Here is a 72,089-nt window from a genome sequence, read left to right on the forward strand (position 1 = left end):
TCCATCTGCCACCTTACTGCCCACTCACTCAGTCTATCTATATCCTTTGCAGACACTTTGTGTTCTCCTCACAGCTTACTGTCCCACCTAGCTTTGCATCGTCAGCAAACTTGGATACATTACACTCGGTCCCTTCATCTAGGTCATTAGTATAGATTTTAAGTAGCAGGCGCCATCACTGATCCTTGAGGCTCCCCACAAGTTACAGCCTGCCAACCTGAAAAAGATCTGTTTATCCCAACTCTTTTAATGTTGTTATATTACCCCCAACTCCACTGGTCATTATCTTAACTTGCTTAGTTTCACACACTTGAAGTTTCGCTAAATGGACATCGAGTGAAATAGCAGAATTTTCCGAAATGAATTTTTAATTTTCTTATTATCCCTTTGATATAAATCACATCTGTTCTATTTGAACAAAACTGTAACCGATGGTAATGTTCGAGATTTTTCTATTCATTCTGTACCAACTGTCAATATTCTTAAAATAAATCCTTGTGGGAGTTGAAACGAATCAATAAGTGACTTTGTTGACCTGGTTTTGCTGCTATGTTCACTTCATCGAAACCAGTAAGGCGTTTATGTAAATAAACACAGAAATAGAAGGCCCAGATTAGAGCATTGAGCGACAGAAACACGATAATGTTTTCCCCATCAAAAAAACACAGAAATAGAGTGAGCGAAATGCAAATGCCCCAACGGATTCCAGCAACTATTGATTGTTGTGACATTTCTTGAAGTTAAAGGTGAATAAAATAAAGATCATATCAATGGACAGAATGGGGAAAGTTTCCCTCTAGTCAATGTATATAGCGACATGGCAAATGTGTTTGTGAAAATGTCTTGTATTCTCTCCCTCTCTGCCTCTCTCTCCTATTTCCACCTTCTGTCTTGACTCTAAAGAATGGGTCCTTGTCTTTACAACACAACAAGACGGCAAGAACTTACAAAACTTCTCTCTCAGACATATTTCTAGGCCTCGAGCCAAATCGATGGGAGTGTGCAGAGGGAGATTTAGCTAAAATGTGTCTTGCGATTTCAATGATCTGGGAGTGTTTGATGGGACAGTTTAGAGGGAGCTTTACTCGGTATCTAACACGTGCTGTACCTGCCCTGGGAGTGTTTGATGGGACAGTATAGTGGGTCCATTACTCTGCATTTAAACCATGCTTTAACTGCCCTGGGAGTGTTTGATGGGACAGTGTAGAGGGAGCTTTACTCGGTATCTAACACGTGCTGTACCTGCCCTGGGTGTGTTTGATGGGACAGTATTGTGGGTCCATTACTCTGTATTTAAACCATGCTGTTGATGCCCGGGGATGTTTGATGGGACAGTGGATATTGACCTTTCATCTGTATCAAACCCGTGATGTACCTGCAATGGGAGTGTTTGATTGCAAAGTGTAGAGGGAGCCTTACTTTGTTTCTAACCCGTGATGTAGCTGCCCTCTGATTGTTTGATGGGACAGTGTAGAGGGAGATTTATTCTGTATCAAACAAGTGCTGTACTTGCCCTGCGAGTGTTTGATGAGACAGTGCAGAGGGAGATTTACTATTTAGCTAACCCATCCTGAAAATTCAATGGGAGTGTTTGATGGACTGTGTAGAGGGGCTTTACAGTATCTAACCCGTGCTGTACCTGATCTGGGAGTGTTTGATGGGATCGGGTAGAGGGAGCTTTACTCTATATCTAACCCGTGCTGTCCCTGCCCTGGGAGTGTTTGATGGGACAGTGTTGACGGAATCTAGCTCTGGAACTAAACCATGCTATAGCTGCTCTGGGAGTGTTGGAAGGGAGAGTATAAAAGCAGATTTACCCTGTATCGTTCCGACCTGTCCCTGCCTTGGAAGAGCTTGATGGTGCAGTGTAGAGGGAGTTTAACTTTGCATCTAAACTGTGCTGTACCTGCACTATGAATGATTGATGGGACAGTGTAGAGGGATCCTTACGCTGTATCTATCACGTGTTGTTACTGCTGTGGGAGAATTTGATGGGAAAGTGTAGCGGGAGCTTTAGTCTTTCACTAACCCATGCTTTACCTGCCCTGGGAGTGTTTGATTGCTCAGTTTAAAGGGAGCTTTAGTCTGTATCAACCTGTGATGTAAATGCACTGGGTGTGTTTGATGGCACAGTGTAGAGGGAGCTTTACTTTTTACCTCACACGTGCTGTACCTGCACGGCAATTGTTTCATGCATTAGTTTAGAGGGAGCTTTACTCTGTATCTAACATGTGCTGTACTTGCCATGGAAGTGTTTGATGGGACAATGTAGACGGAAGCTAGCTCTGGAACTAATCCATGCTGTACCTGCTCTGGGAGTGTTGGATCACATTGTGTAGATGGAGCATTACTCAGAATAAAACGCACACTTTACCAGCAATGCGAGTTTTGGAAGGGACAGTATAAAGGTATATTTACCCTGTGTCTAGTCCGTGCTGTCCCTGCCTTGGAAATGTTTGATGGTGCAGTTTAGAGGGAGCTTTACTTTGTAGAAGACCGGTGTTGTACCTGCACGCTGAGTGACTGATGGGACAGTGTAGAGTGAACTGTACTCTGTATCTAACATGTGCTGTACCTGCCCTGGAAGTGTTTGATGGGGCAGTTTAGAGGGAGCTTGACCATGCATCAAAAACGTGCTGTACCTTCAATGGAAGTGATTGATAGGACAGTGAAGAGGGACCTTCACTTTATATCTAACCTATGCTGTACCTGCACGGCGGGTGTTTGAATGCAATGTGTAGAGGGAGCTTTACTGAGTATCTAACCCGTGCTGTACCTGCCCCATGAGTGATTGATGGTACAGTGAAGAGGGATGTTTACTTTGTATCTAACATGTGCTGTACCTGCCCTAGGATTGATTGAAGGGACTGTATGAAGGGATATTTAGCCTGTATCTAGTCCTTGCTGTCACTGCCTCAGATGCTTTGGACCGTACAGTTTAGTGGGAGCTTTACGCTGTATCTTTCCCGTGTTGTAGCTGCCCTGGGAGTGTCAGATGTCACAGTGTAGATCGAGCATTATTCTGTATCAAACCCGTGATGTCCCTGTCCTGGCAGTGTTGGATGGGACAGTGTAGAGGCAGCTTTACTCTGAACCTAGCACATGCTGAACCTGCCTGGGAGTGTTTGATGGGACAGTTTAGAGGGAGAATTACTCTTTAACTAACGCGTGATGTACCCGATCTGGGATCGGTTGAGGAGACTGTTTAGTCGCCAATTTAATCAGTATCTATCCCCTGCTGTACCTTAAGTGGGAGTGTTTGATGAGACAGTTTAGAGTGAGCTTTACTCTGCATCCAGCAAGTGCTGCACCTGATCTGCAAGTGATTGATGTGACATTTTAGACAGAATTTTACTCTGAACGTATTCCAGGCTGTACCTGCCCTGGGAGAGTTGATTGGGACAATGTAGAGGGAGCTTTACTCTATACATAAAGCATGCTGTACCTGCCCTGAGAATGTTTGATGGGACATTATAGAGGGACCTTTACGCAGTACCTAACCCATAATATATCTACCATGATGTGTTTGATGAGATATTGTGGAGGGAGCTTTACTCTGACTCTAACCCATGCTGTACATCCCCTGGCAGAATTTGATGGGCAGTGTGGAGGGAGCCTTAATCTGTATTTATCCATCCTGTAAGTGCACTGGGATTGTTTGATGGAACAATGTTGTCAGAGCTTTATTCTGTATCCAACCCATGCTGTAGCTGCCTTGGGAGCGTTTGATTGGATAGTGTAGAGGGAGCTTTACTCTGTATCTATCACATGCTGTACCTAACCTGGGAGTGCTTGTGGGGCCAATATAAAGGGAGATTTTCTCTGTATCTAACCAATGCTGTATCTACCCTGAAGTGTTTAATGGGATAGTGTAGAGGAAGCTTTCCTCTGTATATAACGAAAGCTGTACCTTCCCTGGGAGTGTTGGTCCAGAAAGTGTATAAGGAGCTTTACTCTATATCTAACCCGTGCTATACCTGCCCTTTGAGTATTTGATGGGACTTTGTAGAGGGAGCTATACAGTTTATCCAACACATGCTGTACCTCCCCTTGGAGTATTCAAAGTGAGATTTTAGAGGGAGCTGTACTTGGTATGTTACCCGTGCAATACATGCCCTGGTGATATTCGTTAGGAGAGTGCAGAGGGTGTTTTACACTGTATCTAATTCGTGCTGTACCATCTCTGGGAGTGTTTGATGGGACAGTGTATAGGGAGATTTAATCTGTATCTAATCAAATCTGTACCTAACCTGGGAGTGATGAATGGGCCAATACAGAGAGAGTTTTACTCTGTACCATCCCTGTACCTGCCCTGGGAGTGTTGGATGGGAAAGTGTAGAGGAAGCTTTAATCTGTATCTAACCGGTGCAATACCTGCCCTGGGAGTGTTGGATGGGACAGTGTAGAGGGAGCTTAAATCTGTATCTAATTGGTGCAATACCTGAATTAAAAACAGAAAATGCTGGAAATACTCAGCTGGTCAGGCAGCATCTGTCGAGAGAGAAACAGAGTTAACGTTTCAGGTCGATGACCCTTCGTGAAAACTGGAGAAAGTTGACGATGGAACAGGTTTTTGAACAAGTGTAGGGTCAGGGAGAGGGGGAGGTTAAGAAAGAAAAAAAGGGAAGGTCTGTGATTGGATGGATGTCTGGAGAGATTAAGAGACAAAAGGGATGATGGTGCAAGGGAAAAGGTGATGGTAATGGGACAAGTTAAGAAACAATGGATGACTCTAGATGAAATGTAAATTGCACTGGCAGGGCGAGCAACAGCTGCCATGTGAGAGAGAGAAAAAAATGATTGGGGCAGAGGTTATGGTCTGAAATTGTTGAAATCGATGTTGATTCCAGAATGTTGTAAAATGCCTAATCGAAAGTTCCTCGAGCTCACGTTAAGCTACATTGGAACCGTGTAACAGGTCGAGGATGGTGATGTCAGAGAGGGAGTGCAGCGGAATATTAAAGTGACAGGCTACCGGAAGCTCGGGGTCAACTTTATGGATTAAATGGAGGTGTTCAGCAAAGCGATCACCCAATCTGCCTTTAGTCTGCCTATTGAAGAGGGGACCGCAAAGTGAGCGGCGAATACAGTATAATAAATTGCCAGAAGTAGAAGTAAAGCCCTTTTTCACCTGGAAGGGGTGTGTGGGTCCTTGGACAATGGGAAGGGTGGAGTAAAAGGGCATGTGTTGCATCTCCTGTGCTTGCAAGGGAATGTGCCATGCGAAGGGGAAGTGGTGAAGGTGGTGATAGAGGTGTGGCCCAGGTTGCTGCGGAGTGAGTGCTTCCTTCGGAATGCTGAATTGGGAGGTGAGGGTCCAATGTGCTTGATGGAGGTATCACGCTGGAGTTGGCAGAATTGGCGTAGGATGATACAATGAATGTGAAGGATGATGTGGTGAAATGTGAGGACAAAGGGACACTATCGTGGGTCTGGCTGGGAGGGGAAGGTTTGAGATCAGAAGAGGAGGAAATAGAATGGAATCTGTCAAGGGCCGTGTCAACCATGGTAGAGGGGAATCCTCTGCTGAGGAAAAAGGAAGACATATCGGAAGCACACGTATGGAAGGTGGCATCATCAGAGAAAATGAGGCGGAGATGGAGAAACTGGGAGAATGCAATAGAGTCCTTAAAGGAAGTGGGGTGGGAGGAAGTGTAATACATGTAGATGTGGGAGTCAGTGGGCTTATATTGAATGTTTGTCAATAGCCTATCGCTATGTAGCCAGAGAATGCGCAAAAGAGAAGGGCAGAGTCAGAGAAGAAGAATGGCAAGGTGAGGGAAAGGTGGAAATTGGAAGCAAAGTGATTGAAGTTTTCTAGATTAGGGCCAGAGCAGGTAACGGCACAGATACAGTCATCAATGTACCCATATCGGCCCTGGAAGTGTTCGAAACGCAGTGCAGAGAGAGCTTTACTCTGTACCTTACACGTGCTGTATCTGCTTCAGGAGTATTTGACGAGATAGAATAGAGAGAGCTTTATTCTGATGCAGGAAGGCTGTTCCCGATGGCGGGGGAGTCCAGAACCAGGGGTCATAGTCCAAAGATAAGGGGTAAGCAATTTAGGACAGAGAGGAGGAGGAATTTCTTCACCCAGAGAGTGGTGAACCTGTGGAATTCTCTACCACAGATGGCAGTAGAGGCCAATTCATTGCATATCTTCAAGAAGGAGTTGGATATATTTCTTAAGGCTAAAGGGATCAAGGGATATGGGGAGGAAGCAGCGACAGGGTACTGAATTTGGATGATCAGCCTTGATCGCATTGAATGGTGGAGCAGGCTCGAGGGGACGAATGGCCTACTCCTGCTCCTATCTTCTATGTTTCTAAGCTGTACAAGTTCTGGAATTGATTGATGGGACAATGTAGAGAGAGCATTACTCTGAAAATAAAGCTTGCTGTGCTGCACTGCGAGTGTCTGATGAGAATGTGTAGATGGAGCATTCATCTGTATGTAATCCATGCAGTACATTCCCTGTGATTGTTTGAAGGGACGGCAAAATGGATCTTTACTCAGTATCTAGCCCATGCTACACCTGTCCTGGGAATGTTTGATGGGGCATTGTTGAGGGAGATTTAATCTGTACCCAACCCATGCAGTAACTTCCCTGCGAATGTTCCATGGGACCTTGAAGAGGGATTTTTACGCTGTCTCTAATCCATGCTGTAGCTACCCTGGGATTGTTTGCTGGGCCAATATAGAGGGGGCTTTAATATGTATCTAACCCATGCTGTATCTACCCCAGAATGTTTGATGGAATAGTGTAGATGGAACTTTACTCTGTATCTAATCCTTGCTTTACCTATCCTGGCAGTGTTTGATGGGCATTGTAGGGGAAGCTTTAATCTGTATTTAACTCGCCCTGCACCTGTCCTGGAAGTGTTTGATGGGACGGTGTATTCAAAGCTTTACTCTGTAACTAACCCGAGCATTACCTGCCCTGGCAAATTCGGATGGAACATTGTACATAAGAACAAAAGAACATTGGAAATAGGAGCAGGAGTAGACCATTAGTTCCTTTGAGCCTGCTCCGGCATTCAATAAGATCATGTCTGATCTATTATTTGCCTCAAATCCACTTGCCTGCCCATTCCCCATAACCCTTAACTCCCTTGTCATTCATAATTACGTCTATCTCCACCTTAAATATATTCAATAACCCAGCCTCCTCAGCTCTCTGGGGTAGATAATTTCACAGATTCTCAACCATCTGAGAGAAGGCATTCCTAACATCTCCCTTTTAAATGGGCAAACCCTTATTATAAAATTATTGCCCCTGCTTCTAGAGTACCCCACGTGGGGAAACATCCTCTCTGCATCTACCTAGTCAAGCCCCCTCAGCATCTTATATTTGTAATAGGATCACCTCTCATTCTTCTAAATTCCAATGAGTATAGGCCCAAACTTCGCAACCTTTATTCATAAGACAACCCCTTCATCTCAGGAATCAACCTAGAGTACCTTCTCTGAACTGCTTCCAATGCAAGATAAAAACCCTTAAGTAAGGAGACCAAAACTGTACGCAGCACACGAGGTGTGGTCTCATCTATACCCTGTACAGTTGTAGCAGAACTTCCCTACATTTATACTCCTTCCCACTTGCAATAAATGCCAACATTCCGTTTGCCTTCAAAATTATTTGCTGTACCTGCATGCTAACTTTTTGTCTTTCATGTACAAGGACCACCAGATCCCTGTGTGCTGCAGCATTTTGTAATCTGCCTTCGTTTAAATAATGATTTGCTTTTTTATTTTTCCCACAACGTGGATAACCTCACATTTCCCCACATTATATTATCCCAGCCAAATTTCTCTCCGCTCCCTTAGCATTCCTACATCCCTTTGCAGATTATTTGTGTCCTCTGCACAACTTGCTTTCTCACTTATCTTTGTATCATCAGCAAATTTGGCTACATTACACTGGCATCCTTCATCCAAGACATTAATATAGATTGCTATTAGTTGAGGCCCCAGTACCGATTTCTGTGGCACCCCACTAGTTACAGTTTGCCAACCTCAAACTGATCCATTTATCCGGACTCTCTTGTTTCTGTTAGTTAACTAATCCACTTTCCATGCTAATATATTACCCCCAACCACTTGAGCTCTTATCTTGTGCGGTAAACCTTTTATGTGGCCACTTATCGAAAGCCTTCTGGAAATCCAAATACACAACAGTTACTGGTTCCCCTTTATCCACCCTGCTCGTTACATCCTCAAAGAACTCCAGAAACTCTTACTCTCTGTTTTTATATCGCTTGCTTGCTTACTCTCATAATCTATCTTCTCTCTCTCTTCATTAATTTTTTAGTCATCGTTTGCAGGTACCTAAAAGTGTCCCAATCTTCTGGACTACCATTAATCTTCGCAACATTTTATGCCATTATAACAACAGAAAATGCTGGAAAAATTCAGCAGGCCAGGCAACATCCGTGGAGAGAAAATAACGTAAACGTTTCGGGCCAAACCCTTTGTCAGGACTGAAGGCCAGGTTGGCAGAGAACAAAAGAGAAGTGAAGAGACGTTATGAGGTATTCAAAACGAGATGAGATGGTGATAGGACCAGTGGAGACAAAAGACGGCTCTAGATTAGGTGTGAAATGTGCTGGCAGAATGGGAGACAGCTGCCATGTGGGAGAGAGAAAAAGGTGGGGAAAGGGCCAAAACAAAGGTGTCGATTAAAAACAAGTAACAATGTAACGGGGCCGAGGTTATGAGCTGAAGTTGTTGAAATCAATATTGAGTCCAGAAGGCTGTAAAGTGCCTAATCAGAAGATGAGGTGCTGTTCCTCGAGGTTTCGCTGAGCATCTGTGGAACAATGCAAAAGCCCGAGTACAGTGAGGTCTGAGTGGGAATGGGGCGGTGAATAAAAATGCCAGGCGACTGGAAGCTCGGTGTCATCCATACAGACTGAATGGAGGTGTTCCGCAAAGCAGTCCCCCAATCTGCGTTTGGTCTCCTCAATGAAGAGGAGACCACATTGTGAGCAGCGAATACAGTATACTAGATTGCAAGAAGTACAAGTAAATCGCTGTTGCACCTGGAAGGAGTGTTTGGGGCCCTGGACAGTAGGAAGGCGGGAGGTCTAAGGGCAGGTGTTGCAGCACCTGTGCTTGCACAGGAAGTTGGCAGGCGAAGGGGAAGGTGTGCTGGGGGTGATAGAGGAGTGGACAAGGGTGTCTGGGAGGGACCTGTCCCTACGGAATGCTGAAAGGGGAGGGGAGGGGAAGATGCGTTTTGTAGTGGGATCTCTCCCAGCCTGGCCTTCAGTCTTGACAACGTGTTTGACCCGAAATGTTGACTCTATTTCCTCTCCACAGATGTTGCCTGGCCTGCTGAGTTTTTCCAGCATTTTCTGTTGTTATTTCGGATTTCCAACATCTGCAGTATTTTGCTATCATTTTATGCCATTGTTTTCAATGTGATAATATACCTTAGTTCCTTAGATAGCCACGGATGGTTCGTCCTTCTCTTAGGGTCTTTCCTTCTCACTGAAATATATATTTGCTGAGAGTTACAAAGTGTCTCCTTAAATATCTGCCACTGCCGCTCTACTGACTTATCCTTTAATGTTATGCCCCCGTCAACTGTAGCCAACTCTGCCTTCATACGTTTGTAATTGCCTTTTATTAAGTTCAGAGCACTGGTTTGTGAACCAACTTTCTCACCGTCAAACTGAATTTGGCGTCCTTTCATTCAATGCTCACTCTTTCCTAGAAACTCCTTTACTATGAGATCATTCATTAATCCTGTGCCATTACACACCGGAGGGAGCATTAACCTGTATCTATGCAGCACTGTACTGGGAGTGTTTGATTGGAGAGTGTAGAAACAGGTTTACTCTGTATATAAACCTGAATATACACGCCTGGGAGGGTTTGATGGGAAAGTTTAGAGGGAGTTTTACTCTGTTGCTAAGCGCGGGTATACCTGTCCTGGGAGTATTTGATGAGACAGTGGAGAGAGAGTTTTACTCTGGAAATAAACCATGCTGTTCATGTTCTGGAAGTGTTTGATGGGAAAGTATAGAGTGAGCTTTAATTTGTATCTAACCCGTGCTGTTCCAGCCCTGTGATTATTTGATGCGACAGCATAAAGGGATTTACTCTGTGTCTACCGCTTGCTCGACCTGCCCTGGCATTATTTGATGGGTCATTGTACAGTCTGTATATAACACATGATGATGTAGCTGCACTGGGAGTGTTTGAAGAGAATGTGAAGAGGGAGATTTACTCTTTATCCAACCTGTGTTGCAAATGGCCTCGGAGTGTTCGATGGGACATTGTAGAGGAAGCTTTACTCTGTATCTAACCCTTGTAATATCTGCCCTGGGAATGTTTGATAGCAAAGTGCAGATGGAGAATTAATCTGTATCTAATCCGTGCTGCATATTCCCTTGGGTTGTTTGATGGGAAAGTATGAATGGAGATGTACTCTGTATCTAACCCGTGCTCTACCTGCCCTGGGAGTGTCAGATGGGATAGTATAGACAGAGCTTTACTCTTTATCTAACCAATGCTGTATCTACTCTGTAGTGTTTGAAGGGATAGTGTAGTGGGAGCATTACTCTGTTTCTTACCTTTGCGTACCAGTCCTGGCAGTGTTTGGTCGGACATTTTAGGGAGAGTTTATCTGTATCTAACGCGGTCTGTACCAGCAGTAGAAGTGTTTGATGGGACAGTGTTCAGGGAGCTTTGCTCTGTTTCTAACAAATGCTTTACTTGCCTTGGTAAAGTTTGGTTGGCAATGCAGAGGGAGCTTTCATCTTTATTTAACCTATCCTGTAACTGCCTTGAGATTGTTTAATGGGACAGCATAGTCAGAGCTTTAATCTGTATCCAAACCTTGCTAAAACTTCCTGGAAATGTTTGCCTGCAATGTGTAGAGGGAGCTGTATTCTGTATTAACCCACGCTCTAGCTGCCCTAGGAAAGATTGATGGGACATTGTAGAAAGATCTTTACTCTGTATGTAACCCATGCAATACCTGACCTGGTAGCGTTTGATGGGACAGTGTAAAGGGAGCATTAATCTCTATCAAATCCTTGCAGTACCTGCCCTGGGTGTGTTTTATGGGACAGTATGAAGGGAGCTTTACTCTGTTTCTAACCCGTGCACTAAATGCCCTGGGAGTGTTTATTGAGACAATATAAGGAAGCTTTACTCTGTATCTAAAGCATGCTAATCTACCCTGGAGTTTAGTGGGAAAGTGTAGCTGGAGCATAACTCTATATTTAACACGTGCTGTACAGCCCTGGGACTGTTCGATGGGCAGTGTTGAGGGACCTTTACACAGTATTTAACCCGTGCAAAACATGTTGATAGGAGAGTGCAGAGGGAATTTGACTCTATATACAACCCGTGCTATACCTGCCTTTGGAGTTTTTGATGGGATATTTTAGAGGGAGCATTACTCTGTATATAATGCATGCGGTGCCTGAACTGAGAGAGATTAATGAGAACGTGTAGAAGGATTTTTCTCTCTATCTACACCTCGCTGTTCGTTTCCAGGCACAGTTTGATTTGACAGTGTAGAAAGAGCTTTAATCCGTATCTAAACCGAACTGTACCTGCCCTGGGAGCTTTTGATGGGCAGTGTAGAGGGAGCTTTAGTCTGTATCTAACCAGTGTTGTACCGGCCCTGGGAATGTTTGATGGGACATTGTAGAGGGAGCTTTACTCTGTATATGACACATGCTGTACCTAGCCTGGGAGTGTTTGATGAGAAAGGTTAGAAAGAACTTTACTCAGTATCTAACAAGTGCGATAGCTGCCCTGTGAGTTTTTGATATAACAGTGCAGATGGAGTGTTACTCTGTATCGAATCAGTTCTTTACCTTCCATGGGAGTGTTTGAATGGTCGGTATTAAGGGATTTTAATCTCGATCTAAACCGTGTTGTTCCTGCCCTGGGAGTGTTCGATGGGACACTGTAAAGGGAGGTTTACAGTTTTTAGAACCTGTGTTGTAATTGACCTGGGAGTGTTTGATTGGGCAGTGTGGACGGAGCTTTATTTTGTACCTAACCCTTGCTATAGCTACCACCGAGTGTTTGAAGTGCAATATAGAGGGAGTTTCACTCTGTATCTACCTCATGCTCTATGTATCCTGGAATGCTTTATGGGATAGTTCAGAGTGAACTTTACTCTGCCTCTAACCATTGCTGTACCTGCCCTGGCAGTGTTGATGGCACAGTGTAGAGGGAGCTTTACTCTGTTTCTCACCTGGGCTGTACCTGCCCGGGGAGTGATTGATGGGACAGTGTAAAGGGAGCTTTACTCTGTTTCTAAACTGGGCAGTGCATGCCCTGGGATTGTTAAATGACATAGTGTGTCTCCAGTGCCCTTGCAATATGTTTCTATAGGTTCAACTTCCTGTATATTGCATTACAGTTTTAGCAGTTTGGTCTCTTCACATCAGCAACACACATCATCATGATGTGTCATCATCATCAAAACAAGTCAGCGTCATCAGTGCCACTTGGTCACCATAGCAACATCAGTGTGACCTCTAACCATCAGCCACTGGAGTACTCGATGTGACCTCATCAGAGTGGCCTGAAATTGGACCTTGTGTTGGGGGCTGGGGACACTGCACAGGCGGTGTGGCATTGATCGCCCGTTATACGCACGGCCTGATATTCCAGTCCATGGACTACAACGTAGCTGAATATTGGGCACGTCAGATAACGGGCGGAGAACGTGATTGCGCCTGTTTTACACTCCCCACGCCCAATGTATTATTCAATATCATTATTGGAAGAAAATCCCGTTACTGTGAAAAACCCTCTGCTCATTCCCTGTAGTGCTGGAGTAAAAAACACATCAACACGTTAAAAGGGTTAAGCTACTGATTATGTGGGGATCAGCAGTATGTGTCCACAAATGCTGGAAGAGCTTGGAGAGGAAACTGTGAAGGGAGTAGTCAAGAAATAGAAGATTGTGGAAACAGAAATAGTGTGAAATTCGCTGGAGGGTAACAAGTATCATTCCTTTCCAAACGAGAGAAATATTAATCAGGGATTTACAGATTTATTAACCTCACGTCAGGAACAGGTACAGTTTCACTTTCACCATCACTTACACCAATCATCACACACTGGAGTGTTATATCATGAGCTTCTTTGTGAAGGTGAGGTGATGACTGGGCAATAAAGTGCAAAGACTGGTGGGTGGCTGCTCATTATCCTCGGTGTGATTTAATCCCCTTTCCAGCTGAATATAGTCGGAGTCATAGAGTCATAATGACACAGAAGGAGGCCATTCGACGCATCGAGTCCATGCCAGCACTCTCTAGAGCAATCCATTCAGTCACATTCCCCTGCTCTAACCCTGTAGCCCTGCAAGTTTATTTCCCTCAAGTGCCTATCCAGTCTCCCCCTGAAAACATTGAGTGTCTCCGCTTCCACCACTTCCATCGGCAGTGAATTCAAGGTCCTCACCACTCACTGCATAAAAAGCTTTTCCTCATATCCCCCTCTATCTTGTGCCCAAAACCTTAAATCTGTGTCCCCTAGTCCTTATACAATCAACTGGTGGGTACAGATTTTCTCTGTCTAGCCTATCGAAACACGTCATAATCTTGTACACTTCTATCAAATCTCCTTTCAACCTCCTTTGCTCTAATGAAAACAAATCCAAATTTTCCAACATCTCCTTCTAGCTAAGATCTCCCATCCCCGGAACCATTCAGGTAAATGTCATCTGCACCCTCTCAACGGCCTTCACATCCTTCCGACGGTGTAGTGGCCAGAACTGAATGCCATACTCCAGTTGTGGCCTAACCAGCGCTCTGTAAAGTTTCAGCATAACTTCACTGGTTTTGTACACAATACCTCTATTTATGAAGCCCAAGGTCCCATATGCTTTGACATCTACACTCTCAATATGTTCTGCCACCTTCGGGGACTTATGCACATTAACTCCCAGGTCCCTCTGTCCCTGCACACACTTTAAAACTGTGCCTCTAAGTGTATATTGCCTCTCTCTGTTCATTCTGCCAAAAGGAATCACCTAACAATTCTCCTTACTAAATTCCATCTGCCACTTCTCTGCCCACTCTGCTAGCTTATCTATATCCTGTTGCAGTCGATTGGTATCATCGTCACTGTGTCCCACAACTCCAAGTTGGGTCTCATCAGCAAAATTAGAAATTCTACTCTTTATTCCAACATATCCAAATCATTTATATATAAATATATATATACATATATAACAAAAACCAGAGGCCCCCGCACAGACCCTTGGGGAACACCACTGTGCACCATCCTCCATTCTTCAAATACAGCCATTTACCACTACACGCAGTCTTCTGTCCTAAAGCCAACTCATTATCCAAGCTGCCACTGACCCACCTATTCCATCAGCCTCATTATATTTAAGCAGAATTCTATGCAGTACTTTGTCAAACGCCTTCCAAAATCCATGTGAACAGCACCCATTGCATTCCCTTCATCAATCCTCCCTGTTACATCATCAAAAAATTGAAAAAACTATTTATAATGGGAAGAGACATGCTCAACTTGGGAGCAGAATGGTCAATGTGACATTGCTTTCTAAACAAGAGCCCGCAAGTGAATGGGTTATCAATAAATGTTAAAGATATTAAAGGCTCTACAATTACATTTTGAATAAAACAAAATAAAACGTTAAAAAAAAATTGTGATTTGAATCCTTTATCTCTGTTGAATTCTCCAGCAAAATTTAAGAATCATGCGTTTTGTACACACACACCGACACACATGTATATTATATACATATATGGCAAATACATTGTGTGTGCATTTTCAGTTGTTCATCTTAACCAGATGAGTTAGTGTTCTGTATGGATACTAGGACCCTTCATCAGCCCACCCTGTGGGGTCAAGGTTCCAGGCTCCGTCTAAAACAATCTGTGGGTCGCTCGAAAGCTAAATGGAAAATATTGCAGGAAAAATAATCCTTAACTAAAAAATCTGTGAGCAATTGGCACAGAACAACACAAGTGTAAATTTGTAAAGCTCGATCCATCCATCCATCCATCGTCCATTTATCTAATCCTCCATCCATATATATATATGTATATATATATTTATATATCTAACTACTGCCTATATATCTATCGTTCTAAATCGCTATCTCGCTACTTGTCTATCTGGCTATCTATCTATCTATCTAGCTAGCTATCTATCTATCTATTCATCTATCTATCTATCTATCTATCTATCTATCTAGCTATCTATCTATCTATCTATCTATCTATCTATCTATCTATCTAGCTATCTATCTATTTATCTATCTATCTATCTATCTATCTGGCTATCTATCTATTCATCTATCTATCTATCTATCTATCTATCTATCTATCTATCTATCTATTTATCTATCCCTCTCTCTCTCTCTCTCTATCTATCTATCTATCTATTTATCTAGCTATCTATCTATCTATCTATCTATCTATCTATCTATCTATCACTCTCTATCTATCTATCTCTCTATCTATCTATCTATTACAGGGCTGTGAAGAGCTGGACAGATCCTCCAGCTGACTGCTGTCTGAGACGTTGGGTATATTTCCATTCCTGTGAGATGGGAAGAGTTACAACTAGATATACAACTAAAATAGTTAATTTTTCTCCCGTAGTGTTGCTGGGTAGATTTGTATATAAATAGGCCTGATTGACAATGTAAAGGGTTTGAAGTTGACTTTCAGCCAAGCGGTCAGTAATGAGGAAACAGATCTTTGATTTACTGCACTGAACCCCCAGATGCTTCCTGTAAATGACACTGGGCGTTCAGCCTCGCTAACGGCAGTCGGCTGGGTTGCTGCCAAATACTGTATGGGGCAGATTAGCGTCAATATGAATGGAATCATGATGAGATTTTACTATTTGAGCATTAAATGATTCAGTAGCGCTCTTAAAAGAAATAAACATTTTAATGATATTAAATTGTAAAGAATGATTTTCGGTAAATTCCATACTCACAATATCATAAAATAGGATCCGAAAATAGAAATTGATCCATATGGTATTCAATTAAATCTGTTTTCAAATAAAGTTAATTCTAGATAATTCAGCCCATTTATTCGGTACTGCATGAAGTGCCGGGGAGAGATTTAATGAACCCATACACACAAGTTAATGAGCTGAGTGGGAATCGCAAAGTAAATAATACAGCGGTGGAATTGCCTTGAACCCGCTGGGCTACGTTGTATATTCTCAGAGTTGTGTGCCTGATTTAAACTAAAGGCTCCCTTATTACTGATTAGCAGCCACGCACTGTGCAGTTTAATTGGTGCTGATTTGGATTCCTGAATAAGCCCGCTCACAGCCCAGCTACCAATGGGTAGAGAAATATCCAGTTTGTGATCTGTTTCAGCGGGAGATAAAGCATTTAATCTTGTGACATTCTGTAACATACCGCTGTGTCCTGATATACTGTGTTCCTGATACCAGTGTATGTTACACAGTCGGTCGTTATTAAAGGTCGCTGCAAGGATTTGGATGCCGGGGTTTACTGATCGCATTATCGGTTCTCATTCACCAGCTTCTCTCTTAAGAAGCTGATCTGAAGCAAGCGGGCCCCAAATTGTTATGTGTCTCTGTCAACTCAATCCTTAATTATCAGGCAAGCGGCCTTATTATACAGCTAATTTTATAAAGGACTGTCTTAGGGTCACAGACTCGGGGGGCAGTTAGAGAAATGCAATGAGAGACACTTGTATAATGTGAGAGGATTGTACTCGTCTCCAGACACAAATCGTGCAGCTATAGTCATCCACATTGTAAATACAATCACATTACCCATCTCCCGCATTCAGTTACATAGACCTAAAGCAGTTCATAATATAGGTGATACTTTATTGGTGCAGAGCGAAGGGAAAGGTACCGGGAGATGGAGTAACACACACTGGCAGTCTCTTTAGCCCTGATAATTTAATTTAAACTTAGAGATCCACTCCTCCTTTAATAGTGAGGATATAAAGGGATTAATTTACAGACCAGATGTAAGTCCTTTCTCTTGGTGATGTGGACAGTGTGACGTGGCTCCAGCAGACACCTCTATCAGTGAATCAATAGGCGGCGCCTCTAACCACGCCCCCATCTGCCGGGTATTTAACTGCCGGTCACTGGGTCCGTAATACAAGAGCCCGGGAGCAGGTTTGCTCAGTGAGTTCCTGCCAGAACCATTTCCCACACATTGCCAGAAGGATGGGGTCGGCGATTTTTCTCAGTCTGTTGCTGAGTTTCTTATCCGGTGAGTAGTTTTAATTGTCCAAGTCTCTCACTATTACTGTTTCAGTGTTAGTCTCTCTCTTACAGAGTCAGAAATCATTTCACCAGGATTAATCCTCGGGGTTTTTGATTTTTTTTCAGGTGTCCAGTCGGATGAAATAGTGTTGACTCAGCCCGAGGCCGAGACCGGACATCCCGGGAACTCCCTGAGACTGACCTGTAAAACCAGCGGGTTCAATCTTGGTTACAGCTACATGTACTGGATCCGACAGGTTCCCGGACAGGGGCTGGAGTGGCTGGTTCGCTACTACAGTTCATCCAGCAACTACTACGCCCCCGGGATTGAGAGCCGATTTACTGCGTCCAAAGACCTTTCAAACAACATCTTCGCGTTGGACATGAAGACCCTGAAGACCGAAGACACCGCCATCTATTACTGTGCTAGAGATCACAGTGAGAGGAACCAGGGCTGGACCCGTACAAGAACAGCCCGAGGGGAAATTCAGCAACTTCCATCGTAACCTGACGGTCAGTAATTGTGTCAAATGCAATATTAACGGCCGTGTTCAGAACAAGATCACAAGCCGCTTGTTACAGAAATAACAAACTGAACATTCAATGGTAAATGTCTAACCCACTAACCGATGTATGGAGATGTTCTGGTTGTGCTCCTGTTTACAGTTAACAGTGTCAGCAATTGTAGAGCTGGATATGATGCTCGGTTCAATCTGACTGATACCAGGAGGGAGATGGTTGGAACTGTGTTCAGTTTCATTCAGTTTTGCATACTGTTGGAGTAAATTCTAAACTGGATCAGAAATGAATGTCTATTTGAAGTGAATGTCTATTTGAAGTGAATGTTGAGAGTCAGTACTGCACAGAGAGTGAGTGCAGTATTTGTGCGGGTTCCTTTCACTGTGGGAGGATATGGGGCTCACGGTGCTGTACACAGCGAGCTCCTCATACAAAAACCCCAAACTGGGAGTTTGCTCAAACCTGCGATCACTACCACGCCAGGAGCTTCGCAGGAATTTAGGCTTACATACACATAATGAGTAGAAGTAATATATATTGTATTAAAGTATAAAGTGTTCTGCATTATTAATGTTGATACTCATGTTAAATCTGCACAGATGCTTCACAAGTAATCCAATCCGTTTTATAAATATAATGACCAGAACAAACTGACATATCTCACTGGTGTACTCTTAGTGGAGTCGGAACCAGGTTTTTTAGACCGCTGTGGAATTTAATCTCTGTATTTTACAGTTAACAGTCCGCCGGAGTATTTGACACGATGTGTCTCACTGTGATATCTTGGATGGCACAGCAGTTAGTGTCAATACAAAAACCCCTCAGCACTAATTGACTGAGTTTGGGTCAGTGATCGCTTTTACAATCCAACTGTATATGCAATAGAGTATTATTTGTGTCCAACACTGTCCTACTAGCACGTTTCAATATGAATACACTGTGATATTTATTCATTCAACAGTTGGTGATTTCGATAAATGTTCTTGGGCTACTCTGTGAAACATAAACCATCACGTTATTTTTTGAAGAGTGAAAGGTTTCCATTAACGCATTTAGCATTTTATGAAGATCCAGCGTGATTTTCTTTGCCCTGGGATATGGATATTTAAACTAATGTTGTGTTTCTGTCTCTTCCCTGCAGTGCCGGTTATTGTGTGACCAGCCCGGGGAATGTAACACTGTGACTATCTCGAATACTGGGGACAAGGGACCATGGTGACGGTGACTGCAGGTAAGAAACATGCACTCATTCAGTAACTGTTGTCTTCGTATTTTGATTTTATATTTCTGTTAATTTTAACAATGAATTCGTTCACTGAAACTTGGGTTCGGTCGATCCTGTATTGAGATTTTTTGCAATGTGTTATTTGATTCTGCTGCAATGGGATCATCGATTTAAACTGTTTCTTCACTGAAACTGCTGTTGAGGGCTTGAGTCTCTGATTGATGTGATTTGTTGTTTATCGGCTGATGAGATTGTGGGCCTGGGTTACTTTAAAAACCTAACGGTTTTTAAACTGATAGGAGTTTTTGCAATGTTTAATCTCGGTGACATCGATTTTTCTACAGGTTTTCTGATCAAAACCAAACATTGTGTTTAAATGTGTCTGAAAGGAGATTGTAGGCACAAAACAGAGAGCGTTAGTGCTCAGAAATAACCTTAAGATATTTTAACGATTTTTTATTTGTGATACTTACAAGACATCTATTAATCTAATGTTCATGAACGTTTATATTTAGTACGTGATATGTTACTGTAATTAAGAAATTCAAAATTAACAAATTAGCAACCGGAACAGAATTAAATTAATATTACTTACAAAATTAGTAATATCACCCAATATTATTAAAATATGCTATAAAATCAATATTAATGTATTGAACATAATCTGCCTAATCACAACTCTGCCATCATTATTTTATATTCCTGCTTATTTCAATAATGAATTAGGTCAGTGACAAGCGGATTCGTTGGATTGTGTATTGAGGTTTTATGCAATGATACATTTGATTCTGCTGAAAGAGTTTATAGAATTAAGCAGCTGCTCCATGAAAGGTTCTGTCGCGGGATTCAGCCCCTCGGTGACATGATTCAGTGTTGATCTGCTGAGGAGAGTGTGGATTCAGCCCCTCAGTGATGTGATTTAATGTTGATCTGCTGAGGAGAGTGTGGATTCAGCCCCTCAGTGATGTGATTCAGTGTTGATCTGCTGAGGAGAGTTTGGATTCAGTCCCTCAGTGATGTGATTTAGTGTTGATCTGCTGAGGAGAGTGCGGATTCAGCCCCTCAGTGATGTGATTTAGTGTTGATCTGCTGAGGAGAGTGTGGATTCAGCCCCTCAGTGATGTGATTTAGTGTTGATCTGCTGAGGAGAGTGTGGATTCAGCCCCTCAGTGATGTGATTCAGTGTTGATCTGCTGAGGAGAGTGTGGATTCAGCCCCTCAGTGATGTGATTTAGTGTTGATCTGCTGAGGAGAGTGTGGATTCAGCCCCTCAGTGATGTGATTTAGTGTTGATCTGCTGAGGAGAGTGTGGATTCAGCCCCTCAGTGATGTGATTTAGTGTTGATCTGCTGATGAGAGTGTGGATTCAGCCCCTCAGTGATGTGATTCAGTGTTGATCTGCTGAGGAGAGTGCGGATTCAGCCCCTCAGTGATGTGATTCAGTGTTGATCTGCTGAGGAGAGTGTGGATTCAGCCCCTCAGTGATGTGATTCAGTGTTGATCTGCTGAGGAGAGTGTGGATTCAGCCCCTCAGTGATGTGATTCAGTGTTGATCTGCTGAGGAGAGTGTGGATTCAGCCCCTCAGTGATGTGATTCAGTGTTGATCTGCTGAGGAGAGTGTGGATTCAGCCCCTCAGTGATGTGATTTAGTGTTGATCTGCTGAGGAGAGTGTGGATTCAGCCCCTCAGTGATGTGATTCAGTGTTGATCTGCTGAGGAGAGTGCGGATTCAGCCCCTCAGTGATGTGATTCAGTGTTGATCTGCTGAGGAGAGTGTGGATTCAGCCCCTCAGTGATGTGATTCAGTGTTGATCTGCTGAGGAGAGTGTGGATTCAGCCCCTCAGTGATGTGATTCAGTGTTGATCTGCTGAGGAGAGTGTGGATTCAGCCCCTCAGTGATGTGATTCAGTGTTGATCTGCTGAGGAGAGTGTGGATTCAGCCCCTCAGTGATGTGATTCAGTGTTGATCTGCTGAGGAGAGTGTGGATTCAGCCCCTCAGTGATGTGATTTAGTGTTGATCTGCTGAGGAGAGTGTGGATTCAGCCCCTCAGTGATGTGATTCAGTGTTGATCTGCTGAGGAGAGTGTGGATTCAGCCCCTCAGTGATGTGATTTAGTGTTGATCTGCTGAGGAGAGTGTGGATTCAGCCCCTCAGTGATGTGATTTAGTGTTGATCTGCTGAGGAGAGTGTGGATTCAGCCCCTCAGTGATGTGATTTAGTGTTGATCTGCTGAGGAGAGTGTGGATTCAGCCCCTCAGTGATGTGATTTAGTGTTGATCTGCTGAGGAGAGTGTGGATTCAGCCCCTCAGTGATGTGATTCAGGGTTGATCTGCTGAGGGGAGTGTGGATTCAGCCCCTCAGTGATGTGATTTAGTGGTGTTCTGCTGAGGAGAGTGTGGATTCAGCCCCTCAGTGATGTGATTTATTGTTGATCTGCTGAGGGGAGTGTGGATTCAGCCCCTCAGTGATGTGATTTAGTGGTGTTCTGCTGAGGAGAGTGTGGATTCAGCCCCTCAGTGATGTGATTCAGTGTTGATCTGCTGAGGAGAGTGTGGATTCAGCCCCTCAGTGATGTGATTTAGTGTTGATCTGCTGAGGAGAGTGTGGATTCAGCCCCTCAGTGATGTGATTTAGTGTTGATCTGCTGAGGAGAGTGTGTGTCTGGTTACTCTGAATACCCAGAATTTGTGAAACTATTTGCCGTTTCTACAATGTTTAATCTGGGTGACATTGAGCGGCAGCAGGTTTCTGATCTAAAGCAAACATTATATGTGTTTCAAACTATCACAAAACAGGAATGTTTTAGAAATAAAAAGTAATTGAAGGGTATTTAAAGTATCTTTATATTGAAGTGATAATTATGCATTTAACTATTAATCTATAGACTATTATGCTCATATTTAATACGTGAAATGTTACTGTAATTACTATCTACATCATTTACAAGTGTTCAGGTTGTAGTTAATTTTAATTAATATTAATCAGCGATAATAACGCGATAATGTCTCCCAATATTACTAAAATATGCTACAGTAAAAATATGAATTACTAAAGTTTATTTGCCTTCCACAGTTCTGCAGTACACTGGGGAAAATTAACATGAGCGGAAAAGTTCATTCGCCTTCCACAGTTCTGCAGTACACTGGGGGAAATTAACATGAGCGGAAAAGTTTATTCGCCTTCCACAGTTCTGCAGTACACTGGGAAAATTATCATGAGCGGAAAAGTTTATTCGCCTTCCACAGTTCTGCAGTACACTGGGGAAAATTAACATGAGTGGAAAGGTTTATTCACCTTCCACAGTTCTGCAGTACGCTGGGGGAAATTAACATGAGCGGAAAAGTTTATTCGCCTTCCACAGTTCTGCAGTACACTGGGGAAAATTAACATGAGCGGAAAGGTTTATTCACCTTCCACAGTTCTGCAGTACACTGGGGAAAATTAACATGAGCGGAGAAGTTTAGAGGCTGGAGAGAGTTGTTAATTATGCCTGCAATGATTCTCATAACATCCTGATTTCACCGCTGTGTTCAGATGGATTAGGGATGTTTTACACAGATGAATGACGGGTTGTATTCAAATACTACTTAAATCCGTGTTGTAAATTGCAGTTTGTCAATTTAATATACGCGGCGAGTTATGAAATTCATACTGTGCTGCCGAAACCATATTATTCCTTCAATAATATTGATTGTTTGACAGTGAGACAATTATCACTAAACTACTCAGCAAGTCCAAAGTCTAAGAGAAAAAAGGTCGCTGGCAGTCAAATAATTGTTCATGTGATTCTATTTTAATTCAAGGAAGGTTCAGACTGCGTAAGGCTGGAGACAGAAAAATAATCTATTGAAAGTCAAACATTTTAATTTAAACACAAGAGGTTCATATTATCTTAAATTTAAAACAACATCCTGTCTCCCATAGCTCTGCTCTATATGGGATAGAACGAAAGGCAAAGGACAGATTATTTCTGAGAGTTATGTTTCATTCTTATTAATATTAAATTGATTAACAATATTTCTCCTCCAATTGCTCAATAAGTTTCAGTGCCGCAGATGGTCTGAATGAATTGTTCTCCTCCAGTTTTATTTGATCATAATGTAAATAGCAGACTATATATAATAATGAATTTACGGGCATTCTGTGTTACAGGAGTAAAATATAAAGGATTGCCTGTGTTATTAAATAGCAGAGGCTATGTTACTGACTGCAAACTGCACCGGTGGTTTTTAATTAATACAAATATTTGTTATTTTTAAGATTGAGGAGAATATTTCAACTCGAGAGTCCAGCTTTAGGTAACAGGTGGTGTTACAGCCCGTCGGTAGTTAGTGAGATGTGACCCCGGCCGGAAATTGTACTATTTAAAACAGTCCACTCCGAAATCCATAATGTGAAATACACTCAGAGTAGACAGACTTCAGGTTATATCAGAGAGTTCAGAAAAATGATGAGATTGAACACGTGTAGGCAGAGAGCTGGAGAATATTACATTTTCCTGATCATTTTTAATTATTCAAATGTGATTGGATTTAAGTAAAAATAATACATTTATCTGATTGTATTGATGTATTATACTATTTAATATTTTAATTATGTCGAATTATCCTTCCAATTGAAGTAAAACCCTATTATATCAAAAGTAAATAGTCAGAATTAGGTTTAAAATTACTATTAATTAATTTTATTAATAAGGCTGGAGATGACAGGCAACACAATGAATTTCAAGCAGATTCATTTCATTACACAAGTTCCAGGAGCGGGTGGTTCTGAGGAGGAAGGTCCAGAAAGGCTCACAGAATATTAACACGGAATCACCAGTGGGGACCCGAATTTCTGGCCCAATGAATTGATAATCTTTAAACATTTTGAGTATCAGCTAATTATTGAATGAGATTGGCGTGATCCTGAGCTCACTTTCTGAATAAACATTTTCAGGAAGTGACGGTAACGCTCCAGAAAGCAGCGCCGATTCTGATCTTCCGGGAAGCTGGAAGTTATTTTGACAATTTAAACAGATAGTGTAATGCTTTACTCAGTATCTGACCCGTGTTGAACCTGCCCTGTGAGTGTTTGATGGGACAGTGTAGAGGGAGATTTGCTCTGTATCTAACCCGTGCTTTAACTGCACTGGGAGCGTTTGGTGGGACAGTGAAGAGGGAGTGTTACTCTGTACCTAACCCGTGTTGTACCTGCCCTGGGACTGTTTGACGGGGCAGTGTAGAGGAGGTTTTATTCTGTATGTAACCTGCGCTGTACCTGCCCTAAGTGTGTTTGATGGGACAGTGCAGAGTGCGCTTTACTCTGTATCTAACCCGTGCTGCACCTGTCCTGGGAATGTTTGATGGGACAGTGTAGAGTGAGCTTTACTCTGTATCTAACCCGTCCTTTACCTGCCCTGTGAGTGTTTGATGGGACAGTGTAGAGTGAGCTTTAGTCTGTATCTAAGCCGTGCTGTACCTGCCCTGACTGTGTTTGATGGGACAGTGTAGTGGAGATTTTAGACTGTATCTAACCTGCGCTGTACCTGCCCTGAGTGCGTTTGAAGGGCAGTGCAGAAGGAGATCTAGCCTCCTACTTACAATGACGTGGAGGTGATGGGCACGTTCAATACAGATTCACCTTCTATCCAATCATTGCTATATGTGAGCTGGAACGCTTTAATGAAATAGTGTATTTGAAGCTTTATGTTGTATATAATTGTGCTTTACCTAACTGAGCAAATTGTAAAAGCATTTTATGGAGAAGTTATTTTGTATCCAAACTGTGCTTTTGTAGAGCTGGGAATCGTTGATGGGACAAAATGGTAAAAAGTTTTACTCTGTTTCTGAACCGAGTATCAACTTGCCGCACAGTCTTTGGTCGGACCGTGTAGAAGGAGGTTTACACTGTATGTAGTTTCTGTTGTATGTGAGCCGTGAATATTTGCCTGGGCAGTGCTTATGGAGCTGTTTTCTCTATCTAACTCGTCTTGAATCTGACCTGGCAATTTAAAAATATATCTATCTCTTACTATATTTGACCCAGAGAGCCTGACAGGACAGTGGAGAGGGAGCATTTCTCAGCATCCAAACCTTGCTATTCCCGATCTGACCAGCAGGTTAATTCAGAGCGATCGTCATTCTATCTTATCCGTGCTATACCGGACCTGAGAGTGCTTGGTCAGACCCTTAAACTGCAGCTAACCAATAACTTGAGAGTGCTCGAGTCAGATATATAACAATAAATTGTTCCATTGCCCAGGTTGAACAAGGCACATTTATTGATGGCAACATTTTTTGGAAAACATGCCCAAATTTGAATAAAGTGTTAATGTTTAATCATTTTGGATATCAGCTAATTATTGAATGAGATTGACCTGATCCTGAGCTCACTTTCAGAACAAACAGTTTGAGGAAGTGGCTGTAGCGCCAGAAGGCAGCACCTGTTCTAATCTGATGGGAGGCTGGAAGTTATTTTAAAAATTTAAATGCAGAAAGTTGATAGTCCCGCTCGGTGTAACCATCTTGGGAACTTTAAGTTTGACATCATAACTTCGTTCATTTTTCTTTTGAAAAGGGACAAATTCGACCGAGTTGCAGTTATTGGACTGGGTCACAACACAAGGCAGACAATCACTGAGCTGCACTTCTGTGAAACAATTAAAGATTTACATTCAGCCTGCAATGAGTCATCATTCACAATGAGCTTTAAGCCTTTATAATATAACCAAGTCACACATTTGCGTCAGATTGCCCAGATCCCTTTGTTTTAAATATCCTCTTTCATTGTAACAAACAATAAAATAGATCTGATAGAAGTGGCATAAAAATAAAACAAAAAAGGTGACTCAATCGCGGCTAACAAGGGAAATTAGGGACAGCATAAGATCCGAGGAGAGGACATATAAATTAGCCAGAAAAAGCAGTAAACCTGAGGACTGGGAGCAGTTTACGATTGAGCAAAGGAGGACAAAAGGATTAATTAAGAGGGGGAAGATATATTCTAGAGTAAGCTTGCAGGAACATAAAAACTGACTGTAAAAGCTTCTATAGATATGAGAAGAGAAAAAGATTGTTGAAGTCAAGCATAGGTCCCTTGCAGGCAGAATCAGGGGAATTTATAATGGGGAACAAAGAAATGGCAGACCAATAAAATACATACTTTGATTCTGCCTTCACAAAGGAGGCTACAAAGAACCTCCCAGATATGTTAGGGTACATAGGGTCGAATGAGTGGGAGGGATTGCATGACATCAGTATTTGTAGGGAAATGGTGTTAGGGAAATTGATGGGATTGAATGCTGAGAAATCCCCAAGTCCTGATAATCTACATCCTAGGGTACTTAAGGAAGTGGCACTGGAAATACTGGATGCATTGCTGGTCATCTTCCAAAATTCTATAGACTCTGGAGCAGTTCCAATGGATTGGAGGGTAGCTATTGTACCTCCACTATTTATAAAGGGTGATAGAGAGAAAACGGGGATTTATATACTGATAAGCCTGACATCGGAAGTGGGGAAAATGCTAGAGTACATTATAAAAGATGCAATTGCAGAGCACTTGGAAAACAGTGACAGGATCGGACAAAGTCAACATGGATTTAGAAAAGGTAATTCATGCTTGACTGTTCCACTGGAAGTTTTTGAGGATGTAACGGATAGAATAGATAAGGGAGAACCAGTCGATGTGGTGTATTTGGAATTTGAGAAGGCTTTCGAAAAATCCCGCATAAGGGATTAGCGTGCAATGTTAAAGCACATGGGATTGGGGGTAAGGTAATAACTTGGATAGAAAACTGGTTGGCAGAAAGGAAGCAAAGTGTTGGAATAAACGGGTCTTTTTCTGAGTGGCAGGCAGTGACTAGTGGGTACTGCAGGGTTCAGTGCTAGGACCCCAACTATTCACAATATATATTAATGAACTAGACGAGGGAACTAGATGTAATATCTCCAAGTTTGCAGATGGCACAAAGCTGGGTGGGCGTGTGTGCTGTGAGGAGGATGCAGAGAAACTCCAGTATGATCTGGACAGGTTGGGTGATTGGGCAGATGCATGGCAAATGCAGTATAATGTGGAAATATGCGAGGTTATCCACTTTGGTGGCAAAAACAGGAAGAAAGATTATTATCTTAATGGCAATAGATTGGGAAAAGAGGAAGTGTAACGAGACCTGGGTTACCTTGTTCACCAGTCGCTGAAGCTAATCATGCAGGTGCAGCAGGTGGTTAAGAAGGCAAATGGTATGTTGGCCTTCATAGCAAGAGGATTAGAGTAGAGGAGCAAGGATGTCTTGCTGCAGTTGTACAGGGCCTTGGTGAGACCACACCTTGAGTATTGTGTGCAGGTTTGGTCGGCTTATCGGAGGAAGGATTTTCTTGCCATGGAGGGAGTGCAGCGAAGATTCACCAGGCTGATACCTGGGATGTCGTATGAAGAGAGATTGGATCGATTAGGCTTATATTCGCTAGCGTTTAGAAGAATGAGAGTTGATCTCATTGAAACTTATAAAATTCTGACAGGACTAGACAGACTAGATGCAGGAAGGATGTTCCCCATGGCGGGGAGTCCAGGCCCAGAGGTCACAGTCTACGGATAAGTGGTAAGCCATTTAGGACTAAGAGGAGGAGGAATTTCTTCACCCAGAAAGTGGTGAACTTGAGGAATTCTCTGCCACACAGGGCAGTTGAGGCCAATTCATTACATATTTTCAAGAAGGAGTTAGATATATTTCTTAATGCTAAAGTGATCATGGGATATTGGGAGAAAGCAGGGACAGGGTAATGAGTTTGGATGATCAGCCATGATCTCATTAAATGGTGGAACAGGTTCGAGGGGCCGAATGGTCTACTCCTGCTCCTATATTCTATGTTTCTATGTTTCAGAATATGAAGTGTTTCCTTCCATTAAATCGGGAAGAACAATTTCCGCTGACTCCTCTAGAATCAGAGCAACGTACATCACAGGAAGAGGCCATTTGGCCCGTCCTGCCTGTGCCGGCTCTGAAAACTGTCCAATTTCCTCAAAAACCCCAGCCTTTTCCTCCTAACCCTGCAAATGGGTCCTCTTCAAGTACATGTCCAGCCAGCTGGTGCTTTCCAGTAATTAGCAACCCTCTTGTGGGAAATACCCCAATTGTCCCGCTAGATCTTCGGGAAATTATTTTAAATCTGTCACCTTCGGTTAACAACCTACTTGCCAAAGGAATCAGTTTCTGCCTATTTGCTCTAGCAAACCTCCCATAACTTTGAACAGCTCTGTTAAGTCTCCACTTAACCTCTGCTCTAACTAGAATATCCCAGCTTCTCCAATCTCTCCACAACTGAAGTTCCTCATCCCTGGTAACTTCCTGGTAAACCTCTTCTCTACCCTCTCAAAGGCCTTTCATCCTTCCTGAATTGTGCTGACAGGATTGTGCTCAATACTCCAGCTGAGGCCTGACCCCTGATTTGTAAAGGTTTTGCATAGCTTCCTTTTTTAAATAATCCGTGTATCTATTTACAAAGCCCAGTGTCCTATATGCCTTCATAACAGCTTTAGCAACTTTCCCCGCCAACTCCAATGATTTGTGTATATGCACATCCATATCTCTCTGTTCTTGCTTCCTCTCAAAATAGTACCATATAGATTATACTGCCTCTCCATGTTGTTCCTCCCAAGGTGCGTCGCTTCACACTTATCCACACTAAATTGCACCTTCCATGTGCCTGTCCATTTCACTAGTCTGTTTAAGTCCTCCTGAAGTCTGCTACTATCCTGCTCACTATTTGCTACTTTGCCAAGATTTGAATCATCTGGGAACTTCAAAATTGTACTCACTATACCCAAGTCCAGGTCATTTTTATATAACAAGAACAACAATGTTCCTCATACCGATCCATGGGAGACCCCACTGCATTATTTTCTACAGTTTGTACAACATCCGCTCACCACTACTCCCTGCCTCATATAAATTTATAATAGTTAAGGGTTGCCAATATTAGATATTTAGAGAAGAAACCTCTCCCCATGTTTAGATTATGCTCGATACAATCAGCAACAAGAGGTGCCTGTTACGACCCAGAAAGCAACGCCTGTTCTCACTGGTGGGAGGTCATCAGGTACTTTTGTAACTGAAATGGGCCATTTAAAGAGACGCTACCATTAACCAGATTTGGGAATCATATATTATAGTCGGATAATTAATTGAGTGGGAGCGAGGAGGAACTTCATGAAGCATCCATTCAATGGAATGGGACAGAGCACAAATGACAGGGCGTTGAAGTACATCACTCAAATACTGAGAAGGAAAGAGAGATTCGAATCAATCCTGATTCATCTGCAGCTTTTATCTTAGAAACTAGCCGTGGAAAACTTTCCTGTTCAATTCTGTGTTTGTCGGATTTGAGCTGATGTTTTGCTAATTTTATAACCACGGATTACGCTGTTACTTTTGAAGTAGAGTCACTGCTGTTTTGTAGGGAAAAGCAGTAGTCAATTGACACAGAGCAAATTTCCAAAAACTGCAATGAAGTAACTGACCAGAAGTGGTGTTGATTGATAAATAAATGCTGGCCGAAATAGCAGGAAAACCTCGCTGTCCTTCTATTGTAAGATCCAATGAAAGATATCTTATTGAGGTGAGGTGAAAATGTTCTTATATTTGGAATATGATGGAACTCTGGGACAGAGAGGTGTGTTCCCGACCAGGGGGTCGACAGGCGCGTATGATGGAACTGACAAAAGCGCTAATGCCGCTGTAGTTTTTGATCGTCAAATGATGGAAAGAGTTTATCCTGGAGTCAAATTTCGCGTTGTTTGGTTGTGTTATGAGCACGGATTACAGATTCTAATTTGCCTAATTGGCCATTCTTTCCCAGCGACACCATCTCCTCCCACCCTCTACGCCCTACTCTCCTGTGAACCACCCAACACAGACGGCTCCATCATTTTTGGCTGTTTGGCGTTGGACTACAACCCCGAAATCACCAGCGTTTCCTGGACAAAAGATAAACAGCCGATCACCACTGGATTGATGACTTACCCGTCAGTGCTCAACAAGAGGGGAACCTACACACTGAGCAGTCAGTTAACCATCACCGAGTCAGAAATGGGGAGCAGCGCAATCTACTGCGTGGTTCGACGAAGAGATTCCGTCTGGAACGTTACAATGCCAGGTTAGTGTAGTGGGATGCAGGGGCAAACTGTGAAAAGCAGGGAAGTTATGTTCAACTTGAATAGAAACTTGGTTAGTCCACACTTAGCGTATTGTGAACAGTTCTGGTCTCCACTTCACACTTAGAGTACGGAGCACAATCCTAGACTCCATATCACACTTCGAATACCGTGTACAGTCCGGCTACCTTCTCACACTTGCAATACTGTGCAGACTTCTGGTCACCGTATCACACTTAGAATACTGTGCACATTCCTGGTCTCCATATCACTCATAGAATACTGTGCAGAGTCCTGGTCTCCATATCACAATTAGAATACTGTGCAGAGTCCTGGTCTCCATATCACACATGGAATACCGTGCAGAGTCCTGGTGTCCATATCACACATAGAATACTGTGCACAGTCCTGGTCTCCATATCACACTTCGAATATCGTGCAGAATTCTGGTCCTTGGAAATGCCTTGCTAATGTGTGCCAGATAGTAAAGGACTTGTTTAATGATAAGGACACTATGCATTTCTTAATCATTTATTTTGCAATGAATGTCCAAAACATGTATTCCCCAGGACATGTGGTCCATCCAACTGTTATCCTCACGGCGAGTTCCAGTGACCAAATCACCAGCAGCAGATATGCAAAGGTCGTGTGTTCAATCATGGACTTCCATCCAGAGTCACTGACCGTGAATTGGCTGAAGAATGGACAACTCATGCATTCGGGCTTCGTCACCTCTCTCGTCTGTGAAGTGAACGGGACCTTCTCGACCACCAGTCTGCTGACAGTCCCCGCCGGCGAATGGTTCAGTGGCTCGGTCTACACCTGCCAGGTCACTCATGAAGGGGTTACCCAAAGCCGAAACATTGCCAACTCTCGGGGTAAGAGGCACAGTCGGGGAGTTCCAACCCATTTCCAGTGCCGCTCTGAGTCAGAATTTTATTGGAATTAGTCCATAGCACAGCACAGTTTCTAATTTACAAGCAAACACTTTGGTGTTTCCTTCCGATGTAAGTGGGATTCCTCAAGGTTTAGGATTCCATCCCTTCACCAGCAAAGAAGAATTCCCTCAGCTGTAATGTCAGACAGTGAGTGAGGTGTCCTTATTTTCAGATTTACCCTGTGTTAGCTCTAATTATAATATACAATCATGCAGTTTGTGTTTCCTTCGGATGTAAAAGATAATAAAGAATTGGCTTTATACAGCGCCTTCCGGGACCTCAGACTACCGCAAATCGATTGACAACCAATGAATTACGCTTGAAATGTGGCCACTGTTGTAATGTACAAAATGAGGAAGACATTTTGTGCACAACAAGCTCCCACAAACAGCAATGTGATAAAGACCAGATTTTTTTTTGTGATATTTGTTGAGGGGTAATTATTTGCCATGGCACCGGGAGAACTCCCCTGCTCATCTTTGAAATGGTGCCATGGGATGTCTTACGTCCAATTGAGAGGGCAGATTGATCCTCGCTTTAACACCTCATCCAAAATACAGTGCAGCGCTCAATCAGTACTGCATTGGGAGTGTCAGTTTCCATTCTGTGTTCAAGTCTCTGGAGTGGGACTTGAACCAACCATCTTCATCAATTAGGATTCCTCACAGTTCTGGATTTAATAACCTCGCTATAGGTTTCCCTTGACTCTGATGTCAGACAGTGAGTGAGGTGTCCTTGGGCTCCGGTTTATCCTGAGCTGGCTGATCATATTCCGAGCGGCAGTAGGTGTCTGGAGGCCTTTACTGATAATTTTCCAGGAACCCACTGCTAGAAAGGTCATTTACCCTATTTAGAGAACTGTGTTCAGTTCTGGGCTCCACACATCAGGCAGGATATACTGACCTTGGAGGGGGTGCCTTGCAGATTTACCAGAATGTTACGGGGCAAGAAGTATTACATTTTGAGGACATATTGCACTGACTAGGCGTGTATTGCTTTGAGTATAGAAGATTAAAGGGTGAACGAATTAAGATAATTTTTGGAATTGGTGGCCATATACAGAGAAAGTATTTCCTCTGCTGGGGAAGTCCAGAACAAAGGGGGATAATCTTAAAATTTGAGCTAGGCCGTTCAGGGGTGAGGTCAGAAACCACTTCTTCGTGCAAAGGGCTGTGGAAATCCGGAACACTCTCTCCCACAAAGATGTTCAAGGTGGGCGTCAATTGATAATATCAATACTGAGATTGATTAGATTTATGTTGGGCAAGGGTTACAGAAACATTGCAGGTAGATGGTGTTGAGGTGCAGATCAGCCATGATCTCATTGAATGGTGGGCCAGGCTGGATGGGCTGAATGGCCTCCTCCTGTTGCTGTGTTTCTACTGCTGCCATGAGGTCATATTTCATTCTGAGTCTCTCTCACCAGGCATGAGAAAAGCTCACTGACAGAAATAAACAAACTACCTCACACCGGCTTTACAAATTATTCCCCACCAAAAACACCCCTTTGGAATTCCAGCTCCCGACAATTCACTTCTACTCTGAGTATTCCTACACATTTTCATCGCCCCAAATATCAGAACAAGAAACCAGAAGATTCAGTTTTTTCTTGTTGCACCGAAAATCATGGATTTTATTTGACAGCCTTTTTGAAACTGTGTAATTTTCGTGAAGAGCTCTTGAACCTAGGGACAGAGACATTATAATGAGCGGAGATGTGTCCGGGCACCAGGATGTATGGACGGGCATAAAGGAGCAAGGGATTATGGGAAGAGCTGTTTTCAGTGCGTAAATAAATTGCACCCGAATTTATTCATTGTTTAACGCCGGGTAATTGCTTCACAGCCCATTACAGGGGTTCTGGGGGCAAATACACAGGAAATATTAAAGAGTCCCCCAGAATCGTTGACAATTTATTGTCATTCCAATAACGCTGGTGCTTAATCAACAGGGAGATTTATTCTGCTTGAGGAAGAAATGGGTGAATACTGGTGTCCTGATTCTGAAGATGAAACATTGCTTGACTTTCATTTCTCTTTCACAGATTGTTCCTCATGCAGCGATCTAGTGATTACTCTTCACCAACCGTCACTAGAACAGGTCTTACTGGAGGCGACGGTCACCTTAACCTGCGTCCTGTCTAATGGTCCTTATGGAGTCACCGTGACCTGGACCCGAGGAAAGGAATCTTTGAAATCAGAGATTGCCGTTCAACCCGGAGAGGATCCCAACAGCGTGATCAGCAAAATAAACATCTCGACACAAGCCTGGCTGAGTGGGGATGAGTTCTACTGCGTGGTGAGCCATCAGGATATGCCAACTCCTATCAGAGATTCCATCCACAAAGAAACAGGTGAGCAGTGAGAGTGTAGCAATAAGTGAGACACTGTGGCTGTTTCCTAGGTTTGAGTAAGGACCAATTCGTTCTATTATGAGTTCTAATGGACTACTCTGATCATTCAGATTGATAATTCCACTAACTAAATACCCTGGGAACCGAGGTAATGCACTTAAGGGGAAGATAGATAAGTTCATGAGGGAAAACAGAATCGAAGGATATGCCATTAGGGTTTAGATAAATGAGGTGGGAGGTGTCTCTTGTGGAGCATAATCACCGGCTCAGAGCTTTTGGGCCGAAGAGCCTGATTCTGTGCGGTAAACCCAACTCTTCAGGCTCATAGAGAAGGATTGCATATCAGTCAGCTCAGGCTTGGAAACCGAACAGGGTCCAGAGGAGAATATAAATCCTTTAAAAATCGGCGTGAAGCACATTTCTCTCACATCTAACCACCGCTTCCATTGTCTCTGGAATTCTCCAGCTTATTGTTCTTTATTCTAATTGTCCTGCAGCTCAAGATCCGCGGCAACCGTCCGTGTCTGTCCTCCTGCCCTCGGCAGAAGATGTCTCCGCTCAGAGGTCCGTCACCCTCACCTGCTTAGCGAGAGGTTTCTCCCCACGAGAGGTCTTCATCAAGTGGACCGTTAATGACAAGCCGCTCAATTCCAGCAACTACAAGAACACCGAGGTGTTGGCGGAGAACGGCAGCAGTTCCTTCTTCATCTACAGCCTGTTATCCATTGCAGCGGAGGAGTGGGCCAGCGGCGCTTCCTACTCCTGTGTGGTGGGACATGAAGCGATCCCCTTGAAGATCATCACCAGAACGGTCAATAAATCCAGCGGTAAAGAATGCTAATGAACATTTCCCTTGTACTGATGGACTCCGTTAATTCTTGTCAATGAGAAACACTCGCTTGCATTTAAGTTCTTAAATAAACATCAATAAAGGTCTTTTCTTCCATTCCTGAGTTAAAAACACACCTTTCAATTAATTTTGTTTCCATTTTTGCCAAGGTTTCAGGTCGATTACCTTTCGGCAGCCCGTTTTGATGAAGGGTCGTCGACCTGAAAGTTTGACTCTGTTCCTATCTGCACAGATTCCGCCTGACTTGCTGAGTTTTTGCAGCCATTTCTGTTTTTATCCCAGTTACCATTGTTGTCCATCCCTTCAGAATTGGGGACATTTACATTTCAATAATCGCAGCAACTGCGAACTGATGTGAGGGCCACAAACGAGCACGAAATGTACCCCCACCAGAGAGAGAGGGAAGGCCAATTGTTAACCCACAGTAGCCTCACTGTCCCACCAGAGAGAGGGTAAAGGGCAATTATTAACCAACTGTACCCCCACTCTCCCAGCACAGAGGGGAAAGGGCAATTGTTAACCCACACTAGCCTCACTGTCCCACTAAAGAGATGGTAAAGTGCAATTATTAACCCACTGTACCCCCACTCTCCCAGCAGAGAGAGGGAAAAGTGCAATTATTAACCAACAGTACCCCCACTGTCTCACAAGATAGAGGGGAAAGGGCAATTGTTAACCCACAGTAGTCACACTGTCCCACCAGAGAGAAGGGAAAGGGCAATTAATAACCCACTGGACCCCTACTGCCCCACCAGAGAGAGTGGACAGTGAAAATCTTCACTCACTGTATCTCCACTCACCCACGAGAGAGATGGTAAGGGCAATTGTTAACCAAATGCACCCACACTCCACCACCATAGATAGGGAAAGGGCAGTTGTTAACCAACTCTACCGCCACTCCATCACCACAGAAAATGAAAGGGCAGTGTTTAACCCACTGTGCCCCACACACCCTCCAATGATAGGGCAAGGGCAGTTGTTAACTCACTGTACTCCACTCCCACACCATTGATAGGGAAAGGACAATTGTAAGCCCACCGTATCTTCAATCGCCCAGCAGAAAGAGGGGAAATGGCGACTGTTAACCCATGAACCCCACTCTCCCACCAGAGAGAGGGGAACAGGCTATTGTTAACCCACTGTACACCCACTACCCCACCAGAAAGAGGGGAAAGGGCAATTTTTAAGCCACTGTATCTCCACTCACCCACCAGCGAGAGAATGAAGGGCAATTGGATTACCACTCTACCTCCCACTCCCCCAACAGAGAGAGGGGAAAGTGCAATTGTTATACCCACTGTATCTCCACTCACCCACCAGAGAGAGAATAAAGGGCAATTGTTATACCATTGTAACTCCCACTCCCCCAACAGAGAGAGGGGGAAGGGCAATTCTTAACCCACTGAATCTCCACTCACCCACCAGAGAATGAGGAAAGGGCAACTGTTATACCACTGTAACTGCCACTACCCACCTTCGAGTGGGGAGAGGGCAATTGTGAAGCCACTGGTTCTCCAGTCATCCACCAGTGAGAGAGGAAAGGGCATTTGTTATACCACTGTATCTCACAATCTCTCCCCCAAATGACGTTGAGGATGGGCGGCAACTGAAAATAGCAAAACAGAGATTGATAGATTTTTGTTAGGCAAGGTTATCAAGGGTTACAGAAAGAAAGCTGGTAGATGGTGTTCAGGTGCAAATCCGCCATGATCTCATTGAATAACAGAACAAGCTGGATGGGATGAATGCCCACCTCCTATTCCTGTGTTCCTATTGCTGCCCTGCGGTCATACTTCATTCTGACTGTCACACCAGACATGAGAAATGCTCGCTAATGACACAAATTAGCAAACTAACACACCACGGCATTTCAAATCATTCCCCACCACAAAAGAGGCCTTGGAGCTCCATTCTCCCGACGTATCACCTCTCCTCTGATGGGGGCTGCAACAGGTTCCTGCACATATTCATCGCCCCAAAAATCATAACAAGAAAACAGGAAATTCACTTTTTTCCTGTTCCACCTAAAATCCTGGATTTTATTTGACAGCCGTTTTGAAGCAGTGTAATTTTCGAGCTCCTGACACCTTGGGGCAGATGCATTATAATGATCAGAGATGTGTTTGGGCACCAGGACCTATAGACCGGCATAAAGGAGCAATGGATTTCGGCAAGAGCTCTAGTTAGTGCGTAACACAATTGCGCTTGAATTTATTCTTTTTTTTACGCCACGTATTTGCTTCACAGCAGATTACAGGAAGCTCTGGGTGCAAATACTCAGGAAATGTTAATGAGTTAGCCGGATTCGGTGCCATTTCTTTGTCTATCCAATAACGATGGTGTTTAAGCAACAGCGACAGGGTGAATTCACAATGGTGATTGAATCTCCTTGAGCCAGTAATGGCTGAATGCTGGTGTCCAGATTCTGAAGATGAAGCTTTGCTTGACTTTCATTTCCATTTCACAGATCCTATCACAAACAGCGATCCACTGATTATGCTTCGACAGCCATCACTAGAACAGGTCTTACTGGAGACGATGGTGATCTTAACCTGCGTCGTGTCTAATGCTCCTTATGGATTCACCGTGTCCTGGACCCGAGGAAAGGAGACTTTGAAATCAGAAATTGCCATTCAACCCGGAGAGGAACCCAACAGCGTCATCAGCAACATAAACATCTCGACACAAGCCTGGCTGAGTGGGGATGAGTTCTCCTGCGTGGTGAGCCATCAGGATATGCCGACTGCTATAAGCGATTCCATCCACAAGGAAACAGGTGAGCAGTGAGAGTGTAGCAATAAGTGAGACACTGTGGCTATTTCCTGTGTATGTATACGGGCCAATTCATTATAGTAAGAGCTTTAATGGACCACTCTGATAATTCAGATTGGTAATTCCACTAACTAAACATTCTGGGACCCGAAATAATTCACCTAAGGGGAAAGTAGATAAGCCCATGAGGGAAAAGGTGATAGAACGATATGCTATTGTGGTTAGATGAAGTAAGGTGGGAGGTGTCTCCTGTGGAGCATAAACACCTGCCCAGATTTGTTGGGCCGAATGGCCAGTTTCTGTGCTGTGAATTCAACTATTCAAGCTCTCAGAGAGAAGGATTGCATATCCCTCAACTGCGGGTTGAAAACCGGACAGGATCCAGAGGGGAAAATATGTACTTTAAAATTCAGCGTGAATCACATTTCCCTCACATCTAACCACCGCTTTCATTGTCTCTGGAATTCTCCAGCTTATTCTCCTTTATTCTAATTGTCCTGCAGCTCAAGATCTGCGTCAACCATCCGTGTCTGTCCTCCTGCCCTCGTCAGAAGAAATCTCCACACAGAGGTCCGTCACCCTCACCTGCTTAGCGAGAGGTTTCTCCCCCCGAGAGATCTTCATCAAGTGGACCGTCAATGACAAGCCGCTCAATTCCAGCAACTACAAGAACACCGAGGTGTTGGCGGAGAACGGCAGCAGTTCCTTCTTCATCTACAGCCTGTTATCCATTGCAGCGGAGGAGTGGGCCAACGGCGCTTCCTACTCCTGTGTGGTGGGACATGAAGCGATCCCCTTGAAGATCATCACCAGAACGGTCAATAAATCCAGTGGTAAACCAAGTTTTCTGAACATTTCCCTTATACTGATGGACACCGTCAATTCTTGTCAATGAGAAACTCTCGATTGCATTTCCGTTCTTAAATAAATATCAATAAATGCGTTGTCTTCCAACCGTGAGTTAAAAACACAGCCACTTAGTAAGTTGTGCTTCCCATTGTTGTCAAGGGGCGGGCTTTGTATCTGAAGTTGGGAGTTTTTGGGTCTTGGGTCCATGGCTTGTATAGTCAGCGCTCCCTGCTCAGATTCACCGTGAGTTAGAGATAAAATGAAGCTTTCTCATAAAACTTTACTCAACGTAACTTCAGCAACTTTCCTCCCGCTGGGGGAAGCTTAAAATTCCCATTTCCGACAAACAAAAGCAGCAGATTAAGATCTCGGTCTCCGCATTTCTCGTTCAATAGCAGAATACTGCAGATGGTGGAAATCTTAGATAAAAACAGGAAATGCTGGAAATTCTCAGCATTCAGGCGGCATCTGTGCAGAGAGAAATAGTTAACGTTTCAGGTCGATGACCATTTGCCTGCCTGTTGTTAACCCACTGTACCACAACACCCCTACCAGAGAGAGAGGAAAGGGCATTTGTTAACCCACTGTGCCACAACTCCACTACCAGAGAGAGGGGAAAGTGCAATTCTTAACCCACTGTACCACAACTCCCCTTCTAGAGAGAGGGGAAAGTGCAATTCTTAACCCACTGTACCACAACTCCCCTTCTAGAGAGAGGGGAAAGTGCAATTCTTAACCCACTGTACCACAACTCCCCTTCTAGAGAGAGGGGAAAGTGCAATTCTTAACCCAGTGTACCACAACTCCCCTTCTAGAGAGAGGGGAAAGTGCAAGTGTTAACCCACTGTACCACAACTCCCCTTCTAGAGAGAGGAAAGGGCATTTGTTAACCCACTGTACCACAACTCCACTACCAGAGAGAGGGGAAAGTGCAATTCTTAACCCACTGTACCACAACTCCCCTTCTAGAGAGAGGGGAAAGTGCAATTCTTAACCCACTGTACCACAACTCCCCTTCTAGAGAGAGGGGAAAGGGCAAGTGTTAACCCAATGTACCACAACTCCACTAACAGAGAGAGAGGAAAGGGCAATTGTTAACCCACTGTACCACAACTCCCCTTCTAGAGAGAGGGGAAAGTGCAATTCTTAACCCACTGTACCACAACTCCCTGCCAGAGAGAGGGGAAAGTGCAAGTGTTAACCCACTGTACCACAACTCCCCTTCTAGAGAGAGGGGAAAGTGCAACTGTTAACCCACTGTACCACAACTCCCCTTCTAGAGAGAGGGGAAAGTGCAATTGTTAACCCACTGTACCACAACTCCCCTTCTAGAGAGAGGGGAAAGTGCAATTGTTAACCCACTGTGCCACAACTCCACTACCAGAGAGAGGGGAAAGTGCAATTCTTAACCCACTGTACCACAACTCCCCTTCTAGAGAGAGGGGAAAGTGCAATTCTTAACCCACTGTACCACAACTCCCCTTCTAGAGAGAGGGGAAAGTGCAACTGTTAACCCACTGTACCACAACTCCCCTAACAGAGAGAGAGGAAAGGGCAATTGTTAACCCATGGTAGAGCCACTCCCCTACCCGAGAGTGAGGAAAGGCAATTGTTAACCCACTGTACCACAACACCCCTACCAGAGAGAGAGGAAAGGACAATTGTTAACCCACTGTACCACAACTCCCCTTCTAGAGAGAGGGGAAAGTGCAACTGTTAACCCACTGTACCACAACTCCCCTAACAGAGAGAGAGGAAAGGGCAATTGTTAACCCATGGTAGAGCCACTCCCCTACCCGAGAGTGAGGAAAGGCAATTGTTAACCCACTGTACCACAACACCCCTACCAGAGAGAGAGGAAAGGACAATTGTTAACCCACTGTACCACAACTCCCCTTCTAGAGAGAGAGGAAAGGACAATTGTTAACCCACTGTACCACAACTCCCCTTCTAGAGAGAGGGGAAAGTGCAAGTGTTAACCCACTGTACCACAACTCCCCTAACAGAGAGAGAGGAAAGGGCAATTGTTAACCCATGGTAGAGCCACTCCCCTACCCGAGAGTGAGGAAAGGCAATTGTTAACCCACTGTACCACAACACCCCTACCAGAGAGAGGGGAAAGTGCAATTGTTAACCCACTGTACCACAACTCCCCTAACAGAGAGGGGAAAGTGCAATTGTTAACCCACTGTACCACAACTCCCCTAACAGAGAGGGGAAAAGGTAATTGTTAACCCAGTGTACCACAAAACCCTTACCAGAAAGACAGGAAAGTGCAATTGTTAACCCACTGTACCACAACTCCACTACCAGAGAGAGGGGAAAGGGCAATTGTTAACCCACTGTACCACAACACTCCTACCAGAGAGAGGGGAAAGTGCAATTGTTAACCCACTGTACCACAACTCCCATTCCAGAGAGAGGGGAAAGGGCAATTGTTAACCCACTGTACAACAACACCCCTTCCAGAGAGAGGGGAAAGGGCAATTGTTAACCCACTGTACCACAACTGCCCTACCACAGAGAGGGGAAAGTGCATTTGTTAACCCACTGTACCACAACTGCCCTACCAGAGAGAGAGGGGAAAGGGCAATTGTTAACCCACTGTACCACAACTCCCCTACCACAGAGAGGGGAAAGTGCATTTGTTAACCCACTGTACCACAACTCCCCTACCAGAGAGAGAGGAAAGGGCAATTGTTAACCCACTGTACCACTACTCCCCTACCAGAGAGTGAGGAAAGGGCAAATGTTAACCCACTGTACCACAACTCCCCTACCAGAGAGAGAGGAAAGGGCAATTGTTAACCCAATGTACCACAACTCCCTAACAGAGAGACAGGACAGGGCATGTGTTATTCCACTGTACCACAACTGCCCTACCACAGAGAGGGGACAGGGCAATTGTTAACCCACTGTACCCCAACTTCCCCAACAGAGAGAGAGGAAAGGGCAATTGTTAACCCACTGTACCCCAACTTCCCCACCAGAGAGAGGGGAAAGGGCAATTGTTAACCCACTGTACCACAACTCCCCTACCACAGAGAGGAGAAAGAGCAATTGTTAACCCACTGTACCACAACTCCCTGCCAGAGAGAGAGGGGAAAGAACAATTGTTAACCCATTGTACCACAACTCCCCCACCAGAGAGAGGGGAAAGAACAATTGTTAACCCACTGTACCACAACTCCCCACCAGAGAGAGGGGAAAGAACAATTGTTAACCCACTGTACCACAACTCCCTGCCAGAGAGAGAGGGGAAAGAGCAATTGTTAACCCACTGTACCACAACTCCCTGCCAGAGAGAGAGGGGAAAGGGCAATTGTTAACCCACTGTACCACAACTCCCTGCCAGAGAGAGAGGGGAAAGAGCAATTGTTAACCCACTGTACCACAACTCCCTGCCAGAGAGAGAGGGGAAAGAGCAATTGTTAACCCACTGTACCACAACTCCCTGCCAGAGAGAGAGGGGAAAGAGCAATTGTTAACCCACTGTACCACAACTCCCTGCCAGAGAGAGAGGGGAAAGGGCAATTGTTAACCCACTGTACCACAACTCCCTGCCAGAGAGAGAGAGGAAAGGGCAATTGTTAACCCACTGTACCACAACTGCCCTACCAGAGAGAGGGGAAAGGGCAATTGTTAACCCACTGGACCACAACTCCCTGCCAGAGAGAGGAAAGGGCAATTGTTAACCCAATGTACAACAACACCCCTGCCAGAGAGAGAGGAAAGGGCAATTGTTAACCCATTGTACACCCACTCCTCTACAAGAGAGAGAGGAAAGTGCAATTGTTAACCCACAGTACACCCACTCCTCTACAAGAGAGAGAGGAAAGTGCAATTGTTAACCCACAGTACACCCACTCCTCTACAAGAGCGAGAGGAACGTGCAATTGTAAACCCACTGCACCCCCACTCCCCCACCAGAGAGAAAGGAAAGTGCAATTGTGAACACATTGTACACCCACTCCCCCACCACAAGAGAGAGAGTGGAAAGGTCAATTGTTAACCCAATGTACCACAACTCCCCTACCAGAGAGAGGAAAGGGCAATTGTTAACCCACTGTACCACAACTCCCCTTCAGAGATATGTGAAAGGGCAAATGTTAACCCACTGTACGACCACACCCCTACCAGAGAGAGAGGAAAGGGCAATTGTTAACCCAATGTACCACAACTCCCCCACCAGAGAGAGGGGAAAGTACAATGGTTAACCCATTGTACCACAACACCACACCAGAGAGAGAGTGGAAAGAACAATTGTTAACCCACTGTACCCCTACTCCCCTATCAGAGAGCGAGGTAAAGGCAATTATTAACCCATTGTACCACAACACCACGCCAGAGAGATGGGAAAGGGCAATTGTTAACCCAATTTACCACCACTCCCCTACCAGAGAGAGAGGAAAGTGCAATTGTTAACCCTCTGTACCACAACACCACACCAGAGAGAGGGGAAAGGGCAATTGTTAACCCTCTGTACCACAACACCACACCAGAGAGAGAGGAAAGTGCAATTGTTAACCCACTGTATCACAACACCACACCAGAGAGAGAGGAAAGGGCAATTGTTAACCCATTGTACCACAACACCACACCAGAGAGAGAGGAAAGGGCAAATGTAAACCCACTGTATCACAACACCACACCAGAGAGAGAGGAAAGGGCAATTGTTAACCCACTGTATCACAACACCACACCAGAGAGAGAGGAAAGGGCAAATGTTAACCCACTGTACGACCACACCCCTACCAGAGAGAGAGGAAAGGGCAATTGTTAACCCAATGTACCACAACTCCCCCACCAGAGAGAGGGGAAAGAACAATGGTTAACCCAATGTACCACAACTCCCCCACCAGAGAGAGGGGAAAGTACAATGGTTAACCCATTGTACCACAACACCACACCAGAGAGAGAGTGGAAAGAACAATTGTTAACCCACTGTACCCCTACTCCCCTATCAGAGAGCGAGGTAAAGGCAATTATTAACCCATTGTACCACAACACCACACCAGAGAGATGGGAAAGGGCAATTGTTAACCCAATTTACCACCACTCCCCTACCAGAGAGAGAGGAAAGTGCAATTGTTAACCCTCTGTACCACAACACCACACCAGAGAGAGAGGAAAGGGCAATTGTTAACCCAATTTACCACCACTCCCCTACCAGAGAGAGAGGAAAGGGCAATTTATAACCCACTGTACCAAACACCCCACCAGAGAGAGAGGAAAGGGCAATTGTTAGCCCACTGTACTACCACTCGCCTACCCAAGAGAGAGGAAAGGGCAATTGCTAACCCACTGTAACACAACACCCCACCAGAGAGTTGGGAAAGGTCAATAGTTAACCCAGTGTATCTCCACACCCCCCACCAAAGATAGAGCAAAGGGCAATTTTTAACCCACTGTACCACAACTCCCACACCTGAGAGAGGGGAAAGAGCTCTTGTTAACCCATTAACTGCCCCACCAGACAGAGGGCAAAGAGCAAATATTAACTCACAGTACCACACATTCCCCCACCAGAGAGAGGGGAAATGGCATTTGTTAACCCACTGTACATTCATTCCCCCACCAGAGAAATGGGAAAGGACAATTGTTAACCTAATTGTTCTCCACTCACTCACCGGAGAGAGGGTAAAGGGCAATATTTAACCCACTGTATTTCCACGCACACACCAGAGAGAGGGGAAATGGCATTTGTTAACCCACTGTACATTCAATCCCCCACTGAGAGATGGGAAAGGACAATTGTTAACCTAATTTTTCTCCACTCCCGCACTGGAGCGAGGGTAAAGGGCAATATTTCACTCACTGTACTTCCACACACACACCAGAGAGAGGGGAAAGGGCAATATATAACCCACTGTACTTCCACACACACACCAGAGAGAGGGGAAAGGGCAATATATAACCCACTGTACTTCCACACACACATCAGAGAGAGGGGAAAGGGCAATATTTAACCCACTGTACTTCCACGCACACACCAGAGAGAGGGGAAAGGGCAATATTTAACCCACTGTACTTCCACACACACACCAGAGAGAGGGGAAAGGGCAATATTTAACACAGTGTATTTCCACGCACACACCAGAGAGAGGGGAAAGGGCATTTGGTAATCCACTGTACTTCCACACACACACCAGAGAGAGGGTAAAGGGCAATATTTAACCCACTGTACTTCCACGCACACACCAGAGAGAGGGGAAAGGGCAATATTTAACCCACTGTACCTCCACACACACACCAGAGAGGGGAAAGGGCAATATTTAACCCACTGCACTTCCACACACACACCAGAGAGAGGGGAAAGGGCAATAATTAACCCACTGTACTTCCACGCACACACCAGAGAGAGGGGAAAGGGCAATATTTAACCAACTGTACTTCCACGCACACACCAGAGAGAGGGGAAAGGGCATTTGGTAACCCACTGTACCTCGCAGTCCCCCACCAGAGAGAGGGCAAAGGGCTATTGATAACCCTCTTTAACCCACACTCCCGAGAGAGAAAAAGGGGAGGTGACCCAATATCTATTCTATGTACTCAGTTATCGTTAGTTAAAAAGCAGCTTCTAACTCACTGTTCAAAACTGTTCAAAATGCCGCATGAGAATCATATTGTAAAAAAATATATTCAACATGCTATTTTTATATAGGGTTTGGGATAAATTTGTCCCTTTTATTTGTAAAGTAATATATTATTATGTTAGACCAGATACATGCTGATGATTGACTCCACTTCTCATTTATCACGGTTGTGTCCCTGATGTTGCTGAGGACCATCGGTTGAAATGTTGCATTCCACCCTCTCTGTGCACACTTACACTTAAACACACACAGACACTCATATTAACACACACATCAATACACACACACTAGCACATCAAAACACAGACTCTCACCCTAACACACACATCAATACACACACACTTACACATCAACACACAGACACTCACCCTAACACACACATCAATACACTCACACTTACACAAAGCACACACAGACACCTGTATTAACACACACGTCAATACACACACCCTTACACAAAGCACACACAGACACTCACCCTAACACACACATCAATACACACATACTTACACAAAGCACACACAGACACCTGTATTAACACACACATCAATACACACACCCTTACACAAAGTACACACAGACACTCACCCTAACACACACATCAATACACACATACTTACACAAAGCACACACAGACACCTGTATTAACACACACATCAATACACACACCCTTACACAAAGTACACACAGACACTCACCCTAAAACACACATCAATACACACGCACTTACACATCATCAGACACTCCTATTAACACACGCATCAATACACACACTCTTACACATCAACACACACAGCACACACCCTAACACACACATCAATACACACACACTAACACATCAACACACACAGACACTCACCCTCAGTAAAGCTTTTGACAAGGTCCCGCATAGGAGACTGGTCAAGAAGGTAAGAGCCCATGGGATCCAGGGGGCCTTGGCGCGTTGGATCCTAAACTGGCTGAGTGGCAGGAGGCAGAGGGTGATGGTCGAAGGTTGCTTTTGTGACTGGAAGCCTGTGTCCAGTGGGGTACCTCAGGGATCGGTGCTGGGTCCCTTGCTGTTTGTGATCTACATTAATGATTTGGATGAGAATGTAAAGGGTATGATCAGTAAGTTCGCGGATGACACGAAAATTGGTGGGGTGGTAAATTGCGAGGAGGAAAGCCTCAGGCTGCAGGACAATATTAACGGGTTGGTCAGATGGGCGGAAAAGTGGCAAATGGAATTTAACCCGGAAAAGTGCGAGGTGATGCATTTTGGACGGACAAATAAGGCAAGGGAATACACAATGAGTGGTAGGACCCTAGGAAGTACAAAGGGTCAGAGGGACCTTGGTGTACATGTACATAATTCCCTGAAGGCAGCGGAACAGGTAGATAAGGTGGTTAAAAAGGCTTATGGGATACTTGCCTTCATTAGCAGAGGCATAGAATATAAGAGCAGGGAGGTTATGATGGAGCTGTACAAAACGCTGGTGAGGCCACAGCTGGAGTACTGTGTGCAGTTCTGGTCGCCTCACTATAGGAAGGATGTGATTGCTTTGGAGAGGGTGCAGAGAAGATTCACCAGGATGTTACCTGGGATGGAGCGCCTCAGCTATGAAGAGAGACTGGACAGGCTGGGGTTGTTTTCCTTGGAGCAAAGAAGGCTGAGGGGGGACCTGATTGAGGTGTACAAAATGATGAGGGGCATAGATAGGGTAGATAAAGAGGAACTTTTCCCCTTAGTAGGGGGGTCAATAACAAGGGGGCACAGATTCAGGGTAAGGGGCAGGAGATTTAGGGGGGATTTGAGGAGGAACTTTTTCACCCAGAGGGTGGTTGGAAGCTGGAACTCACTGCCTGAAAGGGTGGTAGAGGCAGGAACCCTCACAACATTCAAGAAGCATTTGGATGAGCACTTGAAATGCCATTGCATACAAGGCTATGGACCAAATGCTGGAAAATGGGATTAGACTGGACAGGGAGGGATGGGCGGCGCAGGCACGATGGGCCGAAGGGCCTCTTTCTGTGCTGAAAACTCTATGACTCTATGACACACACATCAATACACACACACTTACACATAAACACACACAGACACTCCTATTAACACACACATCAATACACACACACTTACACAAAGCACACGCAGACACTCACATTAACACACACATCAATACACACACACTTACACATCAACACACACAGACACTCACCCTAACACACACATCAATACACACACACTTACACATAACACACACAGACACTCATATTAACACACACATCAATACACACACACTTACACAAAGCACACACAGACACCCGTATTAACACACACAAACAGACACCCACAATAACACACACACAGACACACGCACAAACATACACATTAACACACAATTATACAAAACACACGCGGACACCCATATTAACACACACAAACAGACACTCACATTAATACACACACACACAGACACCCGCACAAACATATACATTAACACACACTTACAGAAAACAAACACACACACCCGGATTAACAAACACACACATTCACTCATATAAGCAGAAACATCGACACAGACACACTTACAGAAGAGACACACAGACACCTGCATGAGCACACACATCAACACACACACTCATTAAAAAAAAGCACACACAGGCTCCTGCATTAACACAAATTTCAACATACACATTTGCACAAAACACAAACAGACACCCAAATTAACACACACATCAAGACACACACACGTACACAAAACACACACTGACACCCAAATTAACAAACACATCAATACACACACACTTACAAAAAACACACACCGACACCCACATTAACACACACATCAATACACACACACTTACACAAAACACACACAGACACCCACAGTAATGTAAATATCAACACACACAGACCATTACACCAAACACACACAGACACCCGCATTAACACAAACATCAACACACACACACACTTACATAAAACACACACAGACACCCGCATTAACACACACATCAACACACACACACCCTTGCACAAATCACACACAGAGACACCCGCATTAACACAAACATCAACACAGACACCCTTACAAAAAACACACACAGGAACCCACATTAACATAAATATCAACACACACAGACCCTTATATAAAACAGACATAGACACCTGCATTAACATAAATATCAACACACGCACACACTTACACAAAGCACACAGAAACATGCACATTAACACACACATCAACACACACACACTCTTATAAAAAACACAAACAGACACCCGCATTAACACAATCATCAACACACACACTTACAAAAAGCACACACAGACACCCGCATTTATGCACACATCAAGGCACATACACTTACACAAAGCACACACAGACACCCACATTAACGCACACTTCCACATACACACACCCTTACACGAAGCACAAACAGACACTCACATAAAAACTCACATCAACACACACACACAATACAAGCGCACACAGACATCCGCATTAACACATCCATCAACATACACACCCTTACACAGAATACACACAGACACGTGCATTACCGGCACATCAACACACACACACACACTTACACAAAACACATACAGACACCAGCATTAACACACACACAACACATACACATTCTTATCCAAGAACACACAGACACCCGTGTTATCAAACTCAACACACAAACAATCCCTTACACAAAAACTCACAGACACCCACATTAACACATACATCAGCACACAAACAAACACTTACACAAACACACACAGACACCTGCATTAACAGACAAACAAGCACTTACACAAAAACACTCAGACACCCGCATTAACACACACATCAACACACAAACAAACCCTTACACAAAACACACACAGACACCCACATTAACACACATCAACACACACACCCTTTCACAAACTCACAGACACCATCATTAACACAAACATCAATACAAACATACACAGACACCCACATTAACACACATCAACAGGCACACACACCCTTACACAAAACACAGACAGACACCCACAGTAACACACATAACACACACACACACTTACACAAAACACAGACAGACACCCACATTAACACACACATCAACAAACACACATCCTTACACAAAACACACACAGACACCTGCATTAACACACATCAACAGACACACAAACCATTACACAAAACACCCAGAGACACCAGCATTGACACACTCATCAACAGACACACACACTTACATGAAACACACACAGACACCCACATTAACACACATATCAGCACACTCAGACCCTTTCACAAACACACAAAGACACCCGCATTAACACACATCAACAGACACACACACCATTACACAAAACACACACAGACACCCGAATTAACACATATCAACAGACACACACACCATTACACAAAACACCCAGAGACACCAGCATTGACACACTCATCAACAGACACACACTTACACGAAACACACACAGACACCCGCATTAACACACATATCAACACACACACCCTTACACAAAACGCACACAGACACCAGCATTAACACACACAACACACACACACTTACACAAAACACACAGACACCAGCATTAACACATACATAAAAAAACACACCCTTACACAAAACACAGACAGACACCCGCATTAACACACACATCAACAAACACACATCCTTACACAATACACACACAGACACCACATTGACACACACATCAACACACACAAACCCTTACACAATACACAAACAGACACCAGCATTAGCACACATCAACAAACACACATCCTTACACAAAACACACACCGACACCCATATTAACACACAACAACATACACACACCGTTACACAAAATACACACAGACCCCCGCATTAGCACACACATCAACACACACACAAATCCTTACACAAAACACGCACAGACACCCGCATTAACACATGTCAAAACACACACACACAAATCCTTACACAAAACACACACATACACCTGCATAAACACACATCAACACATACACCATTACACAAAACACACACAGTCCCCCGCATAAACAAACACATCAACTCGCACACACTTACAGAAAACAAACACCGACACCCACCTTAAAACACACATCAACACCCACACACGCTTACACAAGACTCACACAGACACTCGCAAAAACAAACACAACACACACACACCCTTGCACAAAACACACAGAGACACCTGCATTAACACACACAACTCACACACACACCCTTACACACAACACAAACAGACACCCTCATTAACACACAAAACACACACGCCCTTACACATAACACACACGGACACCCACATTAACACACATATCAACGCACACAATCGTACAAAATACACACATACCCGCATTAACACACACAATACACACATTTACACAAAACGCACAGAGAACCCCACGTTAAAACATATATCAACACATGCACACAATATTACACAAACACACACAGACACCCGCATTAACAAAAACATCAACTCAAACACAACCTTGCAAATAACACACATAGAGATCCGCATTGACACACACATCAACACACACACACACACTTACACAAAACACAAACAGGCACCCGTATTAACACACACATAAATACACACACACCCTTACAAAAACACGCACATCATCGAGCATACACCCTTATACAAAACACACACAGAGACCCGCATTTTGATACAGAACACACACACACACTTACACAAAACACACACATAACCCCGCATTAAACACACATCATCACACACACTCGCTTACGCACAAAACTCAGACAACTGCATTAACACATATTAACACACATACAGAATTACACAAAACACAAAGACACCAGCATTAACACACAAATCAACACACAAACCCTAACACAAAACATAAACAGACACCCACAATAACGGATAAAACACACACACACCCTTACACAAACAGACAAAGACACCCACAATAGCACACACAAACACACACACCCTTACACAAAACACACGTAAAACCCTGCAGTACCACTCTCACAACACAAACACTAACACAAAACACACACAGAGACCCACATTAACAGAAACATCAACAAGACACAAAACACACACAGACCCCTGCATTAACACACACAACACACATGCACCCTTACACAAAACAAACACAGACACCCGCATTAATACACACAACACACACACACCCTTACACAAAACACACACAGACACTCGCATTAATACACAAAACACACACACACCCTTACACAAAACACACACAGACACCCGCATTAACACACAAATCACACATACACCCTTACACAAAACACACAATGGCACCCACATTAACACACACAACACACACAGGCACCCACATTAAAACACACAACACACTCACACCCTTACACTCAACACTCCCAGACACCCGCATTAATACACACAACAAACACACACCCTTACACAAAACACACACAGACACTCGCATTAATACACAAAACACGCACACACCCTTAAACAAACACACAGCACCAGCATTAACACACACAACACACACAAACCCTTACACAAAACACACACAGAGACCCGCATTAAAACACACAACACACTCACCCTTGCACAAAACACACACAGGCACCCACATTAAAACACACAACTCAAACACACCCTTACACAAAACACACACAGACACCCGCATTAACACACAAAACACACACACACCCTTACACAAAACACACACAGGCTCCTGCATTAAAACACACAATACACTCACACGCTTACACAAAACACACACAGGCACCCGCATTAACACACACAACACACTCACACCATTACACAAAACACACACAGACACCCGCATTAACACACAAAACACCCACACACCATAATTATATGATATCTTGGATTAAAAATGATCTGAATTTATTTCCTCCTCTACATCCCCGTAGATTCCTCAGACCACATCTGGATTGAAGACTATGAGGACGAGAGTGGCAATATTTGGACAACCGCTTCCACATTCATCCTCCTGTTCTTCCTGAGCATTTTCTACAGCGCTGCTGTCACGCTGGTGAAGGTGAGAAGATTCAACCCACTCAAACTTCGACATGACTGAAGCGGTTTGACAAATCTCTGAAAGTTTCATTGATAAAAATACTGAGATAATTATCCTAGACCACTAAAGTCCTGCTTCATTCTTTTATCCCTCTTTTAAAGGTCAAGTGATGGGCTGAATTTCAGATGCCATGGATTTTCCTCATCTGTTTATTAACATCGCTGTGTTCTGAAAATAAAATATTTCCACTTGTTGATTCTCAAAGTAAAATGTCTTCAGTTATAAAGATCCGAATCTATAGCTGAGAAAAATATAACCTTGAATTCCGTCTTTTTGTTTGAAATGTGTGAGATAATCGGGGCTATAATGTATATGTATCTTAGAGTTGTTTGAATGTTTCACATGTAAGTAAGTCACTTTTTTCTATTCTAATTCACAATTGTTCCCTTCCCTTTATGTGGAGCCCCTGTTTTCTCTCTCTGGTGTCTGTAAGAGATGTACAGATAACTTGCAGCTCAGACCACATGTATTCAGTTCTCAATGTGACGCTCAGTTATTATATTCACTTTGTGTTACCTTTTTAAACCATTCTCTGTAAATTGTATGCTGTGAAATTGTTAATAAATCTGAAATGAAAAATTGACTAACTTAGACTTTGCTGATTTCCTTTCACCGAGGCTCCTCCACACCGCTCCAGTTTCCCTATCACACATTCTTTATTTCCCTGACAGGTATTTTTCACCCGTCCTGTCTGAGTTATAATTGAACCCAAGTCCCTTTGGTTAAGGAGCCGCTGCGCCACCCAGTGTCCCATCAGAGAAAAGACACTTTTACCCAGGCCTTTTTATGTCAGGCAGTATAGGTGGAATGATTGCAGAGAGCCCAGATGCACCATGCAGTCTCCTCTGATATTATGGTCCGTACGATTCACATGTCAGGCTCTGTTAAAGAGCAGGGCTCTGCTCTATCGCAGCCTGATACAGTGCAGCACATGGCAAAGTAAATCTCCCTTTAAACTCCCCAGCTACCACTGCCAGGCAAGGCACAGCACTGGTTAGTTACAGAGTAACGCTCCCACTTCACTCCCCATCCAACACTCCCAGTGCAGGTTCACAACATGCGTTATGCAGAGTAAATCTCCCTTGACACTGACCCATCAAAGAGTCCCATGCTGGTGCAGCACGGGTTAAATACAGAGTAAAACACCCTCTATAATGTCCCATCAAACATTCCCAGGGAAGGTACAGTTCTGGTCAGATAGAGAGAACAGCTCCTTCCACACTCTCCCATCAAATAGTATCAGGGCAGGTACAGCACGGCTTAGAGACAGCGTAAAGCTCCCTCTATACTGTCCCAAGACACACACCAAGGGCAGGTACAGCACGTGTTTGATACCGAGTAAAGTTAAGAACATAAGAACATAAGAAATAGGAGCAGGAGTAGGCCAATCGGCCTTTCGAGCCTGCTCCGCCATTCAACAAGATCATGGCTGATCTGATCCTAACCTCAAATCTACTTCCACTCTCCATCCCACCAGATCCCATGTGATCTCCCGGGAGAGGCAAAAAACCAGGTAAAAAACCCAATGGCCAATTTGGGAGAATAAATCTGGGAAATTCATCTCCGACCCATCTAGGCGATCGAAACTCGTCCAGGAGATCACTCTGTACCTATATTTGCTGCAATACTTACCTTCTGTAAAAGGCAATCTCCACCCCAGCCAGGAACAGGCCCAATTTACTCTTGAAGGACTCCTAGCTGGCAGCCTATTCCCGAGGTCTCCACTAATCCCTATGAATAAAACCATCTCCTGAAATCTAACACAGAATTAGAACACAAGAAGTAGGAGCAGGACCAGGCTACACGGCCCCTGGGCCCGCTCCGCCACCCACAGGGCCATGATCGATCCGAACCTAGACTCATGTCCAATTTCCTGCCCGCTCCCCGGAACCCCTAATTCCCTTTACTTCTAGGAAAGTGGCTATTTCTGTTTTAAATTTATTTAATGATGTAGCTTCCACAGCTTTCTGGGGCAGCAAAGTCCACAGACCTACTACCCTCTGAGTGAAGAAGTTTCTCCTCATCTCAGTTTTGAAAGAGCAGCCCCTTATTCTAAGATTATGCCCCCTAGTTCTAGTTTCACCCATCATTGGGAACATCCTCACCTCATCCACCCGATCAAGCCCCTTCACAATCTTATATGTTTCAAACAGATCGCCTCTCATTCTTCGGAACTCCAATGAGTAGAGTCCCAATCTACTCAGCCTCTCCTCATATGTCCACCCCTTCATCCCCGGGATTAACCGAGTGAACCTTCTTTGTACTACCTCGAGAGCAAGTATGTCTTTTCTTAAATATGGACACCAAAACTGTATGCAGTATTCCAGGTGCGGTCTCACCAATACCTTGTATAACTGCAGCAATACCTCCCTGTTTTTATATTCTATCCTGCTAGCAATAAAAACCAACATTCCATTGGCCTTCTTGATCATCTGCTGCACCTGCATACTAAATTTTTGAGTTTCGTGCACCAGGACCCCCAGATCCCTTTGTAATGCGTTACTTTCCAGTTTCTTGCCATTAAGATAATAACTTGCTCTATGATTTTTGCTGCCAAAGTGCATAATCTCACACTTTCCAGTATTGTATCCCATCTGCCGAATCTCTGCCCACTTACTTAGCCTGTCTATGTCCCTTTGCAGGTTTTTTGTATCCTCCTCACTCCCTACTTTCCCTCCCATCTTTGTAAGTTGCCTGTATACTGTCCCTTTAAACATTCCCAGGGAAGTTACAGCACTGGTCAGATACAGAGTAATGTTCCCTCCACACTGCCCCATCAAATACTCCCTGTGCAGCTACAGCACTGGTCTGATACAGAGTATATCTCCCTCTACATTGTCCAATCAAACAGCCCCAGTGCAGGTACAGCACGGTACACATCAGGGAGCGCAAAGCTGGGAATGATTCCCAGAGTCTGGTGCCTATCAGACAGACACACTCTCACGATCGTCTTGTGTTATACACACCGACTCTCTCCATGTTTCAGTTAAACACACAGAGTGTCTCCAGCTTTCAGACAGTATTTGAGGTAGATGAGAGGGGGGATCACATTGTGTCCGTGGGCATTTTGAGCCTTCTGCGCCAGTGGGCATCGCTGATACAGGTTCAGGATAGAATCATAGAAATTTACAACACAGAAGGAGGCCATTAGTTCCATCATCCATGCCGGCCGACAAAGAGCAATCCACCCTGACCCCAGTTTCCAGCATTAGGCCCGTAGCCCTGTAGGTTACGGCACTTCAAGTGCATATCTAAGTAATTTTAAATGTGTTGAGGGTCTCTGTCTCTACCACCCTTTCAGGCAGTGAGTGCCAGACCCCACCAACCTATGGGTTCACAAAATTCTCAAATCCCCTCAAAACCTCCGACCAACTACTTTAAAACTATACACCCCTGGTTACTGACCCTTCTGCTATGGGAAATATGTCCGTCGTGTCCACTCTATCTGGGCCTCTCATAATATTTACACCTCAATTAAGCCTCCCCTCAGCCTCCTCTGTTCCAATGAAAATAACCCCATCCATGCCATTATTTTCTCATAGCTAATTATTCCCCAGCCCAGGCAAAATCCTTGCATATATCCTCTGCACCCGCTCTAGTGCAATCACATCCTTCTTATAATGCGGTGACCAGAACTGCACGCAGTATTCTAGCTGTGGCTTAACGAATATGTTATAGAGATGAAGCACAACCTCCCTGCTCTTATATTTTAAGCCTCGGCTAATAAAGGCATGTATCCCCTCTGCCTTATTAACTAGCTTATCGACCCTTCCTGCTACCTTCAGGGATCTGTGGACAGGCACTCCAAGGTCCCTCTGATCTTCCGCACTTCTCAGTGTCCTACAAGTTATAGTGTCTTCCCTTGCTTTGTTAGCCCTCCCCATAAGTATTATCTCACACTTTTCCAGGTTGAATCCCATTTGCAATTCTTCTGCCCACCTTTCCAGTTCATTGATATCTTCCTGCAGTCTACAGGTTTACTCTTCATTATCAATCACACGACTAAATTTTGTATTATCTGCAAACTTCTTAATCATACTTCATACATTCAAGTCAAAATCATTGATGTATACCACTAACACCAAAGGACCCAGCACTGGACACTGCAGAAACCCACTGGAAACAGTCTTCCAGTCACAAAAATACCTTTTGACCAATGCCCTTTGCTTCCGGCCTCTGAGCCAATATTGGAACCAACTTGCCACTTTGCCTTCGATCCCATGGGCTTTTACTTTCGCGACCAGTATGCCATATGGGACCTTATTAAAAGCCTTGCTAAAATACATATGAACTACATCAAATGCACTACCGTCATCGAACCTCCCTGTTACCTCCGCAAAAATTCTATCAAATTAGACAGACACGACCTTCCCTTAACAAATCGACGCTAACTGTCCCTGATTAAACCGTGTTCTTCTAAATGATGATTTTCCTGGACCTCGGGATTTTACATACAATTTTCCTACTACCGAGGTTAGGCTGACTGTCCTAAAATGACTCGGTCTATCCCTTTCTTCCTTTTTAAACAACGGTACCACATTAGCACTCCTCCAGTCCTCCGGCACCATAATCTAACCAGATAGGATTGGAAAACAATGGTTAGTGCCTCTGCTATTTCCGATTTTACTTCTCTTAACTGTCTGCAATGCATTTCATTCGGGCCTCGAGCTTTAGCCACTTTCAAAGAGGCTAAACCCGTTAATACTCCCTCTTTCACTCTATTTATTTCTTCTAATATTTCACATACCTCCCCCCTGATTGCAATGTCTGCATCGTCCGTCTCATTTGTGAAAACAGACGCAAAGTACTCATTAAGAACCATACCCATATCTTCCCCTTCCACACACAGGTTACATTTATTGTCCCTAATAGGCCCAACACTTACATTGTTATCCCCTTTCTCTTAACGTATTTGTAAAACATATTTTACTTGCCAATGTTTTTTCATGGCCCCTGTTTGCTTTTCTAAATTCCTTTTGAACGTCACTTCTGCACTTTTTATATCCACTAGGCTTTCTGCAATATTGCGTTCTCGATATCTGTCATAATCTTCATTTTTTTAATCTTTATCCTATCCTGTAGGCCCCTTGACATCCAGGGTGCTCTAGATTTGTTAGTCCCTCACATTTACTTTAAGAGAACATACTTGCGCAGAATCCTCACTATCACCTCCTTGAATGCCTCCCACTGCTCTGATAATAATTTACCATCAGGTTTCTGTCTCCAGTCCACCTTGGCTAAATCACCTCTCAGCTTAGTAAACTTATCTTGGCCCCAATTGAGAAATTTAATTCCTGGTCTGTCCTTAGCCTTTTTATAAACTGCCCTAAATATAACTGAGTTATGATCACTACCAGAAATATGCACTCCCATTGATAACCTTTCCACCTGCCAAGATTTGTTCCCTAAAACTAGATCCAAAACCGCCACCTCTCTTGTTGGGCTTGCTATGTACTAGGTAAAAATTACCTCCTGAATACAATTTAAGAATTCTGCTCCCTCTATACCTGTCAAAGTACTTTTATCCCAGTTATTATTAGGGAAGTTGAAATCCCCTTCTATTACTGTCCTATTTCTGCAAGTTTCAGAAATTTTCCGACATATTTGCTCTTCTAACTCCTTCTTACCAGCACTGCGATTGCCTCTTTTTTTGTTTTTCAGTTCAACACATAAGGACTCACTTGATGATCCTTCAAAGATATCATCCCGCCTCACAGCTGTAATTGATTCTTTAATCAATATTGCGTCCGCCTCTTTTTTATCCACCTCTCCATCTCATCAGATATCCCAGTAACGAGGAATGTTGAGTTGCCATTCCTGTCCTTCGTTCAGCCATGTCTCAGTAACACCTGTAATATCAAACTCCCACGTGCATGTATGTGCGCTCAGCTCATCTGCTTTATTCCCTTGACTCCTTGCTTTGACGTCTATGTCATTTAGCACTGCCAAACTCATTTCTTGTCTATTTAATAGTCTTTCTTTCCTCTGCCTTACAAATTCGCTTACTAATTTGTTGAATTGCAGGGTTGCTTCTTGCCCTTCTGAAAATACTCCCAGGTTCCTATCCACCTGCCAAGCTCATTAAATCCTCCCCAACAGCACTAGCAATGACCGCCCACCCTCAAGCCATGAGGACATTGATCCAAGTCTGTTGAGGTGCAACCCTCCAGTTTTTGGCGGTATAAGCGAGTTGTCTCTCTTTATATTAAACTAGATCCTGTCTATGTTTATATTACACTAGATCCAGTCTCTGTTTATATTACACTAGACACTGTCTCTTTTATTTTAAACTAGACCCTGTCTCTGTTTATATTACAATAGGCAATGTCTCTGTTTATATTACTCTAGATGCTGTCTATATTTATATTACATTAGACCCTGTCTGAGTTCATATTACATAAGACCCTATCTCTGATTATATTAAACTAGATCTTGTCCCGGTTTATATTACACTAGACCCCGTCTCTGCTTATATTTCACTAGACCCTGTCTCTATTTATATTACGCTAGAGCCTGTCTCTGTTTATATTACACTACACTCTGTCTCTGTATATATTACACCAGACCCTGTCTTTGTTTATATCACACTAGACCCTGCATTTGCTTATATTACACTAGACCATGTCGCTGTTTATATTATACTAGGCCCTATCTCTGTTTTTATTTCACTCGACCCTGTCTCTGTTTATATTACACTAGGCACATTCTCTGTTTATATTTCCCTAGACCTGTCTCTGTTTATATTGCGCTAGACCCTGCCTCGGTTTATATTACTCTAGACCCTGTCCCTGTTTATATTACACTAGACCCTGTCTCTGTTTCTATTTCCCTAGGCCATATCTCTGTTTATATCACATTGGGCCCTTTCTCAGTTATTAATATACCAGACACTGTCTATGTTTCTGTTACACTAATGTCTGTCTCTGTTTGTAGTACACTCGGCATTGCCTGTTTATATTACACTAGACCCTGTCTCTCTTTATATTACACTAGACCCTGTCTCTGCTTATATTACCCTAGGCCCTGTCTCTTTTTATATTACACTAGACCCTGTCTCTGCTTATATTAACCTAGGCCCTGTTTATATTACCCTAGGCCCTGTCTCTTTTTATTTTACACTAGACTCTGTCTCTGTTTCTATTATCCTAGGCCGTATCTCTGTTTATATTACATTGGTCACTTTCTCAGTTATTAATATACCAGACACTGTCTCTGTTTCTGTTACACTAATGTCTGTCTCTGTTTGTAGTACACTCGGCATTGCCTGTTTATGTTACACTAGGCACTGTCTCTTTTATTATTGCACCAGAGAATGTCTGTTTCTATTGCACTAGACATTGTAGCTGATGCTGATGCAGTAGACCATACTGCTTTTTAAATTACACGATACCCTTTCTCAGTTATTACTGCCATGTCAATGTTTAAACACATCATGACTGATCAATATATTGACTCTATCAAGCTATCGTTTCCTAACTAAAATCTACCAATCAGTCTCTGGCAGCATAGAGAAATTAATGCCACTGCCTTTCCAAGCTTTCTCTGCATGAAGGGGTTTGAGGGATCTGATAGTGAGGTACAATTTTAACTGACAGGAGTGTCGGTATCCAGAGGACACAGACTTCATATATTTAGCAAATAAAATCAGTGGGGGGAAGATGAGAATTTTTGGCGAGCGAATTGTTTTAATCTGGAATGCACTGCCTGAAAGTGTCAATAGAAAATATCAAAAGGGACATGGAAATATGTTGTAATGAAATATTTGCATGCCGTTGGAGAAAAGCAGCAGAGTGGGACTAATAGGATGTCTCTTTCAAAGAGCGAACACAGGAGCAATGGGCCGAATGTTCCTTCTGTGCAATAAGATTGCACGATTCTCTTAATTTAAATTACACTAATCACACATTTTCTAATTGTACTATTGAAGTTGATTTTTGTGATATTAATGTGCGGATGCTTAATGACAACGATATTATCCAATATTACTCTAAAATAGTACATATAAAATTCCACCTGAGACCATGAAACATTTTAGTAGCAGCTTGTCTAAAGTGGCGTGATTCTTGTTTCAGAATAAGTAGATTGTGGATTCCAGCTCAAACTAATTCACACATTAACTCGGTGTCTAATCATAGAATCATAGAAATTTACCGCAGAGAAGGAGGTCATTTCGGCCAATCGTGTACTTGCCGGCCAACAAAGAGCTATCCAGCCTAATGCCACGTCCCAGCTCTTGGTCCATAGCCCTGCTGGTTACAGCATGCCGAGTCTGCATCCAAGTACCTTTTAAATGTGGATAGATTTTCTGGCTCTACCACTCTTTCAGGAAGTGAGTTCCAGACCCCCACAAAACTCCGGGTGAAGCAGTTTCCCCTCAACTCCCCTGTAAACATTCCACCAATTACTGTAAATCTATTCCACCGGAATAAAGACAGGGTCTAGTGTAATATAAATAGAGACAGGGTCTAGTGTAATGTAAAAAGAGACAGGATCTAGTGGCTTATAAACAGAGACAGGGTTTGGTGTAATATAAACAGGGACAGGGTCTCGTGTAATATAAATAGTGACAGGATCTAGTGGCTTATAAACAGAGACAGGGTCTAGTGTAACATAACAGAGATAGAGTCAAGTGTAATATAAACAGAGACAGGGTCGAGTGCAATATAAACAGAGACAGGGTCTAGTGTAATATAAACAGAGACAGGGTCTGGTGTAATATAAACAGAGACAGGGTCTAGTGTAATATAAACAGAGACAGGGTCTAGTGTAATATAAACAGAGACAGGGTCTAGTGTAATATAAACAGAGACAGGGTCTGGTGTAATATAAACAGAGACAGGGTCTAGTGTAATATAAACAGAGACAGGGTCGAGTGTAATATAAACAGAGACAGGGTCTAGTGTAATATAAACAGAGACAGGGTCTAGTGTAATATAAACAGAGACAGGGCCTAGTGTAATATAAACAGAGACAGAGTCTAGTGTAATATAAACAGAGACAGGGTCTAGTGTAATATAAACAGAGAGAGTGTCTAGTGTAATATAAACAGAGACAGGGTCTAGTGTAATATAAACAGAGACAGGGTCTAGTGTAATATAAACAGAGACAGGGTCTAGTGTAATATGAACAGAGAGAGTGTCTAGTGTAATATAAAGAGAGACAGGGTCTAGTGTAATATAATCAGAGACAGGGCCTAGTGTAATATAACAGAGACAGGGTCTAGTGTAATACAAAGAGAGACATGGTCGAGAGTAATATAAACAGAGACAGGGCCTAGTGTAATATAAAGAGAGACAGGGTCTAGTGTAATATAAACAGAGACAGGGTCTAGTGTAATATAAACAGAGACAGGGCCTAGTGTAATATAAAGAGAGACAGGGTCTAGTGTAATATAAACAGAGACAGGGCCTAGTGTAATATAAACAGAGACAGGGTCTAGTGTAATATAAACTGAGACAGGGTCTAGTGTAATATAAACAGAGACAGGGTCTAGTGTAATATAAACTGAGACAGGGTCTATTGTAATATAACAGAGACAGGGTCTAGTGTAATATAAACAGAGACAGGGCCGAGTGTAATATAAACAGAGACAGGGTCTAGTGTAATATAAACAGAGACAGGGTCTAGTGTAATATAAACAGAGACAGGGTCTAGTGTAATATAAACTGAGACAGGGTCTAGTGTAATATAACAGAGACAGGGTCTAGTGTAATATAAACAGAGGCATGGTCTAGTGTAATATAAACAGAGACAGGGTCTAGTGTAATATAAACAGAGACATGGTCTAGTGTAATAAAAACAGAGACAGGGTCGAGTGTAATATAAACAGAGACAGGGCCGAGTGTAATATAAACAGAGACAGGGTCTAGTGTAATACAAACAGAGACATGGTCTAGTGTAATATAAACAGAGACAGGGTCTAGTGTAATATAAACAGAGACAGGGTCCAGTGTAATATAAACAGAGACATGGTCTCGTGTAATATAAACAGAGACAGGGTCTAGTGTAATATAAACAGAGACAGGGCCTAGTGTAATATAAACAGAGACAGGGTCTAGTGTAATACAAACAGAGACATGGTCTAGTGCAATATAAACAGAGACAGGGTCTAGTGTAATATAACAGAGACAGGGTCTAGTGTAATATAATCAGAGACAGGGTCTAGTGTAATATAAACAGAGACAGGGTCTAGTGTAATATAACAGAGACAGGGTCTAGTGTAATATAATCAGAGACAGGGTCTAGTGTAATATAAACAGAGACAGGGTCTAGTGTAATATAAACAGAGACAGGATCTAGTGTAATATAAACAGAGACAGGGTCTAGTGTAATATAACAGAGACAGGGTCTAGTGTTATATAAACAGAGACAGGGTCTAGTGTAATACAAACAGAGACAGGGTCTAGTGTAATATAACAGAGACAGGGTCTCGTGTAATATAAACAGAGACCGGGTCTAGTGTAATACAAACAGAGACAGGGTCTAGTGTAATATAAACAGAGACAGGGTCTAGTGTAATATAAACAGAGACAGGGTCTAGTGTAATATAAACAGAGACAGGATCTAGTGTAATATAAACAGAGACAGGGTCTAGTGTAATATAACAGAGACAGGGTCTAGTGTAATACAAACAGAGACAGGGTCTAGTGTAACATAACAGAGATAGAGTCAAGTGTAATATAAACAGAGACAGGGTCTAGTGTAATGTAAGCAGAGACAGGGTGCAGTGTAATATAAACAGAGACAGGGTCTAGTGTAATATAAACAGAGACAGGGTCCAGTGTAATATAAACAGAGACAGGGTCTAGTGTAATATAAACAGAGACAGGGTCTAGTGTAATATAAACAGAGACAGGGTCTAGTGTAATATAAACAGAGACAGGGTCTAGTGTAATAAAAACAGAGACAGGGTCTAGTGTAATATAAACAGAGACAGGTTCTAGTGTAATATAAACAGAGACAGGGTCTAGTGTAATATAAACAGAGACAGGGTCTAGTGTAATATAAACAGAGACAGGTTCTAGTGTAATACAAACAGAGATATGGTCTAGTGTAATATAAACAGAGACAGGGCCGAGTGTAATATAAACAGAGACAGGGTCGAGTGTAATATAAACAGAGACAGGGTCTAGTGTAATATAAACAGAGACAGGGCCTAGTGTAATATAAAGAGAGACAGGGTCTTGTGTAATATAAACAGAGACAGGGTCTAGTTTAATATAAACTGAGACAGGGTCTAGTGTAATATAAACGGAGACAGGGTCTAGTGTAATATAAACTGAGACAGGGTCGAGTGTAATATAACAGAGACAGGGTCTAGTGTAATATAAACAGAGACAGGGCCTAGTGTAATACAAACAGAGACAGGGTCTAGTGTAATATAAACAGAGACAGGGTCTAGTGTAATATAAACAGAGACAGGTTCTAGTGTAATATAAACTGAGACAGGGTCGAGTGTAATATAACAGAGACAGGGTCTAGTGTAATATAAACAGAGACATGGTCTAGTGTAATATAAACAGAGACAGGGTCTAGTGTAATATAAACAGAGACATGGTCTAGTGTAATATAAACAGAGACAGGGTCTAGTGTAATATAAACAGAGACAGGGCCTAGTTTAATATAAACAGAGAGAGGGTCTAGAGTAATACAAACAGAGACATGGTCTAGTGTAATATAAACAGAGACAGGGTCTAGTGTAATATAAACAGAGACTGGGTCTAGTGTAATATAAACAGAGACATGGTCTAGTGTAATACAAACAGAGACATGGTCTAGTGTAATATAAACAGAGACAGGGTCTAGTGTAATATAACAGAGACAGGGTCTAGTGTAATATAACAGAGACAGGGCCTAGTGTAATATAACAGAGACAGGGTCTAGTGTAATATAAACAGAGACCGGGTCTAGTGTAATACAAACAGAGACTGGGTCTAGTTTAATAGAAACAGAGACAGGGTCTAGTGTAATATAAACAGAGACAGGGTCTAGTGTAATATAAACAGAGACAGGATCTAGTGTAATATAAACAGAGACAGGGTCTAGTGTAATATAACAGAGACAGGGTCTAGTGTAATACAAACAGAGACAGGGTCTAGTGTAACATAACAGAGATAGAGTCAAGTGTAATATAAACAGAGACAGGGTCTAGTGTAATGTAAGCAGAGACAGGGTGTAGTGTAATATAAACAGAGACAGGGTCTAGTGTAATATAAACAGAGACAGGGTCCAGTGTAATATAAACAGAGACAGGGTCTAGTGTAATATAAACAGAGACAGGGTCTAGTGTAATATAAACAGAGACAGGGTCTAGTGTAATATAAACAGAGACAGGGTCTAGTGTAATATAAACAGAGACAGGGTCTAGTGTAATATAAACAGAGACAGGTTCTAGTGTAATATAAACAGAGACAGGGTCTAGTGTAATATAAACAGAGACAGGGTCTAGTGTAATATAAACAGAGACAGGGTCTAGTGTAATATAAACAGAGAGAGTGTCTAGTGTAATATAAAGAGAGACAGGGCCTGGTGTAATATAACAGAGACAGGGTCCAGTGTAATACAAACAGAGACATGGTCTAGTGTAATATGAACAGAGACAGGGCCGAGTGTAATATAAACAGAGACAGGGTCTAGTGCAATATAAACAGAGACAGGGTCTAGTGTAATATAAACAGAGACAGGGCCTAGTGTAATATAAAGAGAGACAGGGTCTAGTGTAATATAAACAGAGACAGGGTCTAGTGTAATATAAACTGAGACAGGGTCTAGTGTAATATAAACAGAGACAGGGTCTAGTGTAATATAAACTGAGACAGGGTCTAGTGTAATATAACAGAGACAGGGTCTAGTGTAATATAAACAGAGACAGGGCCTAGTGTAATATAAACAGAGACAGGGTCTAGTGTAATATAAACAGAGACAGAGTCTAGTGTAATATAAACAGAGACAGGGTCTAGTGTAATATAAACTGAGACAGTGTCTAGTGTAATATAACAGAGACAGGGTCTAGTGTAATATAAACAGAGACATGGTCTAGTGTAATATAAACAGAGACAGGGTCTAGTGTAATATAAACAGAGACATGGTCTAGTGTAATATAAACAGAGACAGGGTCTAGTGTAATATAAACAGAGACAGGGCCTAGTGTAATATAAACAGAGACAGGGTCTAGAGTAATAAAAACAGAGACATGGTCTAGTGCAATATAAACAGAGACAGGGTCTAGTGTAATATAAACAGAGACTGGGTCTAGTGTAATATAAACAGAGACATGGTCTAGTGTAATACAAACAGAGACATGGTCTAGTGTAATATAAACAGAGACAGGGTCTAGTGTAATATAACAGAGACAGGGTCTAGTGTAATATAATCAGAGACAGGGTCTTGTGTAATATAAACAGAGACAGGGTCTAGTGTAATATAACAGAGACAGGGTCTAGTGTAATATAATCAGAGACAGGGTCTAGTGTAATATAAACAGAGAAAGGGTCTAGTGTAATATAAACAGAGACAGGATCTAGTGTAATGTAAACAGAGACAGGGTCTAGTGTAATATAACAGAGACAGGGTCTAGTGTTATATAAACAGAGACACGGTCTAGTGTAATATAACAGAGACAGGGTCTAGTGTAATATAATCAGAGACAGGGTCTAGTGTAATATAAACAGAGACACGGTCTAGTGTAATATAACAGAGACAGGGTCTAGTGTAATATAATCAGAGACAGGGTCTAGTGTAATATAAACAGAGACAGGGTGTAGTGTAATATAAACAGAGACATGGTCTAGTGTAATATAAACAGAGACAGGTTCCAGTGTAATATAAACAGAGACAGGGTCCAGTGTAATATAAACAGAGACAGGGTCTAGTGTAATATAAACAGAGACAGGCTCTAGTGTAATATAAACAGAGAGAGTGTCTAGTGTAATATAAAGAGAGACATGGTCTAGTGTAATATAATCAGAGACAGGGCCTCGTGTAATATAACAGAGACAGGGTCTAGTGTAATACAAACAGAGACATGGTCCAGTGTAATATAAACAGAGACAGGGCCGAGTGTAATATAAACAGAGACAGGGTCTAGTGTAATATAAAAAGAGACAGGGTCTAGTGTAATATAAACAGAGACAGGGTCTAGTGTAATATAAACAGAGACATGGTCTGGTGTAATATAAACAGAGACAGGGCCTAGTGTAATATAAAGAGAGACAGGGTCTAGTGTAATATAAACAGAGACAGGGTCTAGTGTAATATAAACTGAGACAGGGTCTAGTGTAATATAAACCGAGACAGGGTCTAGTGTAATATAAACTGAGAAAGGGTCGAGTGTAATATAACAGAGACAGGGTCTAGTGTAATATAAACAGAGACAGGGCCGAGTGTAATATAAACAGAGACAGGGTCTAGTGTAAACTGGGGGAGGAGAGAAGCTGTGTAACACTGGCGGCACACTATGTTACAGCTTGCCATGAACAGAGGGACAACCAGTAAACTAAGACAAGAGTATATATAAACAAGGCGAAAATATATTTATAAACTCAGGGATATACCTGTTTATACACTGTATGAATGGAACCGCGTTTATGTGTTCAACCATAAATGTATTTTGATGCTTTGGCAACATAAGATGTACCTTATCATGCCAATAAAGCGATTTGTATTGTATTGTATTGTAATATAAACAGAGACAGGGTCTTGTGTAATATAAACTGAGACAGGGTCTCGTGTAATATAAACAGAGACAGGGCCTAGTGTAATATAAACAGAGACAGGGTCTAGTGTAATACAAACAGAGACATGGTCTAGTGTAATATAAACAGAGACAGGGTCTAGTGTAATGTAAACAGAGACAGGGTCGAGTGTAATATAAACAGAGACAGGGTCGAGTGTAATATAAACAGAGACAGGATCTAGTGTAATATAAACAGAGACAGGGTCTAGTGTAATATAACAGAGACAGGGTCGAGTGTAATATAACAGAGACAGGGTCTAGTGTTATATAAACAGAGACAGGGTCTAGTGTAATACAAACAGAGACAGGGTCTAGTGTAATAAAACAGAGACAGGGTCTAGTGTAATACAAACAGAGACAGGGTCTAGTGTAATATAATCAGAGACAGGGTGTAGTGTAATATCAACAGAGACAGGGTCTAGTGCAATATAAACAGAGACAGGGTCTAGTGTAATATAACAGAGACAGGGTCTAGTGTAATATAATCAGAGACAGGGTCCAGTGCAATATGAACAGAGACAGGGCCTAGTGTAATATAAACAGAGACAGGGTCTAGTGTAATATAAACAGAGACAGGGTCTAGTGTAATATAACAGAGACAGGGTCTAGTGTAATACAAACAGAGACAGGGTCTAGTGTAATATAACAGAGACAGGGTCTAGTGTAATAAAAACAGAGACAGGGTCTAGTGTAATATAAACAGAGACAGGGTCTTGTGTAATATAAACAGAGACATCGTCTAGTATAATACAAACAGAGACAGGGTCTAGTGTAATATAAACAGAGACAGGGTCTAGTGTAATATAAACAGAGACAGGGTCTAGTGTAATACAAACAGAGACAGGGTCTCGTGTAATATAAACAGAGAGAGTGTCTAGTGTAATATAAACAGAGACAGGGTCTAGTGTAATATAACAGAGACAGGGTCTAGTGTAATACAAACAGAGACATGGTCTGGTGTAATATAAACAGAGACAGGGTCTAGTGTAATATGAACAGAGACAGGGTCTAGTGCAATATAAACAGAGACAGGGTCTAGTGTAATACAAACAGAGACATGGTCTCGTGTAATATAAACAGAGACAGGGTCCAGTGTAATATAAACAGAGACAGGGTCCAGTGTAATATGAACAGAGACAGGGTCTAGTGTAATACAAACAGAGACATGATCTAGTGTAATATAAACAGAGACAGGGTCTAGTGTAATATAAACAGAGACGGGGTCTAGTGTAACATAAACAGAGACAGGGTCTAGTGTAATATAAACACAGACAGGATCTAGTGTAATATAACAGAGACAGGGTCGAGTGTAATATAAACAGAGACAGGGTCTAGTGTAATATAAACAGAGACAGGGTCCAGTGTAATATAAAGAGAGACAGGGTCTAGTGTAATATAAACAGAGACAGGGTCTAGTGTAATATAAACAGAGACAGGGTCTAGTGTAATATAAACAGAGACAGGGTCTAGTGTAATATAAACAGAGACAGGGTCTAGTGTAATATAACAGAGACATGGCCGAGTGTAATATAAACAGAGACAGGGTCTAGTGTAATATATACTGAGACAGGGTCTAGTGTAATAGAAACAGATACAGGGTCCAGTGTAATATAATCAGAGACAGGGTCCAGTGTAATATAAACAGAGACAGAGTCTAGTGTAATATAAACAGCGACAGGGTCGAGTGTAATATAACAGAGACAGGGTCTAGTGTAATATAAACAGAGACAGGGTCTAGTGTAATATAACAGAGACAGGGCCGAGTGTAATATAAACAGAGACAGGGTCTAGTGTAATATATACTGAGACAGGGTCTAGTGTAATAGAAACAGATACAGGGTCCAGTGTAATATAATCAGAGACAGGGTCCAGTGTAATATAAACAGAGACAGAGTCTAGTGTAATATAAACAGCGACAGGGTCGAGTGTAATATAACAGAGACAGGGTCTAGTGTAATATAAACAGAGACAGGGTGTAGTGTAATACAAACAGAGACAGGGTCTAGTGTAATATAAACAGAGACAGGGTCTAGTGTAATATAATCAGAGACAGGGTCTAGTGTAATATAAACAGAGACAGGGCCTAGTGTAATATAAACAGAGACAGGGTCTAGTGTAATATAAACAGAGACAGGGCCTAGTGTAATATAAACAGAGACAGGGTCTAGTGTAATATAAACAGAGACAGGGTCTTGTGTAATATAAACAGAGACAGCGTCTAGTGTAATACAAACAGAGACAGGGTCTAGTGTAATATAAACAGAGACAGGGTCTAGTGTAATATAAACAGAGACAGGGTCTAGTGTAATATAAACAGAGACAGGGTCTAGTGTAATACAAACAGAGACAGGGTCTAGTGTAATATAAACAGAGACAGGGGCTAGTGTAATATAAACATAGACAGGGTCTTGTGTAATATAACAGAGGCATGGTCTAGTGTAAAATAAACAGAGACAGGTTGTAGTGTAATATAACAGAGACAGGGTCTCGTGTAATATAAACAGAGACAGGGTCTAGTGTAAAGTAACAGAGACAGGGCCTCGTGTAATATAAACAGAGACATGGTCTAGTGTAATATAAACAGAGACAGTGTCCCGTGTAATATAACAGAGACAGGGCCTAGTGTAATATAAACAGAGACATGGTCTTGTGTAATATAAACAGAGACAGGGTCTAGTGTAATATAAACAGAGACAGGGTCTAGTGAAATATAAACAGAGAGAGTGTCTAGTGTAATCTAAAGAGAGACAGGGTCTGGTGTAATATAATCAGAGACAGGGCCTAGTGTAATATAACAGAGACAGGGTCTAGTGTAATACAAACAGAGACATGGTCTAGTGTAATATAAACAGAGACAGGGCCGAGTGTAATATAAACAGAGACAGGGTCTAGTGTAATATAAACAGAGACAGGGTCTAGTGTAATATAAACAGAGACAGGGTCTAGTGTAATATATACAGAGACATGGTCTAGTGTAATATAAACAGAGACAGGGCCTAGTGTAATATAAACAGAGACAGGGTCTAGTGTAATATAAACTGAGACAGGGTCTAGTGTAATATAAACCGAGACAGGGTCTAGTGTAATATAAACTGAGACAGGGTCTAGTGTAATATAACAGAGACAGGGTCTAGTGTAATATAAACAGAGACAGGGCCTAGTGTAATATAAACAGAGACAGGGTCTAGTGTAATATAAGCAGAGACAGGGTCTAGTGTAATATAAACAGAGAGAGGGTCTAGTGTAATATAAACAGAGACAGGGTCTAGTGTAATGTAAACAGAGACAGGGTCTAGTGTAATATAAACAGAGACAGGGTCGAGTGTAATATAAACAGAGACAGGATCTAGTGTAATATAAACAGAGACAGGGTCTCGTGTAATATAACAGAGACAGGGTCGAGTGTAATATAATCAGAGACAGGGTCTAGTGTAATATAAACAGAGACAGGATCTAGTGTAATATAAACAGAGACAGGGTCCAGTGTAATATAACAGAGACAGGGTCTAGTGTTATATAAACAGAGACAGGGTCTAGTGTAATACAAACAGAGACAGGGTCTAGTGTAATAAAACAGAGACAGGGTCTAGTGTAATACAAACAGAGACAGGGTCTAGTGTAATATAAACAGAGACAGGGTCTAGTGTAATATAAACAGAGACAGGGTCTAGTGTAATATAAACAGAGACAGGGTCCAGTGTAATACAGCAGAGACAGGGTCTAGTGTAATATAAACAGAGACAGGGTCTAGTGTAATATAATCAGAGACAGGGTCTAGTGTAATATAAACAGAGACAGGATCTAGTGTAATATAAACAGAGACAGGGTCTAGTGTAATATAACAGAGACAGGGTCTAGTGTTATATAAACAGAGACAGGGTCTAGTGTAATACAAACAGAGACAGGGTCTAGTGTAATAAAACAGAGACAGGGTCTAGTGTAATACAAACAGAGACAGGGTCTAGTGTAATGTAAACAGAGACAGGGTCTAGTGTAATATAAACAGAGACAGGGTCGAGTGTAATATAAACAGAGACAGGATCTCGTGTAATATAAACAGAGACAGGGTCTAGTGTAATATAACAGAGACAGGGTCTAGTGTGATATAATCAGAGACAGGGTCTAGTGTAATATAAACAGAGACAGGATCTAGTGTAATATAAACAGAGACAGGGTCTAGTGTAATATAACAGAGACAGGGTCTAGTGTTATATAAACAGAGACAGGGTCTAGTGTAATACAAACAGAGACAGGGTCTAGTGTAATAAAACAGAGACAGGGTCTAGTGTAATACAAACAGAGACAGGGTCTAGTGTAATATAAACAGAGACAGGGTCTAGTGTAATATAAACAGAGACAGGGTCTAGTGTAATATAAACAGAGACAGGGTCCAGTGTAATACAGCAGAGACAGGGTCTAGTGTAATATAAACAGAGACAGGGTCTAGTGTAATACAAACAGAGACAGGGTCTAGTGTAATATAAACAGAGACAGCGTCTAGTGTAATACAAACAGAGGCATGGTCTAGTGTAATATAAACAGAGACAGGGTCTAGTGTAATATAAACAGAGACAGGGTCTAGTGTAATACAGACAGAGACAGGGTCTAGTGTAATATAAACAGAGAGAGTGTCTAGTGTAATATAAACAGAGACAGGGTCTAGTGTAATATAACAGAGACAGGGTCTAGTGTAATACAAACAGAGACATGGTCTAGTGTAATATAAACAGAGAGAGGGTCTAGTGTAATATAAACAGAGAGGGTCTAGTGTAATATAAACAGAGACAGGGTCTAGTGTAATATAAACAGAGACATGGTCTAGTGTAATATAAACAGAGGCAGGGTCTAGTGTAATATAAACAGAGACATGGTCTAGTGTAATATAAACAGAGACAGGGTCTAGTGTAATATAAACAGAGACAGGTTCTAGTGTAATCTAAACAGAGACAGGGTCTAGTGTAATATAAACAGAGACAGGGTCTAGTGTAATATAAACAGAGACATGGTCTCGTGTAATATAAACAGAGACAGGGTCTAGTGTATTATAAACAGAGACAGGGTCTAGTGTAATATAAACAGAGACAGGGTCTAGTGTAATATAAACAGAGACAGGGTGTAGTGTAATATAACAGAGACAGGGTCTAGTGTAATATAACAAAGACAGGGTGTAGTGTAATATAAACAGAGACATGGTCTTTTGTAATATAAACAGAGACAGGGTCTAGTGTAATATAACAGAGACAGGGTCTAGTGTAATATAAACAGAGACATGGTCGAGTGTAATATAACAGAGACAGGGTCTAGTGTAATATAAACAGAGACATGGTCTAGTGTAATACAAACAGAGACAGGGTCTAGTGTAATATAAACAGAGACAGGGTCTAGTGTAATATAACAGAGACAGGGTCTAGTGTAATATAAACAGAGACAGGGTCTAGTGTAATATAAACAGAGACAGGGTCTAGAGTAATATAAACAGAGACAGGGTCTAGTGTAATACAAACAGAGACAGGGCCTAGTGTAATATAGCAGAGAGAGTGTCCAGTGTAATATAAACAGAGACAAGGTCTAGTGTAATATAACAGAGACAGGGTCTAGTGTAATACAAACAGAGACAGGGTCTAGTGTAATATAAACAGAGAGAGTGTCTAGTGTAATATAAACAGAGACAGGGTCTAGTGTAATATAAACAGAGACAGGGTCTAGTGTAATATAACAGAGACAGGGTCTAGTGTAATATAAACAGAGACAGGGTCTAGTGTAATGTAAACAGAGACAGAGTCTAGTGTAATATAAACAGAGACAGGGTCTAGTGT

The 72,089-nt window shown here is 42.8% G+C and overlaps 1 pseudogene and 1 gene segment (V, D, J or C); both read left to right on the forward strand.

Annotated features, from left to right (window-relative positions):
- Positions 1–17,117: 17,117 nt before the first annotated feature.
- On the forward strand, positions 17,118–34,348 carry LOC147091893 (Ig heavy chain C region, secreted form-like; annotated as a pseudogene). The gene is made up of 7 exons (XR_015075242.1): positions 17,118–17,236; positions 17,356–17,669; positions 18,943–18,979; positions 29,817–30,113; positions 30,681–30,989; positions 33,094–33,402; positions 33,900–34,348. The product of XR_015075242.1 is annotated as an Ig heavy chain C region, secreted form-like (transcript).
- Positions 34,349–36,637: 2,289 nt separating this feature from the next.
- On the forward strand, positions 36,638–52,109 carry LOC147091894 (Ig heavy chain C region, membrane-bound form-like). The segment is given in 4 exon segments: positions 36,638–37,028; positions 37,528–37,857; positions 51,373–51,500; positions 51,641–52,109. Coding segments are annotated over 4 exon segments (843 nt in total).
- Positions 52,110–72,089: the final 19,980 nt, after the last annotated feature.

Source organism: Somniosus microcephalus, unplaced genomic scaffold (assembly GCF_052327205.1).
Source record: "Somniosus microcephalus isolate GS21.2 unplaced genomic scaffold, FLI_Smic_1.0 unresolved_chr3, whole genome shotgun sequence".
Taxonomy (NCBI): Eukaryota; Metazoa; Chordata; class Chondrichthyes; order Squaliformes; family Somniosidae; genus Somniosus; species Somniosus microcephalus.